General features: G+C 56.8%; 5 protein-coding genes across 5 annotated transcripts; 4 read left to right on the top strand and 1 right to left on the bottom strand.

Annotated features, from left to right (window-relative positions):
* Positions 1-6,880: 6,880 nt before the first annotated feature.
* LOC104352875 (uncharacterized) lies at positions 6,881-18,451 on the bottom strand. Its single transcript, XM_086478524.1, has 7 exons — positions 18,318-18,451; positions 17,828-18,012; positions 15,658-15,696; positions 11,175-11,339; positions 10,862-10,969; positions 8,641-9,641; positions 6,881-7,018 (listed from the first exon to the last, which is right to left on the bottom strand). Exons 1-7 carry the CDS (start codon positions 18,449-18,451, stop codon positions 6,881-6,883), a joined length of 1,770 nt encoding a protein of 589 aa, XP_086334650.1.
* A 20,712-nt stretch (positions 18,452-39,163) lies between these two features.
* On the top strand, positions 39,164-40,991 carry LOC147416211 (E3 ubiquitin-protein ligase PHF7-like). Its single transcript, XM_086478427.1, has 7 exons — positions 39,164-39,209; positions 39,549-39,640; positions 39,725-39,763; positions 40,079-40,203; positions 40,295-40,457; positions 40,544-40,650; positions 40,874-40,991. The coding sequence occupies exons 1-7, from the start codon at positions 39,164-39,166 to the stop codon at positions 40,989-40,991; spliced, it is 690 nt and encodes a 229-aa protein (XP_086334553.1).
* A 4,918-nt stretch (positions 40,992-45,909) lies between these two features.
* LOC147416210 (E3 ubiquitin-protein ligase PHF7-like) lies at positions 45,910-47,737 on the top strand. The gene is made up of 7 exons (XM_086478306.1): positions 45,910-45,955; positions 46,295-46,386; positions 46,471-46,509; positions 46,825-46,949; positions 47,041-47,203; positions 47,290-47,396; positions 47,620-47,737. Exons 1-7 carry the CDS (start codon positions 45,910-45,912, stop codon positions 47,735-47,737), a joined length of 690 nt encoding a protein of 229 aa, XP_086334432.1.
* Positions 47,738-53,427: 5,690 nt separating this feature from the next.
* On the top strand, positions 53,428-55,255 carry LOC147416209 (E3 ubiquitin-protein ligase PHF7-like). The gene is made up of 7 exons (XM_086478202.1): positions 53,428-53,473; positions 53,813-53,904; positions 53,989-54,090; positions 54,343-54,467; positions 54,559-54,721; positions 54,808-54,914; positions 55,138-55,255. Exons 1-7 carry the CDS (start codon positions 53,428-53,430, stop codon positions 55,253-55,255), a joined length of 753 nt encoding a protein of 250 aa, XP_086334328.1.
* A 5,366-nt stretch (positions 55,256-60,621) lies between these two features.
* LOC147416208 (E3 ubiquitin-protein ligase PHF7-like) lies at positions 60,622-62,449 on the top strand. Its single transcript, XM_086478111.1, has 7 exons — positions 60,622-60,667; positions 61,007-61,098; positions 61,183-61,221; positions 61,537-61,661; positions 61,753-61,915; positions 62,002-62,108; positions 62,332-62,449. Exons 1-7 carry the CDS (start codon positions 60,622-60,624, stop codon positions 62,447-62,449), a joined length of 690 nt encoding a protein of 229 aa, XP_086334237.1.
* Positions 62,450-63,529: the final 1,080 nt, after the last annotated feature.

The raw sequence follows: 63,529 nt of genomic DNA, 5'->3' as shown, positions 1-63,529 counted from the left end.
AGGTGATCCTTCCTCCCTGCACCGCACCGGGAAGGCTGCATCTGCAGTTCTGCCTGCGGTTCTGGGCTCCCCGGCACAGGGCACTGCAGCGACCTTTGAGAATGGCCTGGGCTCGCACCCCCGCCCCCGCTGAGACGCGGTGAGTGGCCAGGGCACAGCACAGGACCTCAGGACGGCACCTAAATGTTGCAGTGGCCCAACATCTTTCTCCTGAACTCGTCAGTGCTTTGGTGATGTGCTGCCTCCAGAAGAAAAAGCAGCGGGACCGCAAGCTGGGGAGTCAGCAGAAATGGCCTTTCTCCAAGGCAATGAACTGCCTTTCAGAGTCAGCCTGCGCCTTTTGTTGGTGGGGCAGGAAACTGGAAGTGGTGGTGGGGCAGCTTCAGAGGCGTTGGGTGGGAGCGTTGATCTGTTTGAGGGTAGAAATTCCCTAGAGTGGGATGTGGACAGGCTGGACCAATGGGCCGAGCGCTGTCAAGCTTTAACACAGTCTACCCGGGGAAGTGGTTGAGACACCATCCCTGGAGGTATTTAAAAGACTGTAGATGTGGCACTTAGGACATGGTTTAGTGGTGGGCTTGGCCGTGCTAGGTTAAGGGTTGGGCTTGATGATCTTCAGGGTCTTTTCCAACCTAAATGCTTCTAGGATTCTACTTACCATGCAATTACACTTAATCATCTTTGGATTACCATTTGATTTTCATTCAATCGTTGATTAATTAATATTTGGCCAAGGCGGCCAACAGCACCCTAGCCTGTATCAGAAATAGTGTGGCCAGGAGGTATCGGGGAGTGATCGTGCCCCTGTACTCAGCACTGGTGAGACCACGCCTTGAGTACTGCGTCCAGTTTTGGGCGCCACAGTATAGGAAAGACATTGAGGTGCTGGAGCAGGTGGAGAGAAAGTCAGTGAGGCTGGTGAGGCGTCTGGAAAGCAGGTCTTACGAGGAGCGCCTGAGGGAACTGGAGGTGTTTGGCCTAGTGAAGAGGAGGCTGAGAGGAGCCCTTCCTGCTCTCTACAGCTACCTAAAAGGAAGATGTAGTGGGGCTGGTGTTGGTCTGTCCTCCCAAGTAACTAGTGACAGGTCAAGAGGTACGGCCTCAAGCTGCGCCAGGGCAGATTTAGATTGGATATTAGGGAAAATTTCTTTACCAAAAGAGTGGTTAGACATTGGAACAGGCTGCCCAGGGAAGTGGTGGAGTCACCGTCCCTGGAGGTGTTCGAAAGACGTCTAGATGTGGTGCTTAGGGACATGGTTTAGTGGTGGGCTTGGTAGTGTTAGGGTAATGGTTGGAGCTGATGATCTTAAAGGTCTTTTCCAACCAAAAGGATTCGATGATTCTATGATTTGGTCACCGCTTAATCATTAACAAAAGCCTTTTAGTTACCCGCACAACAATGACTTCTCTGAACAGTTCAGCTGCGAGTCCAGGACAGAAAGCAGGCGGTGTCTCAGGCACAACCAGAGTAGGAAAAAAGGAATGCAAAATCCAGCATTGGAGAATCCAGCTCCGAAATGCAATTGAGGACCAAGAGAGAAACCTGAAGCCGCCAGAAGCTGACACTGCTGAGAGTGACTAGAGGCTTCCCAGGCTGCCTCCTGCAGCTCCTGCTGTTAGAGTGTCCTCAGCCATCCTCTGCTCCTTTCCAAGCCAAACTCTGGTGCTCAGGGTTTCCTTCTGACCAGGCTTTCTGAGATTCCGCTTGGCCTTCCGACGCCAGGGCATTACAGAGCTCCGTTAGCTAGATGCCGACAGAGGTGAGCGGTGGCAGGGAACAAGCCCCCGGGTTCAGAGCGAGGCCGTGCATGACCACAGCTCTTTGGCCAGCTCCATTCGAGCTCCGCCATTGCTGAGGAGTGCCTCGGAGCTCACACCGCCGTGCCCCTGAAGAGCGCTGCCTGTTCTGGCCACGTCTAGACCTCACGCCTTCCCAACGCCGACAGTCAAGAACAGAAGGACAAAGTGCTGCTACCCAGTTCTCTTCTGGACCCTCTAGAACTCCTTTCTTTCCTCATTGCCTCTTGGTTGGCAGAAAAGCCCACCAGGTCTCCCAGGTTCCCCTGCCTGCCTCAGAGCGGACAGCTGCTCCTGCCTGCAATGAACCAGCTTCCATGCTGCATTAAGGTCTATCGGGAAGGCACTTGATGCACACACCATAAGACCACCCGTAGTTTGCCTGTGGAGCAGAGGGTTGTTCAAATCCACACAGCCATCCCACGGGATTTCCGTAGCGCTTTGGTCACCGGTATTCTCATTCAGCCTTCTAGCTCTGCGCCAGCTTCCACAGAGCTGTTTTGCTGTCACTTTGCGACCAAACCTTTTCTCCTTCCTGCGTGAGAAAGGTACTTGCTGGTCTCCAAGAGGAGGGAAATCCTTTTGGATGACTGACAGTTCCCAGGCCCCTTGTTACCCTCCCGTTGAGCGCATGTGATTTTTTGGCTCTGAAGGGCGTATGACGGGGCTGAAGCCCTCAGTAACAGGTACTGCTCTGACTCTCCTGAAGTCTGTGGCGTAACTTCCTTCCCGGGTGTTTGCAGTCTCTATTAAAAAGGATTTCTTGGCTTAGGCTGCAAGAAGGAATCCTTTGTTTGGTACAGCAGCACTGATGTTGGGGAACTGCACCCGGAATTGGGGAACGGGAGACGCCCTTTGGGTACTGGAGAAACACGATGGACAGAAATCTTCCTGTCACAAGTACAGACGTGACACCCAACTCAAGGTTTAGAGAAAAGCAGCTCTGCCACTTTGCCCCAGGGAGGAGAGGAAGTTGGTTACAGCCTGGTCCAGAATGAGAGAGAGTTGAAGCGTGCCGAAACTGTCTGGGGCTGGGGCGTGTGACTTTGGGGGACGAGCCGCGAGGGCCGTGCCGGGTGGCTGGGCGCAGGCCACATTGCCAGGAGATGGGCGGTGGCACCGACTGGGCTGCGCTGGTCCACCCTTGCGGGGGCGGGGGCTGGTGCATGGGTAGAGCCCTCCGGTTGCGGGAGTGGGTGTGAACTTCCCAGGCTGTGGGGCCAGCAAAGCCCGAAGCACACGGCCACGGTGCTGGGTAGCCGGCCAAGGCCAGCCCGTAAGGAGGGAGGTCTGGGGTAGGTGCTGCCAAGCCCCGGGGAGAAGACAAGCCTGTGGGCCCAGCCCCTAATGCTGCCCCTCGAAAAAGGGAGAGGAGGAGGAGGAGGAAGAGGAGGAAGCCGAGAAATGAGCGTGGAATGTCCCAGTGCAGAGATTAACTGCCATCTTTATTGTGCCGGTGGAGGGGGATCAGCGCCAGCCGTCGGGGATGGTGCCGGGTTGGTCGCACGGCGGTGTCTGGGCTGGCTGCAAGGGTTTTGGGGCCGACGTTGCAAGCGGTGGAGGTCTCGCATCCGCACGGGCCCAGGGGGGCAGGAACGTCTGCCACTCTCGTGTGCTGGGGAGCTGCTGGAAGACGCTGATGGCAGCTGGCTGGTGGTGCTGGGGCTGCTGGTCTCAGGAGGCGGGCAGCTGTGGGACACTCCCAATGCTGCCTGGCTGGGGGTGCTGCTCTCAGCACTTGCTGCTGGCTCATGGCTCCTGTCGCGGCGTCTCCTGGGCCGGTAGTAGGGAGTTTGGGCCCGACGTCTCAACCGGGAGCGCTTTGGCACGTGGTGGGGCCCAGGTGGGCTGGAGCAGCTGCTGCCCTCAAGCACTGGGGAGCTGTGGGACAGCCCCGATGCCAGCTGGCTGTCGGTGCTGGAGATGCTGTTCTCCAACAGTGGGGAGCCACGGGAGGACCCCAGTGACGCCTGGCTGTCGGTGCTGGGGCTGCTGGTCTGTGGTGGTGGGGCACCATGAAAGGACCCCAGTGATGCCTGGCTGTTGATGCTGTGGCTGGTGGTCTTGGGCGCTCGGTAGCTGTGGGACAGCCCCAGTGCTGCCTGGCTGGGGGTGCTGCTCTCAGCACTTGCTGCTGGCTCACGCCTCCTGACGCGGGTTCTCCTGGGCCAGGAGTAGGGAGCTTGGGCCCGACAGCTCAACCGGGAGCACTTTGGCACGTGGTGGGGCCCAGGTGGGCTGGAGCAGCTACCGCCCTCAAGCACTGGGGAGCTGTGGGATGGTTCCCATGCCACCTGGCTACCAGTGCTAGAGCTGCTGGTCTGCAATGGCGGGGAGGCACTGAAGGATCCCAATGCTGCCTTGCTGTCGGTGGTGGGGCTGCTGGTCTCTGGTGGTGGAGAGCCCTGGCAGGACGCTGATGGCAGCTGGCTGCTGGTGCTGCGTCTGCCTGTGTCGCGTGCTGGGGAGCCGTGGGTAGGCCCTGATCCTGAGCATCTGGCAGTGCTGGGGCCGGAGAGGTCTGAGCTGTCAGCGGAGTCTAAAAGGGGAAGCAGGAAGGTCAAGGGCACAGCCCCCCAGGTCCGGGGCAGGATAGGCCAGAGCGGTGCCCCCAGCCCTCCTGGAGCAGAGTCGCTCTGCCAAGCCCTCCCTGGGCACCCGTTGTTGCCAGGCCCTGCCTGGCCCCTGGCTCTAGCCCAGGGGCACCCGGGTGCTTTGTCTCTTACCGGCGCCTGGGCCAGCACAGCTGTTGCACTCCCAGCTGGCCGTGCTGTTTGTCAAGCGGGAGCAGCATCTGTGGGTGCCCTCGGCAGCGCAGGAGGAGCACAGGAGCAGTTGCGAGGGCCTGGGGACAAAAACGGTTTCATGGCTGTGAGGACAACGTGACCCAAGCACGGGATTGTCCGGCAGAGCTCTTGTTCTTAGTCCTGCCGCCTCAAGCCCTTGGCGAGGCTGACATCTCCTGCAGAGCCCTGAGGTGCAGCCTTGGCAACTTACCCCTCTTGCTCTGCCTGCTCCCTGCCTCCTGGACAAAGGCACTCACTGGCACTGCAGCGGTTGTCTCTCTCTCTTAGTGCTGCATATGCACCCCAGTTCTCCCACGATGGCAGTCTGATGGAGAAAGGAAAAGTGATGAGGCCATGCTGCCCTGGCATAAGGCAGATGCAGGGCGTCCTTGCTCTTCCCCCACCAGCCCCACCCTGTTTCCACCTGCTCTGTGAAGCCCAAGCCCGGATTCACACGACAGCAGAGGGCCAGGACTGCAGGGGCAGTCCCTGGCACGGCACAGCGCTCGCCCCCTCCTGTCTCGTGAGGCGGGCAGAAGAACACCAACCTGAAGGGGACTCGGATCCCCATGATGAGCATTTCCATGCAAAATAGTTCCTTATCTCTACAGAGGGGGCACTGGAAGTAAAAAATGCCAGCGTGCACAGCTTGTCCCTGCAGGAGAAACATAAGGAGCACGAGTGAGGCCCTGGTGCTGCTGAGCGCCTGCCGTGTCCCGGGGGCGAGGGACCGGCTCCTACCTGGATGCAGCTCCTGTGGAACCAGGCGTGTTTGCACGCTGGGCACACCATGGTGCCGTAGGACACTCTGTCGCCCACAGGGTCCAGACAGATGAGGCATTGCTGCTCCGGAGCTGGAGCCGCCTCCACCGCCTGCTGTGGGCGGTGCTCCCAGCAGAAGCACCTGGGGGGAAGAGGCAAGGGATGGGTGAGGTGAGAAGTGTTGGCTGGTCCCTTCCACGGTGGTGGCGAGGCGAGGAGGGGAGAGGAGGTACCTGTACTGAGGAAGGAACTGGGTGACGCATTCACCCTCCACAGCACAGGGGAAGTGGAAGGTGCGGCGGCAGCCCGTCTGCCGGCAGGTGATGGTGGCCCCTCTCTGGCCGCAGACAAAGCAGACCTGGAAAAGGCACAGCAGCCCCCATGAGCGGCAGCCTCAGGGCCTCCACAGCCAGCCCCACGCGTCTGGGCAGAGCCCAGGACATGGCCGCTGCTGCGTCACAGACTGCAGATCTGCCTGGCGGCCGAGGCTCCTGTGCTGGGGCCTCTGTGGACGTGCCTTGGAAGGGCTGGGATTTCTTTCTCGGGGTCTGAGCTAAGCTCCCGCAAACCTCTCCTGGCACAAATCTCCCTGTTCTTGTCAGGTCCTCACCTTCTGCCTTTCCAGAGGTGTGAGGCCTCCTCCTTCCTCGTCTGCCCAGGGAGGTGGTGGAGTCACCATCCCTGGAGGTGTTCAAAAGACATCTAGATGTGGTGCTTAGGGACATGGTTGAGTGGTGTGAATCGGACAAATCTCAATAACTACTAAGTGTTATTAATCAGGTATTCTTTATTGCGGCACCGGGCAGCACGGGGGATTGCTCCTTCCATACATGCTCACCAAAGCACTAGGATTTTTGCCTTATATTTACAGCTTTCATGTTCATTCATTACATTTCTGAGAAAAGGTTGGGTTATTCTGATTATTTCCAGAAATTCATTAACATAAATTCCTTTCATAATCTCACCTCAGTCCGCTCAACTTACCCTTCCTTCGGGGGTCCTTGGTGGGTGTTGGGGATGAAGGTCCGAGTCTTCCTCATGGTTGAACTTTTGAACTTGTCCTGTGGTGCACGCCCTTTACCATCCTGGCTCTTTTTCAATCCACAGAACGAGCTCTTGCTAGCTTCCCTCCCTATCTCTCCTGCTTAGGCTCATGTGTTCCTTGTGCCCCACAGTCTGATTGGAGGATTCCACTTGCTTTCCTTTGCTTGGTAGATTCTGCTTCACTCTTATCTTTAAAGTGGTAGTTAGTCAGTCAGCAATGGATATATGCATAAGGGTTAGTACAAATTGGCCTTCCTCTCTAACTCTAAAAGCTGGTCAGCTTCTCTAAAAGCTGGTTTTCTAAAGGCTAGTTAACCATTCTTTATTACAGTTCCCCCCCTTTCTTTGTTCCTTCTGCAAATTCTTTTGCAGACAGCTTACAATAAAAAAAATTTCTTCCCATGTGTTGGCAATAGCTATCATTACCAATATCAACACATTACTAAACCTCATTCTGCCTGTACAGTTTGAGTTTAGATGGTCCTATCAGCTCAGAAGTCCATCCTTTGCGAGGTGCTCTCTTCACACCGGAATAGTGAATCCAGGCCGGTCATTCTTGTATCTTGATGGCTGTATAAGTTGTTACAACACTTGATACGGCCCATCCCATTTTTCTTGAAAGGGACCACCTGAAAAATTTTTGATATAAACCAAATCTCCAAGGTTAAAAGGGTGTATTGGGTGATCCAAACCTTTAGCTCTAGTTCCCAATACATTATTATTGATTTGCTTTAACTGCTTTCCCAAAGATATAATATAATTCTGCAGATAAGAATCTCCCACTTGATTCAGATCTTCCCCTTTGTATCCCGCGTGATATGGCTTTCCATACAATATTTCGAAAGGGCTTAGATTTTCCTTAGCCCTTGGCTTTACACGTATTCTGAGCAAAGCTATTGGCAATGCTCGATACCAATATAAATTAACTTCTTGACATATTTTAGCAATTTGCTGCTTAATTAAATGATTAATTTTCTCTACTTGTCTGCTTGCTTGTGACGTGCGGAAAACGGACTCCACAATCTGTGAGATTGTAAAGTAGGTATGTTTATTCAGCGCTGGGCAGCACGGGGGGTAGCCCCACCAAAGTCGTGCTCACCTCAACGCGGCAACTTGTCTTAGATTTATACAGTTAAGTGTTATATATACATCAGGTTTCCCAATACACCTATACATATGTATGACCTATCCCTGCTTCATATTAAAATTAGTCCCAAGAAGTCATTTCCATAAACTTCTCCCATCTGTGCTTGCGCAGTGCCTCCTTGTGGTGGTCGTTGGGGGTCGTAAAGATGAAGGCTGATGGCTCGTCTTCGTCACTGCTGGTAACCCCTTGTTCTTGCGCAGGCTCAGTTGCTCCTCAGCTCTTGTCCAAAACTTCAAGGTCGGTTTCAGCTGGTTCTTAAGACAGGTTCATAATTCTTATTGGGGACTGTCTATTGTAGGGGGCCACAAGACTTTTTGCTTCAAGTAATTTGTACAATGGCTAACAGAAACATTAAGCAACATCTATTAATTGGATCCCCTGGGCTATACAGCAATCTAGGTAATCATTAAGCAAATCCTTATCTACTAAGATTCCCTTAACTCCTCTCACTTGTGGCCTGTATGAGGTATATAATTGCCAATCAATTCCCAATAGCTTGCTCACTTGTTGAACAACTTGTGCACAAAAATGCAGCCCTCTATCTGAGGAAATGACCATGGGAACTCCAAACCGAGGTATTATTTCATTTAACAATACCTTGATTACTTCCCTTGCTTTGTTTGTTCTACAAGGGAAAGCTTCTGGCCACCCGGAAAAGGAATCTGTTAGTACCAATAGGTATCAGTAACGCCCTTTTCTTGGAAATTCAGAGAAATCAATCTGCCAGTTTTCTCCTGGAGCATTCCCTTTTCCAATTGTGCCCAATTGTGCCCGATTTCCTGTATCAGGATTATTCTTTAGACATATTTCACATTGTCATGTTACCTGTTGAACAGTAGTATACAAATTTCTCCCTATCCATTTTTGATTTAGATATTTATATAGTGCATCCACCCCCCAATGCGTTTTATCATGTTCTGCTTTAACCAGACCCCAAATCAAGGCAGAGGGTAGTACTATTTTCCCATCTTTTGTTTGTGCCCATCCTTTAGAAGAGACCTTTGCCCAAAGTTCTGATATTAATTCCTGATCTATTTTACTATATTTAACATCTTCCTGTTCACTTAATTCAGTATTTCTGTTAGTCGGAATTAAAACTAGAACTTGATCCCCTAGGTCTCTTTCAGCTGCCTGCTTAGCCTCAATATCAGCCAATCTATTACCTCTCTCTGGATCAGTGTTACCCTTCATGTGTCCTTGGCAATGCATGATGGCGACTTTGGTCGGTAGTGGTACTGCCTTTAAAAGTCTGAGTATTTCTTCTGCATGTTTAATATGTTTCCCTTGGCTTGTCAAAAGTCCACGTTCTTTCCAGGTAGCCGCATGAGCACACACAACCCCGAAGGCATACTTAGAGTCTGTCCAGACATTTATTTTCTTCCCTTCTGCCAGTTCTAGTGCCCTAGTTAGGGCAATGATCTCTGCCTTTTGAGCTGAAGTTCCAATAGGTAGAGGCGCCGATTCGATTACTTTATCGATGGCGGTGATCGCGTATCCGGCTTTACAGGTACCTCGTCGGATGAAGCTGCTACCATCTGTGAACCAGAAATCTTGAGCATCCTCCATAGGTTCCTCTTTCAGGTCGGGCGTGCTGGAACACACAGCCTCTATGGTCTCCAAACAGTCATGAATCAATGGCTCTGTAGTCATGTCACTGAGAAAAGAGGCTAGATTCACAAAGTTAGTGACTTCTATTACAACATCATCAGACTCCACAAGGATAGCTTGGTATTTCAGGAACCTAGATGGAGAGAGCCAGTGATTTCCCTTTTGTTCCAAGACTGCAGATACAGTGTGAGAGACCATTACTGTCATCTTCTGGCCCAAGGTGAATTTTCGGGCCTCTTCAATGTTAAGTATTACAGCAGCCACTGCTCGCAGGCACGCTGGCCAGCCTTTGCTCACTTCATCTAGTTGTTTGGAGAAGTAAGCCACTGCTCTCTTATGGGGTCCTAGACGTCGGGCCAGGACTCCCAAGGCTACACCTTGTTTCTCATGAGAAAAGAGCCAGAAGGGTTTGGTAATATCTGGTAACCCCAATGCTGGAGCTCTCATGAGTTCCTTCTTAAGGATGCTAAAAGCATTTTGAGCCTCTTTTATCCACACTAATTGGGTGGGATTATTCTTCAAAAGTTTGTAAGAAGGCTTTACTATCATTCCATTGTTATAAATCCACAATCAACACCAACCTGTCATTCCTAGAAAAGTCCTGATTTCTTCTACCTCTGAGGTGGTGGGGTCTTGCAGATAGCTTCCTTCCTTTCAGTCCCCAGCTCTCGCTGTCCTCCGGCGATCTCATATCCCAGCTAGGTTACTTGCAGTTCAACCATCTGGGCCTTCTGTCAAGAGACTTGATACCCATTTAGTCCAAGAAAATTTAACAGGTTTACAGTCCACTGGATACACTCCAGTTTTGTCTCGGTTGCTATTAATAAATCATCTACACACTGCAAAAGAGTCCCCTTCTTAGTAGGAGGTTCCCATGCCTCCAGTTCTCAGGCTAATTGATTTCCAAAAATTGTTGGACTATTCTTAAATCCTTGGGGTAACACTGTCCAAGTTAGCTGGGTTTTCCTCCCAGAATGGGACTCTCCCACTCAAATGCAAACAGATTTTGACCTTCTTTGGCTAATGACAGGCAGAAGAAAGCAGCCTTCAGATCTAACACTGTAAACCAAATTTGATTTTCTCTGAGCTTTATAAGCAGTGTATATGGGTTTGCCACTACTGGGTGTAAACTTTGACAATATTATTTATGGCCCTAAGATCTTGAACTACTCAGTACGTTCCATCAGGTTTCTTAAGTGGTAAAACAGGGTAAAATATTCCAATTCACACTCCACTAAAAGTCTATGTTGTATAAAATTATTGATTGGGCTCTCTATTCCTTTGCAGTCTTCCAATCTCAGGGGATACTGCTTCTTACGGACGGAAGTTAATCCCTCCTTAAGTTCAATCACTATTGGAGTGGCATTTTTTGCTTTTCCTGGAATTCCTGAAGCCCATACTCCTGGATATACCTGATTAATAATTTCTTCAAATTCAGGTGTTACTTCAAAAGGTTTAACAAGGGTTATCTTATTCAAGCTTAAAATTTCTATCAGCTGTTCCTTTTTTATTTTAAATTCCATGTTTCCTTGTCTAAATTCAATCCTTGCCTCTAATTGTTCCAATAAGCCCCGTCCTAGCAATGGTTTGGGAGAACTTGGAACATATAAAAATCTGTGTATTCCAATTTGTTTTCTCAATTTGAACTTAAGAGGTTCACAAAAAAATGCCTTCTCCTGTTAGCCAGTTGCTCCTATTACATTAACAAAATTCTCACTTATACGTACCAATTCTTGATTTGAAACTGAAAAAGTCGCACCCGTATCTACCAGAAATTCCATCTCCTCTTCTTTTGTCCCTAGCTTTATTTTAACCAGTGGATTGGCTAGGGCAGACGCCCCAGGTCCCCGTCAATCCTGATTCATTGAGTCTATGTCTGCTTGCTTTTTTCCCTGGCTTCTGTGGACATTCATTTTTCCAGTGTCCCTCCTTCCTACAGTATGCACACTGATTCATGCCTAACGTACCTCTAAACCCTCCCCGACTTCTGCGGCCAATTCCTCTACCTCGGTTCCCAAAACTTCCCTCACCAGGTCCACCCCTTTGACCAAGGGCTGCCACAGTTGCAACAGCTATAGTCTTAGACAACTTTTCTCTATCCACCTCTTCTCTATTTCTGAACACCCTCCATGCTTCTTCCAGCAATTTCTCAAGATCCCTTTTACCTAGTTCCTTCAATTTCTGCATCTCTATTTCTGCTGAAGGAAAGGGGGCTTTTACCAGGGCTGGCCCATCCGGCCCCAACGCTTGTCTCAAAGGGGCAATCATCTTAGGTTTTTCCCCACTAAATTCTGCCATTTTAGTTTTACTGCAGGTCCGTCCTCCAACAAACAAGCTTCCCCTGATTCCGCCTCTTCCCCTATCTTGGACGGAGGCAGCGATGGGTACAACAGCTGGGGTAATGGGGAGGGGGGGTGTGGGGTAGTGCAGGGGGGGCAGTGAGGGTAGTCCAGCTGCTCGGGCAGTGTTTCTTCATCTTCTTTTTCTTTGGTATATTTTAAGCACCTTTGTTCTATGCTACATGCTGAACAGCATCTCCTTAGTCTAGGCTGCTTTTTCTGATCTTTTTCCAAAGCTAACACTAAAGGGTCTCGTGGTGCCAAAATGATTCCACAATCCCTCTGCCACTCAGGATGATTTCTTAAGGTAAAAAACATATCAGCATACACTGCCTCATCCCATTTCTTTTTTCTTCTTAGGAAAAGCATTAATTACATTAAAAGGCCATTTTTCTCCGTCATCCAGTACATAAAGGGGCCACCATTGGTTACAATATGTGGTCTCCGATGGTGGGGAGCCATGGGAGGACCCCAGTGACGCCTGGCTGTTGGTGCTGGGCCTGGTGGTCTCAAGAGCCGGGCAGCTGTGGGACGGCCCCAGTGCTGCCTGGCTGGGGGTGCTGCTCTCAGCACTTGCTGCTGGCTCACGGCTCCTGTCGCGGCGTCTCCTGGGCCGGTAGTAGGGAGTTTGGGCCCGGCGTTTCAGCCGGGCCGCTGTGACATCAGCACCCACATACAGGAAGGGACACCCTTGGCCTCCTTCCACCCACTCTGAGATGACCACCACCTCAGAGGGGTGGGAGTGAAGGGCAAGGTGGGGGCCTAAGCCCTCGGCACCCACATAGCCAGGATGGCTGCTCCTGCAGGAGCAGCCTGTTCCAGTGTTTCACCTCCCTCATAAAAAATTTCTTCCTTACATTTAGTCTAAATTTACCCTCTTTAGCTTGAAACCATTACTTCTTGTCCTGTCACAACAAGCCCTGCTAAAATCATTGTCCCCATCTTTCTCATAGTCCCCCTTTAAGTACTGAAAGGCTGCTACAAGGTCTCTCCAGATCCTTCTCTTCCCCAGGCTGAACAATACCAACTCTTTCAGCCTGTCCTCATAGGGGAGGTACTCCAGCCCCCTGATCATCTTCATGGCCCTCCTCTGGACCTGCTTGAGCAGGTCCATGTCTGTCTTGTGCTGGGGTCCCCAGAGCTGGACACACCACTTCAGGTGGGGTCTCACCAGAGCAGACTAGAGGGGCAGAATCACCTCCCTCAGCCTGCTGGCCACACTGCTTTTGATGCAGCCCAGGATGCAATTTGCCTTCTGGCTCATGTCCAATTTTTCATCCACCAGTACCCCCAAGTCCTTCTCAGCTGCTCTCAATCCTTTTAAGATACCTCTTCTCTTTGGTGTCTGGCCAGATGGTCCAAGAGGGGCTCCCATAGTTGAGCACTGTTGGGCTGGATCCAGCCTGGCTGCTTGGCTTAGATCTCTGTGGGTATTTACACCCCCTGACACCTGCCATCCCCTCAAGAAGAGAATGACTTCTTATTAATGAGAATGACTTCTTATTAATTTTTTAAGCATCTCTGAAGAAGGAGACTCCAAAGTGAGTGTTCTGAAATGAGCTTGGTATGTATTACAGAGCCACACTGCTTTGACTTGAGGTTTGGGGCTGAGGAGGGAATTAAAAGCCCTGTGAAGACACCTGGGTTGTCTGCCTGGTCAGGATGCAGGGAGCCACCCAAGATCATGTGTCAAGCCAGCCAATCCTGAAACCCAACCATCCCCTTCCTCCCTGCAGCACATCAGCACTAGGGATGGGAGAAGTTCCCTGGGGTGACCTGGGCCCACCCCTACCAAAATCACCCCCAGCAGTGTACCCCTCCTTGGTCCCAGGAAGGTCCCATGTTTCTGCCTTGCCAGCCACTGCCCTTGAATTGCCACAGCACAAGCTGCCCCACAGAGCCAACCTCCTTCTCCTTCTAATAGTATTAGGAGATGCTTGAAGACAAATATGTAGTACCATAAACTCTGCCATCAAAGGTAATTCTGGTGTGGCTCCTCTTTCTTGATAAATCAGATAAATCAGAAAACTGCACTGCTAAAACCACCATGGTTGTGCATGTGGTTATACCACCAAATTTCAGTCCTATTAGACACACCTCTGAATGGCTTTCATTCCCATCACTGGCGACATACTGCAATTAATGTTTTCCAGAGGTCACCTCCCCTGGAAGAGGCAAATAGCCAAAAAGAGCTGGAGAGGTACAAGTGTAAAAGGGCAAACAGGCCAAGATGCCATTGCCCATGGGACATTGAGATGATCCGCTAATAGAGACAAAGGGACACAGACTCCCTGGTTGCCTGAGAGCAACCAGGATTAATTAATGCAGCAATTTGTGCTCTGTCGTGCTTTAACCCTCAGGTACCAAACACACTCCTGAGTTTTCTCCTCTAGCATGGAGCAAGGCCCTGGAAAGAGCATCCCCAGGAATCACAGTGTGAAAGGGATGGAGGGGCACACATACAGAGGAGCAAAGGCATCAAGATACAGCTGGTGGGCGATGTTTGCAGTTCTTGGGGCCCTTTGCCATTGTTGCTTTAGTCGTGAGTAAATCAAGATTGTGGTTACAGTCAAGATAAAGTTTCTTTCCACTTGCCACAGATCCTGGAGACCTGTGATTATACGTATGGACCTTAGTTTTCCTTTAGAAAGCACTATGTTCACAATCCTCGGGGTGGAAGGCATGGCTGAGCTCAGCACTGCCTAACAGGCACAGAGCTGCATCCTTGGAAGCAGTGTTCTTCTAGGCGCTTGTTTACTATTAAGAGCCATAACCTTTGAAACGGAACAGGATTTCCTCTTTCTACACACTTGACAGAAAAAGAAAAAAAAAACAAAAAAAAAACCAAAAAAAAAGCTCCTGTAACCTACTCTCTCCTTTTTGGCAAGAAAATGTTTGTGAGGTCTTAACACGTCTCCCCATGAGCCGTAGTATGACAGTGCGGGTTGCAGTGCCAGGACTTAGCTGAAGCTAAAAAGCCTGTTGCAGAACATAAACATTGTGACTGTAATTCTCCCCAGTCCAGCTGCTAAATGAAATGACAGCCTTTGGGACCACACTCGGGCTGCTGCTGCTCCAAACCGGCAGCTATTTGCAATTCTAGACAGCAACGCTCGACAACTTTTCTTCAAATATAACAGATAAAGTATATTCCATGGAACACCGGCAGCTCTAATACCCCACAAAGTTTAAAACTTGTCATGGGTTGCTCCAGATATGTAAAAAATTTCCCTGTTTTCTCTGCAGTTTAAAGCTTATTTTGCATGAGTCTCTAAGACTGTCTCGTAATGTCTTGTAAAGACTGTCTTTGATGTAATGTCTTGCAGAGCTTTGAAATGAGCTTTCAACTTCATCACCAGTGGCAGAGCAGCAAAGATAGGTAGACTTTCTTTGGGTGGTATTTTGCAGCAACTAAAATTTTCATATTGTTTTTAAAAAAGGAGGATGGTATATGAAGGATATCCTATGTCCTGCACTGTTTTGAACATGTTCTTTAGAAATACAGGAGAAGCAATTCAAGAATCAAGGGTGGTCACCCCTCTGTCCCACTAGTTAGTGGCAGAGACCTTGGCAGCGCAGTGGCCTCCTTGCTCCTGTGCCATGTGGAACTCCCGTGCAGTAACATGCCCTCCTGGTCCACTCCTTTGATTAATATTGCCTCCCAGTGATGGCTGATCTTTACGAGGAAAAAAAAGCACGACCTCCTTGTGTCTCTGTTCAAAATCTGTAGAACTTTTTTTAACTTTTTCAGATTAGTGCAAACATATTTTGTGGCAAACCTGTGTCCCCAGTGGGCACTCAAGAGTCCAGAGAAAGAAAAGCATAAGACTGTTGAAAGGAAAAATTCCTGTCTTTAGAGCTGTGACGAATTTGATGGTTTTGAGGATCTCTGCAAAGTTTCATATCTGTCCTGCTGTGCTGCTAATTACTTCTTCTGAACAGGCTGGTCTCCCTACCTGCCAGAGAAGCATGCCACCCCATCCTCTTCCTCCTCAACAGCTGATCAGGGTTGAAGACCACAATGGTATGTGGACATGTACATAGACAGACACATACGTAGGTGCCCTTGTATACACCATGCTCTAGATGGTCCCTGACCCCCTGCTGTTCCATATGCTGGTACCTGGGCATGCAAAGCCCTAACACACAGCCCAGCTGCAGCAGAGGTACTCACCAGCCAGGTGACCATCACATTTACTGTACTCAAACATACCTACTCAGACCAGAGAGCACACTCTGATTTTAACCAGACAGAAATATTTTTAATGAGAATACAGAACACATAGAAGTGATCAAGCAAAGGGAGGGCTCACGAAAGCATACCAACGTGGCCTTTATAGACACTTTTTTCCTGAAATTATTCACACACTTCCACCAATCACTACAGTCATTGGGAAGGCGTAAGGTCCAGACGTGGCCAGAACAGGCAGTGCTCTTCAGGGGCATGGCGGTGTGAGCTCCGAGGCACTCCTCAGCAACGGCGGAGCTCGAATGGAGCTGGCCAAAGAGCTGTGGTCATGCACGGCCTCGCTCTGAACCTGGGGGCTTGTTCCCTGCCACCGCTCACCTCTGTCGGCATCTAGCTAACGGAGCTCTGTAATGCCCTGGCGTCGGAAGGCCAAGCGGAATCTCAGAAAGCCTGGTCAGAAGGAAACCCTGAGCACCAGAGTTTGGCTTGGAAAGGAGCAGAGGATGGCTGAGGACACTCTAACAGCAGGAGCTGCAGGAGGCAGCCTGGGAAGCCTCTAGTCACTCTCAGCAGTGTCAGCTTCTGGCGGTTTCAGGTTTCTCTCTTGGTCCTCAATTGCATTTCGGAGCTGGATTCTCCAATGCTGGATTTCGCATTCCTTTTTTCCTACTCTGGTTGTGCCTGAGACACCGCCTGCTTTCTGTCCTGGACTCGCAGCTGAACTGTTCAGAGAAGTCATTGTTGTGCGGGTAACTAAAAGGCTTTTGTTAATGATTAAGCGGTGATCAAATCATAGAATCATAGAATCATAGAATCATCGAATCCTTTTGGTTGGAAAAGACCTTTAAGATCATCAGCTCCAACCATTACCCTAACACTACCAAGCCCACCACTAAACCATGTCCCTAAGCACCACATCTAGACATCTTTCGAACACCTCCAGGGACGGTGACTCCACCACTTCCCTGGGCAGCCTGTTCCAATGTCTAACCACTCTTTTGGTAAAGAATTTTTTCCTAATATCCAATCTAAATCTGCCCTGGCGCAGCTTGAGGCCGTACCTCTTGTCCTGTCACTAGTTACTTGGGAGGAGAGACCAACACCAGCCCCACCACATCTTCCTTTTAGGTAGCTGTAGAGAGCAGGAAGGGCTCCTCTCAGCCTCCTCTTCACTAGGCCAAACACCTCCAGTTCCCTCAGGCGCTCCTCGTAAGACCTGCTTTCCAGACGCCTCACCAGCCTCACTGACTTTCTCTCCACCTGCTCCAGCACCTCAATGTCTTTCCTATACTGTGGCGCCCAAAACTGGACGCAGTACTCAAGGCGTGGTCTCACCAGTGCTGAGTACGGGGGCACGATCACTCCCCGATACCTCCTGGCCACACTATTTCTGATACAGGCTAGGGTGCTGTTGGCCGCCTTGGCCAAATATTAATTAATCAACGATTGAATGAAAATCAAATGGTAATCCAAAGATGATTAAGTGTAATTGCATGGTAAGTAGAATCCTAGAAGCATTTAGGTTGGAAAAGACCCTGAAGATCATCAAGCCCAACCCTTAACCTAGCACAGCCAAGCCCACCACTAAACCATGTCCCTAAGCGCCACATCTACAGTCTTTTAAATACCTCCAGGGATGGTGTCTCAACCACTTCCCCGGACAGACTGTGTTAAAGCTTGACAGCGCTCGGCCCATTGGTCCAGCCTGTCCACATCCCTCTCTAGGGAATTTCTACCCTCAAACAGATCAACGCTCCCACCCAATGCCTCTGAAGCTGCCCCACCACCACTTCCAGTTTCCTGCCCCACCAACAAAAGGCGCAGGCTGACTCTGAAAGGCAGTTCATTGCCTTGGAGAAAGGCCATTTCTGCTGTGACTCCCCAGCTTGCGGTCCCGCTGCTTTTTCTTCTGGAGGCAGCACATCACCAAAGCACTGACGAGTTCAGGAGAAAGATGTTGGGCCACTGCAACATTTAGGTGCCGTCCTGAGGTCCTGTGCTGTGCCCTGGCCACTCACCGCGTCTCAGCGGGGGCGGGGGTGCGAGCCCAGGCCATTCTCAAAGGTCGCTGCAGTGCCCTGTGCCGGGGAGCCCAGAACCGCAGGCAGAACTGCAGATGCAGCCTTCCCGGTGCGGTGCAGGGAGGAAGGATCACCTTCCCCGAGCTGCTGGCAGCGCTCCCCGTGCCGGGGGCAGGAGCAGAGATTTCCCTTGGCCAGGGCTGGAGCCCTGGAGTCGCCCTGCCCAAACGGCACCTTGCGGACACAGCGCCATCCTCGACGGCTGCCCCGGGGGACCTGGCATTCGACTATGCACTTGCTGCAGGAGCGGCCATCCTGGCTACGCGGGTGCGAGGGCTCGGGCCCCCGCCTCGCCCTTCACACCCACCCCTCCGCAGCGGTGGTCGTCTCAGAGTGGGTGGATGGTGGCCGAGGGCGTCCCTGCCCGTCTCTGGCGCTGATGTCACAGTGGCCACAGTGACGCGCAGGGGCAAGCCAACAAAAAGGAGCACTGGGCTCAGGCCATGCGTCAGTGCCACCTGGGGAGGTGAGGAGAGGGCAGGGGAGGGACGGGGCTTGCACGGGGCAGCTGAGGAAGGAGGAGGCCCCACACCTCGGGGCTCTGGGCCTGTGCTGCAAGCTCACCCGCGCCTCGCTTCTCCCTCACCCATGTCCTGCTTCTCCCTCAGAGTCAGCAGAGGAGCATTTGCAGGAGACATAGCCCGGCGCTGCTGGGACAGGGACTCTCCAAACGCACGCTCGCTGTTGATGGCCCCCATGTTGGCCGCAAGGAAGAAGAAGGGCCCTGACTCAGACGAGCCGGGTGAGAGCAAAGTATCCCTCCCGCAGCCTGGCAGAGGGGTTGCTGGGGCAGCCAGCGTGGGGCCGAGAGCGGTGGCAGGGGGAGGCAGGAGTTCCCCAACCGCCCTGGGGTTGGCGCAGGGGCCCTCCTTTCCTCTGCAAGTGGGGCCCAGGCTGGGCAGCGGGCACCTGCTGGGACAGCCGTGCCTGCAATGGCCCCTTCTTCTCCAAGGCCTCCAGCCCTGCCCATCTGTCGGCTAGCCAGGGCCAGAGCAGGCTCTCGGGGGCAATCCCTCAAGGACGCTGCCCCCGGCCCCGCAGAGGTGCTCATTCCCGGTCCCATTTGCTCTCTCCCCTCCAGCATGCATGCTGTGTCGCCGGGCAGAGGCTGACCCGGAGGTCTATGGACACAAAGTGGTGAAGCACGGCCTCTGTGTCCATTTCTTTTGCCTGGTGAGTTCCGCCAGGGCTCCCTCCAGCTTTCCCACAGGCAGTCCCTGCCACCCTCTCCTCACCAGCTCCTTTTCTCTTCTGCAGCTTTGTGCCAATGACCTTTCTCCGCAAGCGGACGAGGAAGAGGGACTCCTGGGATTTCTCCCTCAGGATATTAGAAGTACAATTTGTCTGGCAAGGCAGAAGGTGAGGACCTGACAAGAACAGGGAGATTTGTGCCAGGAGAGGTTTGCGGGAGCTTAGCTCAGACCCCGAGAAAGAAATCCCAGCCCTTCCAAGAAGCTCTGGGACAAAAGCCTTGCTCCCAGCACCTCCACAGAGGCCCCAGCACAGGAGCCTCGGCCGCCAGGCAGATCTGCAGTCTGTGATGCAGCAGCGGCCATGTCCTGGGCTCTGCCCAGACGCGTGGGGCTGGCTGTGGAGGCCCTGAGGCTGCCGCTCATGGGGGCTGCTGTGCCTTTTCCAGGTCTGCTTTGTCTGCGGCCAGAGAGGGGCCACCATCACCTGCCGGCAGACGGGCTGCCGCCGCACCTTCCACTTCCCCTGTGCTGTGGAGGGTGAATGCGTCACCCAGTTCCTTCCTCAGTACAGGTACCTCCTCTCCCCTCCTCGCCTCGCCACCACCGTGGAAGGGACCAGCCAACACTTCTCACCTCACCCATCCCTTGCCTCTTCCCCCCAGGTGCTTCTGCTGGGAGCACCGCCCACAGCAGGCGGTGGAGGCGGCTCCAGCTCCGGAGCAGCAATGCCTCATCTGTCTGGAACCTGTGGGCGACAGAGTGTCCTACGGCACCATGGTGTGCCCAGCGTGCAAACACGCCTGGTTCCACAGGAGCTGCATCCAGGTAGGAGCCGGTCCCTCGCCCCCGGGACACGGCAGGCGCTCAGCAGCACCAGGGCCTCACTCGTGCTCCTTATGTTTCTCCTGCAGGGACAAGCTGTGCACACTGGCATTTATCGCTTCCAGTGCCCCCTCTGTAGGGATAAGAACCTATTTTGCATGGAAATGCTCAATATGGGGATCCAAGTCCCCTACAGGTTGGTGTCCTTCTGCTTGCCTCACAAGAGAGGAGAGGGCGAGCGCTGTGCCGTGCCAGGGACTGCCCCTGCAGTCCTGGCCCTCTGCTGTCGTGTGAATCCGGGCTTGGGCTTCACAGAGCAGGTGGAAACAGGGCGGGGCTGGTGGGGGAAGAGCAAGGACGCCCTGCATCTGCCTTATGCCAGGGCAGCAGGGCCTCATCACTTTTCCTTTCTCCATCAGACTGCCATCGTGGGAGAACTGGGGTGCATATGCAGCACTAAGAGAGAGACACAACCGCTGCAGTGCCAGTGAGTGCCTTTGTCCAGGAGGCAGGGAGCAGGCAGAGCAAGAGGGGTAAGTTGCCAAAGCTGCACCTCAGGGCTCTGCAGGAGATGTCAGCCTCGCCAAGGGCTTGAGGCGGCAGGACTAAGAACAAGAGCTCTGCCGGACAATCCCGTGCTTGGGTCACGTTGTCCTCACAGCCATGAAACCGTTTTTGTCCCCAGGCCCTGGCAACTGCTCCTGTGCTCCTCCTGCGCTGCCGAGGGCACCCACAGATGCTGCTCCCGCTTGACAAACAGCACGGCCAGCTGGGAGTGCAACAGCTGTGCTGGCCCAGGCGCCGGTAAGAGACAAAGCACCCGGGTGCCCCTGGGCTAGAGCCAGCGGCCAGGCAGGGCCTGGCAACAACGGGTGCCCAGGGAGGGCTTGGCAGAGCGACTCTGCTCCAGGAGGGCTGGGGGCACCGCTCTGGCCTATCCTGCCCCGGACCTGGGGGGCTGTGCCCTTGACCTTCCTGCTTCCCCTTTTAGACTCCGCTGACAGCTCAGACCTTGCCGGCCCCAGCACTGCCAGCTGCTCAGGATCAGGGCCTACCCACGGCTCCCCAGCACGCGACACAGGCAGACCCAGCACCAGCAGCCAGCTGCCATCAGGGTTCTGCCAGGGCTCCCCAAAAACAGAGACCAGCAGCCCCAGCACCGACAGCCAGGCATCACTGGGGTCCTCTCGTGGCTCCCTAGAGTCAGAGACGTGTAGCTCCAGCACCGACAGCCAGCTGGCATCGGGAACGTCCCACAGCTCCCCAGTGCTTGAGGGCAGCAGCTGTTCCAGCCCACCTGGGCCCGACCGTGTGCCAAAGCGCTCCCGGTTGAGCCGTGGGGCCCAAACTCCCTACCGCTGCCCCAGGAGACGCCGCGACAGGAGGCGTGAGCCAGCAGCAAGTGCTGAGAGCAGCACCCCAAGCCAGGCAGCACTGGGACTGTCCCACAGCTGCCTGCCTCCTGAGACCAGCAGCCCCAGCTCTGACAGCCAGGCATCACTGCGGTCCTCCTCTGGCTCTCCACTGTTGGAGAACAGCATCTCCAGCACCGACAGCCAGCTGGCATCGGGGCTGTCCCACAGCTCCCCAGTGCTTGAGGGCAGCAGCTGCTCCAGCCCACCTGGGCCCCACCACGTGCCAAAGCGCTCCCGGTTGAGACGTCGGGCCCAAACTCCCTACTACCGGCCCAGGAGACGCCGCGACAGGAGCCATGAGCCAGCAGCAAGTGCTGAGAGCAGCACCCCCAGCCAGGCAGCACTAGGACTGTCCCACAGCTGCCCGGCTCCTGAGACCAGCAGCCCCAGCACCACCAGCCAGCTGCCATCAGCGTCTTCCAGCAGCTCCCCAGCACACGAGAGTGGCAGACGTTCCTGCCCCCCTGGGCCCATGAGGATGCGAGACCTCCACCGCTTGCAACGTCGGCCCCAAAACCCTTGCAGCCAGCCCAGATACCGCCGTGGGACCAACCCGGCACCATCCCCGACGGCTGGCGCTGATCCCCCTCCACCGGCACAATAAAGATGGCAGTTAATCTCTGCACTGGGACATTCCACGCTCATTTCTTGGCTTCCTCCTCTTCCTCCTCCTCCTCCTCTCCCTTTTTCGAGGGGCAGCGTTAGGGGCTGGGCCCACAGGCTTGTCTTCTCCCCGGGGCTTGGCAGCACCTACCCCAGACCTCCCTCCTTACGGGCTGGCCTTGGCCGGCTACCCAGCACCGTGGCCGTGTGCTTCGGGCTTTGCTGGCCCCACAGCCTGGGAAGTTCACACCCACTCCCGCAACCGGAAGGCTCTACCCATGCACCAGTCCCCGCCCCCGCCCCCGCAAGGGTGGACCAGCACAGCCCAGTCGGTGCCACCGCCCATCTCCTGGCAATGTGGCCTGCGCCCAGCCACCCGGCACGGCCCTCGCGGCTCGCCCCCCAAAGTCACACGCCCCAGCCCCAGATAGTTTCGGCACGCTTCAACTCTCTCTTTTATTCTGGACCAGGCTGTAACCAACTTCCTCTCCTCCCTGGGGCAAAGTGGCAGAGCTGCTTTTCTCTAAACCTTGAGTTGGATGTCACGTCTGTACTTGTGACAGGAAGATTTCTGTCCATCGTGTTTCTCCAGTACCCAAAGGGCGTCTCCCGTTCCCCAATTCCGGGTGCAGTTCCCCAACATCAGTGCTGCTGTACCAAACAAAGGATTCCTTCTTGCAGCCTAAGCCAAGAAATCCTTTTTAATAGAGACTGCAAACACCCGGGAAGGAAGTTACGCCACAGACTTCAGGAGAGTCAGAGCAGTACCTGTTACTGAGGGCTTCAGCCCCGTCATACGCCCTTCAGAGGCAAAAAATCACATGCGCTCAACGGGAGGGTAACAAGGGGCCTGGGAACTGTCAGTCATCCAAAAGGATTTCCCTCCTCTTGGAGACCAGCAAGTACCTTTCTCACGCAGGAAGGAGAAAAGGTTTGGTCGCAAAGTGACAGCAAAACAGCTCTGTGGAAGCTGGCGCAGAGCTAGAAGGCTGAATGAGAATACCGGTGACCAAAGCGCTACGGAAATCCCGTGGGGTGGCTGTGTGGTTTTGAACAACCCTCTGCTCCACAGGCAAACTACGGGTGGTCTTACGGTGTGTGCATCAAGTGCCTTCCCGATAGACCTTAATGCAGCATGGAAGCTGGTTCATTGCAGGCAGAAGCAGCTGTCCGCTCTGAGGCAGGCAGGGGAACCTGGGAGACCTGGTGGGCTTTTCTGCCAACCAAGAGGCAATGAGGAAAGAAAGGAGCTCTAGAGGGTCCAAAAGAGAACTGGGTGGCAGCACTTTGTCCTTCTGTTCTTGACTGTCGGCGTTGGGAAGGCGTGAGGTCTAGACGTGGCCAGAACAGGCAGCGCTCTTCAGGGGCACGGCGGTGTGAGCTCCGAGGCACTCCTCAGCAACGGCGGAGCTCGAATGGAGCTGGCCAAAGAGCTGTGGTCATGCACGGCCTCGCTCTGAACCCGGGGGCTTGTTCCCTGCCACCGCTCACCTCTGTCGGCATCTAGCTAACGGAGCTCTGTAATGCCCTGGCGTCGGAAGGCCAAGCGGAATCTCAGAAAGCCTGGTCAGAAGGAAACCCTGAGCACCAGAGTTTGGCTTGGAAAGGAGCAGAGGATGGCTGAGGACACTCTAACAGCAGGAGCTGCAGGAGGCAGCCTGGGAAGCCTCTAGTCACTCTCAGCAGTGTCAGCTTCTGGCGGTTTCAGGTTTCTCTCTTGGTCCTCAATTGCATTTCGGAGCTGGATTCTCCAATGCTGGATTTTGCATTCCTTTTTTCCTACTCTGGTTGTGCCTGAGACACCGCCTGCTTTCTGTCCTGGACTCGCAGCTGAACTGTTCAGAGAAGTCATTGTTGTGCGGGTAACTAAAAGGCTTTTGTTAATGATTAAGCGGTGATCAAATCATAGAATCATCGAATCCTTTTGGTTGGAAAAGACCTTTAAGATCATCAGCTCCAACCATTACCCTAACACTACCAAGCCCACCACTAAACCATGTCCCTAAGCACCACATCTAGACGTCTTTCGAACACCTCCAGGGACGGTGACTCCACCACTTCCCTGGGCAGCCTGTTCCAACGTCTAACCACTCTTTTGGTAAAGAAATTTTTCCTAATATCCAATCTAAATCTGCATTGGTGCAGCTTGAGGCCGTACCTCTTGTCCTGTCACTAGTTACTTGGGAGGAGAGACCAACACCAGCCCCACCACATCTTCCTTTTAGGTAGCTGTAGAGAGCAGGAAGGGCTCCTCTCAGCCTCCTCTTCACTAGGCCAAACACCTCCAGTTCCCTCAGGCGCTCCTCGTAAGACCTGCTTTCCAGACGCCTCACCAGCCTCACTGACTTTCTCTCCACCTGCTCCAGCACCTCAATGTCTTTCCTATACTGTGGCGCCCAAAACTGGACGCAGTACTCAAGGCGTGGTCTCACCAGTGCTGAGTACGGGGGCACGATCACTCCCCGATACCTCCTGGCCACACTATTTCTGATACAGGCTAGGGTGCTGTTGGCCGCCTTGGCCAAATATTAATTAATCAACGATTGAATGAAAATCAAATGGTAATCCAAAGATGATTAAGTGTAATTGCATGGTAAGTAGAATCCTAGAAGCATTTAGGTTGGAAAAGACCCTGAAGATCATCAAGCCCAACCCTTAACCTAGCACAGCCAAGCCCACCACTAAACCATGTCCCTAAGCGCCACATCTACAGTCTTTTAAATACCTCCAGGGATGGTGTCTCAACCACTTCCCCGGGTAGACTGTGTTAAAGCTTGACAGCGCTCGGCCCATTGGTCCAGCCTGTCCACATCCCTCTCTAGGGAATTTCTACCCTCAAACAGATCAACGCGCCCACACAACACCTCTGAAGCTGCCCCACCACCACTTCCAGTTTCCTGCCCCACCAACAAAAGGCGCAGGCTGACTCTGAAAGGCAGTTCATTGCCTTGGAGAAAGGCCATTTCTGCTGTGACTCCCCAGCTTGCGGTCCCGCTGCTTTTTCTTCTGGAGGCAGCACATCACCAAAGCACTGACGAGTTCAGGAGAAAGATGTTGGGCCACTGCAACATTTAGGTGCCGTCCTGAGGTCCTGTGCTGTGCCTTGGCCACTCACCGCGTCTCAGCGGGGGCGGGGGTGCGAGCCCAGGCCATTCTCAAAGGTCGCTGCAGTGCCCTGTGCCGGGGAGCCCAGAACCGCAGGCAGAACTGCAGATGCAGCCTTCCCGGTGCGGTGCAGGGAGGAAGGATCACCTTCCCCGAGCTGCTGGCAGCGCTCCCCGTGCCGGGGGCAGGAGCAGAGATTTCCCTTGGCCAGGGCTGGAGCCCTGGAGTCGCCCTGCCCAAACGGCACCTTGCGGACACAGCGCCATCCTCGACGGCTGCCCCGGGGGACCTGGCATTCGACTATGCACTTGCTGCAGGAGCGGCCATCCTGGCTACACGGGTGCGAGGGCTCGGGCCCCCGCCTCGCCCTTCACACCCACCCCTCCGCAGCGGTGGTCGTCTCAGAGTGGGTGGATGGTGGCCGAGGGCGTCCCTGCCCGTCTCTGGCGCTGATGTCACAGTGGCCACAGTGACGCGCAGGGGCAAGCCAACAAAAAGGAGCACTGGGCTCAGGCCATGCGTCAGTGCCACCTGGGGAGGTGAGGAGAGGGCAGGGGAGGGACGGGGCTTGCACGGGGCAGCTGAGGAAGGAGGAGGCCCCACACCTCGGGGCTCTGGGCCTGTGCTGCAAGCTCACCCGCGCCTCGCTTCTCCCTCACCCATGTCCTGCTTCTCCCTCAGAGTCAGCAGAGGAGCATTTGCAGGAGACATAGCCCGGCGCTGCTGGGACAGGGACTCTCCAAACGCACGCTCGCTGTTGATGGCCCCCATGTTGGCCGCAAGGAAGAAGAAGGGCCCTGACTCAGACGAGCCGGGTGAGAGCAAAGTATCCCTCCCGCAGCCTGGCAGAGGGGTTGCTGGGGCAGCCAGCGTGGGGCCGAGAGCGGTGGCAGGGGGAGGCAGGAGTTCCCCAACCGCCCTGGGGTTGGCGCAGGGGCCCTCCTTTCCTCTGCAAGTGGGGCCCAGGCTGGGCAGCGGGCACCTGCTGGGACAGCCGTGCCTGCAATGGCCCCTTCTTCTCCAAGGCCTCCAGCCCTGCCCATCTGTCGGCTAGCCAGGGCCAGAGTAGGCTCTCGGGGGCAATCCCTCAGGGACGCTGCCCCTGGCCCCGCAGAGGTGCTCATTCCCGGTCCCATTTGCTCTCTCCCCTCCAGCATGCATGCTGTGTCGCCGGGCAGAGGCTGACCCGGAGGTCTATGGACACAAAGTGGTGAAGCACGGCCTCTGTGTCCATTTCTTTTGCCTGGTGAGTTCCACTGTGGCTCCCTCTAGCTTTCCCACAGGCAGTCCCTGCCACCCTCTCCTCACCAGCTCCTTTTCTCTTCTGCAGCTTTGTGCCAATGACCTTTATCCACAAGCAGACGTGCAAGTAGGACTCCTGGGATTTCTCCCTCAGGATATTAGACGTACAATTTTTCTGGCAAGGCAGAAGGTGAGGACCTGACAAGAACAGGGAGATTTGTGCCAGGAGAGGTTTGCGGGAGCTTAGCTCAGACCCCAAGAAAGAAATCCCAGCCCTTCCAAGCAGCTCTGGGACAAAAGCCTTGCTCCCAGCACCTCCACAGAGGCCCCAGCACAGGAGCCTCGGCCGCCAGGCAGATCTGCAGTCTGTGACGCAGCAGCGGCCATGTCCTGGGCTCTGCCCAGACGCGTGGGGCTGGCTGTGGAGGCCCTGAGGCTGCCGCTCATGGGGGCTGCTGTGCCTTTTCCAGGTCTGCTTTGTCTGCGGCCAGAGAGGGGCCACCATCACCTGCCGGCAGACGGGCTGCCGCCGCACCTTCCACTTCCCCTGTGCTGTGGAGGGTGAATGCGTCACCCAGTTCCTTCCTCTCCCAAGGTACCTCCTCTCCCCTCCTCGCCTCGCCACCACCGTGGAAGGGACCAGCCAACACTTCTCACCTCACCCATCCCTTGCCTCTTCCCCCCAGGTGCTTCTGCTGGGAGCACCGCCCACAGCAGGCGGTGGAGGCGGCTCCAGCTCCAGAGCAGCAATGCCTCATCTGTCTGGACCCTGTGGGCGACAGAGTGTCCTACGGCACCATGGTGTGCCCAGCGTGCAAACACGCCTGGTTCCACAGGAGCTGCATCCAGGTAGGAGCCGGTCCCTCGCCCCCGGGACATGGTAGGCGCTCAGCAGCACCAGGGCCTCACTCGTGCTCCTTATGTTTCTCCTGCAGGGACAAGCTGTGCATGCTGGCATTTTTTGCTTCCAGTGCCCCCTCTGTAGAGATAAGGAACTATTTTGCATGGAAATGCTCATCATGGGGATCCGAGTCCCCTTCAGGTTGGTGTCCTTCTGCCCGCCTCACGAGACAGGAGGGGGCGAGCGCTGTGCCGTGCCAGGGACTGCCCCTGCAGTCCTGGCCCTCTGCTGTCGTGTGAATCCGGGCTTGGGCTTCACAGAGCAGGTGGAAACAGGGCGGGGCCGGGGGGGGGAGAGCAGGGACGCCCTGCATCTGCCTTATGCCAGGGCAGCAGGGCCTCATCACTTTTCCTTTCTCCATCAGACTGCCATCGTGGGAGAACTGGGGTGCATACGCAGCACTAATAGAGAGACACAACCGCTGCAGCATCAGTGAGTGCCTTTGTTCAGGAGGCAGGGAGCAGGCAGAGCAAGAGGGGTAAGTTGCCAAAGCTGCACCTCAGGGCTCTGCAGGAGATGTCAGCCTCGCCAAGGGCTTGAGGCGGCAGGACTAAGAACAAGAGCTCTGCCGGACAATCCCGTGCTTGGGTCACGTTGTCCTCACAGCCATGAAACCGTTTTTGTCCCCAGGCCCTGGCAACTGCTCCTGTGCTGCTCCTGCGCTGCCGAGGGCACCCACAGATGCTGCTCCCGCTTGACAAACAGCACGGCCAGCTGGGAGTGCAACAGCTGTGCTGGCCCAGGCGCCGGTAAGAGACAAAGCACCCGGGTGCCCCTGGGCTAGAGCCAGGGGCCAGGCAGGGCCTGGCAACAACGGGTGCCCAGGGAGGGCTTGGCAGAGCGACTCTGCTCCAGGAGGGCTGGGGGCACCGCTCTGGCCTATCCTGCCCCGGACCTGGGGGGCTGTGCCCTTGACCTTCCTGCTTCCCCTTTTAGACTCCGCTGACACCTCATACCTCGCTGGCCCCAGAACTGCCAGCTGCTCAGGATCAGGGCCTACCCACGGCTCCCCAGCACGCGACACAGGCAGACCCAGCACCAGCAGCCAGCTGCCATCAGGGTTCTGCCAGGGCTCCCCAAAAACAGAGACCAGCAGCCCCAGCACCGACAGCCAGGCGTCACTGGGGTCCTCCCGTGGCTCCCCACTGTTGGAGAACAGCATCTCCAGCACCGACAGCCAGCTGGCATCGGGGCCGTCCCACAGCTCCCCAGTGCTTGAGGGCAGCAGCTGCTCCAGCCCACCTGGGCCCCACCACGTGCCAAAGCGCTCCCGGTTGAGACGTCGGGCCCAAACTCCCTACTACCGGCCCAGGAGACGCCGCGACAGGAGCCATGAGCCAGCAGCAAGTGCTGAGAGCAGCACCCCCAGCCAGGCAGCATTGGGACTGTCCCACAGCTGCCCGCCTCCTGAGACCAGCAGCCCCAGCACCACCAGCCAGCTGCCATCAGCGTCTTCCAGCAGCTCCCCAGCACACGAGAGTGGCAGACGTTCCTGCCCCCCTGGGCCCGTGCGGATGCGAGACCTCCACCGCTTGCAACGTCGGCCCCAAAACCCTTGCAGCCAGCCCAGACACCGCCGTGCGACCAACCCGGCACCATCCCCGACGGCTGGCGCTGATCCCCCTCCACCGGCACAATAAAGATGGCAGTTAATCTCTGCACTGGGACATTCCACGCTCATTTCTCGGCTTCCTCCTCTTCCTCCTCCTCCTCCTCTCCCTTTTTCGAGGGGCAGCATTAGGGGCTGGGCCCACAGGCTTGTCTTCTCCCCGGGGCTTGGCAGCACCTACCCCAGACCTCCCTCCTTACGGGCTGGCCTTGGCCGGCTACCCAGCACCGTGGCCGTGTGCTTCGGGCTTTGCTGGCCCCACAGCCTGGGAAGTTCACACCCACTCCCGCAACCGGAGGGCTCTACCCATGCACCAGTCCCCGCCCCCGCAAGGGTGGACCAGCGCAGCCCAGTCGGTGCCACCGCCCATCTCCTGGCAATGTGGCCTGCGCCCAGCCACCCGGCACGGCCCTCGCGGCTCGTCCCCCAAAGTCACACGCCCCAGCCCCAGACAGTTTCGGCACGCTTCAACTCTCTCTCATTCTGGACCAGGCTGTAACCAACTTCCTCTCCTCCCTGGGGCAAAGTGGCAGAGCTGCTTTTCTCTAAACCTTGAGTTGGGTGTCACGTCTGTACTTGTGACAGGAAGATTTCTGTCCATCGTGTTTCTCCAGTACCCAAAGGGCGTCCCCCGTTCCCCAGTTCTGGGTGCAGTTCCCCAACATCAGTGCTGCTGTACCAAACAAAGGATTCCTTCTTGCAGCCTAAGCCAAGAAATCCTTTTTAATAGAGACTGCAAACACCCGGGAAGGAAGTTACGCCACAGACTTCAGGAGAGTCAGAGCAGTACCTGTTACTGAGGGCTTCAGCCCCGTCATACGCCCTTCAGAGCCAAAAAATCACATGCGCTCAACGGGAGGGTAACAAGGGGCCTGGGAACTGTCAGTCATCCAAAAGGATTTCCCTCCTCTTGGAGACCAGCAAGTACCTTTCTCACGCAGGAAGGAGAAAAGGTTTGGTCGCAAAGTGACAGCAAAACAGCTCTGTGGAAGCTGGCGCAGAGCTAGAAGGCTGAATGAGAATACCGGTGACCAAAGCGCTACGGAAATCCCGTGGGGTGGCTGTGTGGTTTTGAACAACCCTCTGCTCCACAGGCAAACTACGGGTGGTCTTACGGTGTGTGCATCAAGTGCCTTCCCGATAGACCTTAATGCAGCATGGAAGCTGGTTCATTGCAGGCAGGAGCAGCTGTCCGCTCTGAGGCAGGCAGGGGAACCTGGGAGACCTGGTGGGCTTTTCTGCCAACCAAGAGGCAATGAGGAAAGAAAGGAGCTCTAGAGGGTCCAAAAGAGAACTGGGTGGCAGCACTTTGTCCTTCTGTTCTTGACTGTCGGCGTTGGGAAGACGTGAGGTCTAGACGTGGCCAGAACAGGCAGCCCTCTTCAGGGGCACGGCGGTGTGAGCTCCGAGGCACTCCTCAGCAACGGCGGAGCTCGAATGGAGCTGGCCAAAGAGCTGTGGTCATGCACGGCCTCGCTCTGAACCCGGGGGCTTGTTCCCTGCCACCGCTCACCTCTGTCGGCATCTAGCTAACGGAGCTCTGTAATGCCCTGGCGTCGGAAGGCCAAGCGGAATCTCAGAAAGCCTGGTCAGAAGGAAACCCTGAGCACCAGAGTTTGGCTTGGAAAGGAGCAGAGGATGGCTGAGGACACTCTAACAGCAGGAGCTGCAGGAGGCAGCCTGGGAAGCCTCTAGTCACTCTCAGCAGTGTCAGCTTCTGGCGGCTTCAGGTTTCTCTCTTGGTCCTCAATTGCATTTCGGAGCTGGATTCTCCAATGCTGGATTTCGCATTCCTTTTTTCCTACTCTGGTTGTGCCTGAGACACCGCCTGCTTTCTGTCCTGGACTCGCAGCTGAACTGTTCAGAGAAGTCATTGTTGTGCGGGTAACTAAAAGGCTTTTGTTAATGATTAAGCGGTGATCAAATCATAGAATCATAGAATCATCGAATCCTTTTGGTTGGAAAAGACCTTTAAGATCATCAGCTCCAACCATTACCCTAACACTACCAAGCCCACCACTAAACCATGTCCCTAAGCACCACATCTAGACGTCTTTCGAACACCTCCAGGGACGGTGACTCCACCACTTCCCTGGGCAGCCTGTTCCAATGTCTAACCACTCTTTTGGTAAAGAAATTTTTCCTAATATCCAATCTAAATCTGCATTGGTGCAGCTTGAGGCTGTACCTCTTGACCTGTCACTAGTTACTTGGGAGAAGAGACCAACACCAGCCCCACCACATCTTCCTTTTAGGTAGCTGTAGAGAGCAGGAAGGGCTCCTCTCAGCCTCCTCTTCACTAGGCCAAACACCTCCAGTTCCCTCAGGCGCTCCTCGTAAGACCTGCTTTCCAGACGCCTCACCAGCCTCACTGACTTTCTCTCCACCTGCTCCAGCACCTCAATGTCTTTCCTATACTGTGGCGCCCAAAACTGGACGCAGTACTCAAGGCGTGGTCTCACCAGTGCTGAGTACGGGGGCACGATCACTCCCCGATACCTCCTGGCCACACTATTTCTGATACAGGCTAGGGTGCTGTTGGCTGCCTTGGCCAAATACTAATTAATCAACGATTGAATGAAAATCAAATGTTAATCCAAAGACGATGTCTTGGTTTGAAAGACAGGTGTCTGCGGAGGAAGGCAGGAGCCTCCCTTGAAATGGAAAGTGCAACCCCCTTCCCTCCAAATTATTATAGTTTTGAAATTAACGGGCCTTCAGGCAAAGATATGGGGAATAGGAATAACAGTTCTTTACTAATATATATATATATAACACAAGACAGGGAAAAAACAAACAACCCACTGGTTTACACTGACAGAGTCAGAAATACAACCTGACACCCTGTTAGGGTGGCAGTAGCAGTCCGATAAGATGCTGGCTGCAGTCCTCCTGAAGCGATGGATGTAGTTCTGTGGAAGCAGCAATCAGGTAAAAGAGTCTGGTCTTCCTCCGAAGGTCCAGTGGTAGGTAGGTAGCTCTTGTCCTCTGGAACTCCAGTGGGGGGAAAAGCTCCTCTGGGAATCCAGTGGAAGAAAGGCTGCTAGGGTGTTCAAAATCTCCGGTTTTATTTGGCATGGACTGCTTGGCTCCTTCCTCCCCCTCCCCGGGCGGAGCATCTCACAATGCGATGGGGAGTCTGAGGCAGTTCCTTGATGGGCCATTAACAGGAGATAGCCCAGGAGTGAGTTATCGATGGGTCAGGCGATAGGGCATTGTTGTGCCCAGTAACAGGAGATAGTCCAGAGGGGGGAGGCAGGGAGCACCGCCCCACCTGGTCTCAACAGCTCCTGAAGATGGTAATAGAATATTTTTTTTTTCCTTTTGGCACATTTTACACTGTAACCCAGGACCTAATCCACCCCTTATTCTATTACCATCTACACCATACCCAACCCAATGCCCCCTTACAGATACATATATACATATATACACAATGAAACCTTACACAGAGTTCTCACTTAAAATTAGGTCTCCTTTTCCCCATTTTTCTGCATTACCCACCAAGTGTAACCAGGTCCTTGAGCAAAAACAACCCCACGGAGGGGTGTGCCTTTGCCTGATGTGGGATTAATCCAAACAGTCTTTCCTAACATACCTCTCGTATGTACCACAGGGACTTTATCTCCGTCCACTGTGTGCAAGGGTCCAGACTGGGCGGGACCAGCTCGATTGATGGACCCTCGGGTATTGACCATCCAGGTGGCCCTTGCTAAGTTCAGTTCCCAATTTTTGAAAGTCCCCCCTCCAAGTGCTTTTAGGGTAGTCTTAAGTAGCCCATTGCACTGTTCAACTTTCCCGGCAGCTGGTGCATGATAAGGGATATGATATATCCATTCGATTCCACGTTCTCTGGCCCAAGTGCTTATGAGGCTGTTCTTGAAATGTGTCCCGTTGTCTGACTCGATTCTCTCAGGGGTGCCATGTCTCCAAAGAACTTGCTTTTCCAGGCCCAAGATGGTGTTCCGGGCAGTAGCATGAGGCACAGGGTAGGTCTCCAGCCACCCAGTGGTTGCTTCCACCATAGTCAGCACATAGCGCTTGCCTTGACGGGTTTGGGGAAGAGTGATGTAGTCAATTTGCCAGGCTTCCCCATACCTGTACTTCGACCATCGTCCACCGTACCACAGAGGCTTCACCCGCTTGGCCTGCTTGATCGCAGCGCAGGTCTCACAGTCTTGGATAACCTGGGAGATACTGTTCATGGTTAGATCCACCCCTCGGTCCCGTGCCCATTTATAAGTGGCCTCTCTGCCTTGATGGTCTGAGGCATCATGGGCCCATCGAGCTAAGAACAACTCTCCTTTATGTTGCCAATCTAAGTCTATCTGGGACACCTCTATTTTTGCAGCCTGATCTACCTGTTCATTATTACGATGTTCTTCATTAGCCCGACTCCTGGGGACATGAGCATCTACATGACGGACCCTCACAGGTAGCTTCTTTACCCGAGTGGCAATATCTTTCCACTCATCAGCAGCCCAGATTGGTTTTCCCCTATGCTGCCAGTTGGCCTTTTTCCACCTTTCCAGCCAGCCCCACAGAGCATTGGCTACCATCCACGAATCAGTATAAAGGTAGAGCTTTGGCCACTTCTCTCTTTCAGCAATGTCCAGGGCCAGTTGAACGGCTTTGAGTTCAGCAAGTTGACTTGATCCACCTTCTCCTTCAGTAGCTTGTGCGACCTGTCGTGTGGGGCTCCGTACGGCTGCTTTCCACTTCCGGTTCATCCCTACGATGCGACAGGAACCGTCAGTGAAAAGAGCATATCGTGTTTCCTCTGCTGGTAGTTGGCTGTACGGTGGAGCTTCTTCAGCCCGCGTCACTTGTTCCTGCTCCTCTTCATCAGTGAGGCCAAAATCTTCACCTTCCGGCCAGTTCGTAATTATCTCCAAAATCCCAGGGCGATTTGGGTTTCCGATACGGGTGCGCTGTGTGATGAGGGCAATCCATTTGCTCCATGTGGCGTCGGTGGCGTGGTGGGTGGAGGGAACCTTTCCTTTAAACATCCACCCCAGCACCGGTAGTCGGGGTGCCAGGAGGAGTTGTGCTTCGGTGCCAATCACTTCCGAGGCGGCTTGGACTCCTTCATAGGCTGCTAGGATTTCCTTCTCTGTGAGAGTGTAGTTGGCCTCAGACCCTCTATAACTTCGACTCCAGAATCCCAGTGGTCGGCCACGAGTCTCTCCAGGCACCTTCTGCCAAAGGCTCCAGGACAAACCATTGTTCCCGGCCGCAGAGTAGAGCACGTTCCTCACCTCTAGTCCCATCCTGACTGGGCCAAGGGCTAGCGCATGAGCAATCTCCCGCTTGATTTGGGCAAAAGCCTGTTGCTGTTCAGGGCCCCAGTGGAAATCGTTCTTCTTGCGGGTAACCAGGTACAAAGGGCTCACAATCTGGCTGTACTCAGGAATGTGCATTCTCCAAAAACCTATGGCGCCTAGGAAAGCCTGTGTTTCCTTCTTGCTGGTTGGTGGAGACATCGCAGTGATCTTATTGATGACCTCGGTGGGGATCTGACGCCATCCGTCTTGCCACTTTACCCCCAGGAACTGGATCTCTCGGGCAGGTCCCTTGACTTTGCTCTTCTTGATGGCAAAACCAGCTTCCAGGAGAATCTGGATGATCTTCTCTCCTTTCCCAAATACTTCCTTTGCCATGTTCCCCCACACAATGATGTCATCGATTTACTGCAGATGTTCCGGAGCTTCACCCTTTTCCAGTGCAGCCTGGATCAGTCCATGGCAGATGGTGGGACTGTGCTTCCACCCCTGGGGCAGTCGGTTCCAGGTGTACTGTATGCCCCTCCAGGTGAAGGCAAACTGAGGCCTGCATTCTGCTGCCAGAGGAATGGAGAAAAAAGCATTGGCAATGTCAATAGTGGCATACCACTTTGCTGCCTTGGACTCCAGCTCGTACTGGAGTTCCAGCATGTCCGGCACGGCAGCGCTCAACGGTGGAGTCACTTCATTCAAGCCACGATAGTCCACAGTCAATCTCCATTCTCCGTCAGACTTGCGCACAGGCCAAATGGGGCTGTTGAAGGGTGAGTGGGTCTTGCTGACCACCCCTTGACTCTCCAGCTCGTGGATCATTTTGTGGATGGGGATCACGGCATCTCGATTCGTCCCATACTGCCGGCGGTGTACTGTCGAGGTGGCAATTGGTACTTGTTGCTCTTCCACCTTCAAGAGTCCTACTGCAGATGGGTTTTCTGATAGTCCAGGCAAGGTGTTCAATTGCCTAATGCTCTCTGCCTCCACAGCAGCTATCCCAAATGCCCACCTGAGACCTTTTGGGTCCTTGTAATAGCCGTTCCGGAGGAAGTCTATGCCCGGAATACACGGGGCCTCTGGGCCAGTCACAATCGGATGTTTCTGCCACTCCTTCCCAGTAAGGCTCACCTCGGCTTCCAACAGAGTCAATTGCTGCGATCCCCTTGTTACTCCGGCAATGGAAACAGGTTCTGCCCCCACATGTCCCGATGGCATTAGGGTACACTGCGCACCAGTATCAACTAACGCTTTGTATTTTTGTGGCTCTGACGTGCCAGGCCATCGGATCCACACCGTCCAAAATATCCGGTTTTCCCGTGCCTCTCCCTGGCTAGAGGCAGGGCCCCTCTAGCACTGGTTACCATTTCCTTCCTGGACATACATACTAGAGGTTCCTTCAAGGGGATCTGTCAGATCATCCTCCCTTCTGTAATATCTGGCAGCTCGGTCCTGGGAGGTTGAGGCTACCTTCACTTTAGTGTTACTCCCCCGGTTAGTGTTTCCCTCCTTGAGTTGACGCACCCGTGCTGCCAGGACAGAAGTGGGTTTCCCATCCCACCTTCCCATGTCTTCCCCATGGTCGCGCAGGAAGTACCATAGCTCAGCTCGCGGGGTGTACCCTCTCCCTCTAGCTGGGGGACGTTGGGCTCCGACTTTGGGGCCTGTGACTTGTACCGGTGCCAAATGGGAACTGCTCCTCCTCACCTCCTCCTTTATTTCCCTCATCTCCTCTTGTAGGCTCTTAATCACAGCAGAAACATTAGCCTGTATTGGGCCATTGATCATGCTTTCAAAATTTCTAAGCTTGCTCGTGACAGAACCCACTGTCTCTCGGTCGTTATCTGCATTAATCATTGCAATGAAGGTGGAGTATTCAGATGGCCCTAGATTTGCCAGATTCCACAACATTTGCCCTGTGCACCTGACTTTGTCAGGGTCATTACCATGCTGTCCATCCCTCCCAAAGAGTACCTCCATACTGCCACTTCTCTCAGCTGCTGGATCCCTTCCTCAAGGGTCTTCCAGCGCATTCTGTGATGGTGCTCCTGCATTCTCTCTCTGTGGACAAACCTCTCTCTCACACTCATTAAAAGCCGCTCCCAGAGGGAAAGGGTCCCTGGCTCCCTTACAAATACCAGATTGACACCTGAGTCCTGAGTCAAGGGTCCCAAATTCCTTGCCTCACTGCCATCCAGTTGCACACCCGTGCCCATAAGATCCCAGACCCGAAGTAACCAGGTTGTAAAAGCCTCACGCCCCCGCCGTACGATGTCTTTGTGCAGATTACGGAGACTGTCGTACGTCAGGGACTCGGTGATTATCTCAACCACTGGCTCGCCTGCAGGTTCTGAGGGCCCTCCTTTCTTAACTGAGCGCTCTGATTTCATCTTAGATTTCCTCGTTTCCACAGGGGCGACTGCTGCTGGCTCTGACTGCCCTTGCGTTTCAGCTGGAACCTGGACGGTTGTAACGTCTGTGGGTTCTACTACTGCACCATTAGACTCTCCCTCTTCAAGGCAGGAGAAGGGTTTCCCAGCAGCTGAGAGAATGCACTCCTTCAGCATCTGGCCCATCTCACGTATCTCCTTCACCCAATCCGGGTGGTTCATTTCTGATGTGAGCTGTGAGGCAGGGTCAGGTTCTGGAGCAGCATTCCTAGTCAGGGTGGTTATCCAAGCCAATCTCCCCTGATCTCTGAATACTGAATAAAACAGGATTATCAGCAACACCAGCCACTGTATGATATCATTCGCACTTAGGAAAGATCTGAATCCTTCGAAAACTGGTGGAGTAGACCCAAAGAGCTGGGTTACGGGTTGGGAGAAAGTTTCTCCCGGTGTCATTTCCTCACAGTAGGTACCATTATTAAAGTAACCCCAAAAGCATACAGTTAGTGTGTGATAGCTCCGAATCCATGTGCCCGCCTTCCAGAGGAAGTTAATAAGCCATGAATTCCTCACCTTATTAATCCATAAAACAAACTGGATAACAGTCACAGTAGCCTTAGTTATAGGACCCATGTTTAGACAAGGGCCTGCAAATGGGAGAAATACAGCCACCACCACATGCCACACGAACCAGGATAAGCTGGCCCACATGATGTCACCTAACAAGGAATCTATATCCAACGCACAAGAACCGTTATTCCTTTTATCTCTCGATGCCCTCGAGCCCCACGTTGGGCGCCAAAATCTGTCTTGGTTTGAAAAGACAGGTGTCTGCGGAGGAAGGCAGGAGCCTCCCTTGAAATGGAAAGTGCAACCCCCTTCCCTCCAAATTATTATAATTTTGAAATTAACGGGCCTTCAGGCAAAGATATGGGGAATAGGAATAACAGTTCTTTACTAATATATATATATATAACACAAGACAGGGAAAAAACAAACAACCCACTGGTTTACACTGACAGAGTCAGAAATACAACCTGACACCCTGTTAGGGTGGCAGTAGCAGTCCGATAAGATGCTGGCTGCAGTCCTCCTGAAGCGATGGATGTAGTTCTGTGGAAGCAGCAATCAGGTAAAAGAGTCTGGTCTTCCTCCGAAGGTCCAGTGGTAGGTAGGTAGCTCTTGTCCTCTGGAACTCCAGTGGGGGGAAAAGCTCCTCTGGGAATCCAGTGGAAGAAAGGCTGCTAGGGTGTTCAAAATCTCCGGTTTTATTTGGCATGGACTGCTTGGCTCCTTCCTCCCCCTCCCCGGGCGGAGCATCTCACAATGGGATGGGGAGTCTGAGGCAGTTCCTTGATGGGCCATTAACAGGAGATAGCGCAAGAGCAAGTTATCGATGGGTCAGGTGATAAGGCATTGTTGTGCCCAGTAACAGGAGATAGTCCAGAGGGGGGAGGCAGGGAGCACCGCCCCACCTGGTCTCAACAGCTCCTGAAGATGATAATAGAATATTTTTTTTTTCCTTTTGGCACATTTTACACTGTAACCCAGGACAGATGATTAAGTGTAATTGCATGGTAAGTAGAATCCTAGAAGCATTTAGGTTGGAAAAGACCCTGAAGATCATCAAGCCCAACCCTTAACCTAGCACAGCCAAGCCCACCACTAAACCATGTCCTAAGTGCCACATCTACAGTCTTTTAAATACCTCCAGGGATGGTGTCTCAACCACTTCCCCGGACAGACTGTGTTAAAGCTTGACAGCGCTCGGCCCATTGGTCCAGCCTGTCCACATCCCTCTCTAGGGAATTTCTACCCTCAAACAGATCAACGCTCCCACCCAGCGCCTCTGAAGCTGCCCCACCACCACTTCCAGTTTCCTGCCCCACCAACAAAAGGCGCAGGCTGACTCTGAAAGGCAGTTCATTGCCTTGGAGAAAGGCCATTTCTGCTGTGACTCCCCAGCTTGCGGTCCCGCTGCTTTTTCTTCTGGAGGCAGCACATCACCAAAGCACTGACGAGTTCAGGAGAAAGATGTTGGGCCACTGCAACATTTAGGTGCCGTCCTGAGGTCCTGTGCTGTGCCCTGGCCACTCACCGCGTCTCAGCGGGGGCGGGGGTGCGAGCCCAGGCCATTCTCAAAGGTCGCTGCAGTGCCCTGTGCCGGGGAGCCCAGAACCGCAGGCAGAACTGCAGATGCAGCCTTCCCGGTGCGGTGCAGGGAGGAAGGATCACCTTCCCCGAGCTGCTGGCAGCGCTCCCCGTGCCGGGGGCAGGAGCAGAGATTTCCCTTGGCCAGGGCTGGAGCCCTGGAGTCGCCCTGCCCAAACGGCACCTTGCGGACACAGCGCCATCCTCGACGGCTGCCCCGGGGGACCTGGCATTCGACTATGCACTTGCTGCAGGAGCGGCCATCCTGGCTACGCGGGTGCGAGGGCTTGGGCCCCCGCCTCGCCCTTCACACCCACCCCTCCGCAGCGGTGGTCGTCTCAGAGTGGGTGGATGGTGGCCGAGGGCGTCCCTGCCCGTCTCTGGCGCTGATGTCACAGTGGCCACAGTGACGCGCAGGGGCAAGCCAACAAAAAGGAGCACTGGGCTCAGGCCATGCGTCAGTGCCACCTGGGGAGGTGAGGAGAGGGCAGGGGAGGGACGGGGCTTGCACGGGGCAGCTGAGGAAGGAGGAGGCCCCACACCTCGGGGCTCTGGGCCTGTGCTGCAAGCTCACCCGCGCCTCGCTTCTCCCTCACCCATGTCCTGCTTCTCCCTCAGAGTCAGCAGAGGAGCATTTGCAGGAGACATAGCCCGGCGCTGCTGGGACAGGGACTCTCCAAACGCACGCTCGCTGTTGATGGCCCCCATGTTGGCCGCAAGGAAGAAGAAGGGCCCTGACTCAGACGAGCCGGGTGAGAGCAAAGTATCCCTCCCGCAGCCTGGCAGAGGGGTTGCTGGGGCAGCCAGCGTGGGGCCGAGAGCGGTGGCAGGGGGAGGCAGGAGTTCCCCAACCGCCCTGGGGTTGGCGCAGGGGCCCTCCTTTCCTCTGCAAGTGGGGCCCAGGCTGGGCAGCGGGCACCTGCTGGGACAGCCGTGCCTGCAATGGCCCCTTCTTCTCCAAGGCCTCCAGCCCTGCCCATCTGTCGGCTAGCCAGGGCCAGAGCAGGCTCTCGGGGGCAATCCCTCAGGGACGCTGCCCCCGGCCCCGCAGAGGTGCTCATTCCCGGTCCCATTTGCTCTCTCCCCTCCAGCATGCATGCTGTGTCGCCGGGCAGAGGCTGACCCGGAGGTCTATGGACACAAAGTAGTGAAGCACGGCCTCTGTGTCCATTTCTTTTGCCTGGTGAGTTCCACTGTGGCTCCCTCTAGCTTTCCCACAGGCAGTCCCTGCCACCCTCTCCTCACCAGCTCCTTTTCTTTTCTGCAGCTTTGTGCCAATGACCTTTATCCACAAGCAGACGTGCAAGTAGGACTCCTGGGATTTCTCCCTCAGGATATTAGACGTACAATTTTTCTGGCAAGGCAGAAGGTGAGGACCTGACAAGAGCAGGGAGATTTGTGCCAGGAGAGGTTTGCGGGAGCTTAGCTCAGACCCCGAGAAAGAAATCCCAGCCCTTCCAAGGCACGTCCACAGAGGCCCCAGCACAGGAGCCTCGGCCGCCAGGCAGATCTGCAGTCTGTGACGCAGCAGCGGCCATGTCCTGGGCTCTGCCCAGACGCGTGGGGCTGGCTGTGGAGGCCCTGAGGCTGCCGCTCATGGGGGCTGCTGTGCCTTTTCCAGGTCTGCTTTGTCTGCGGCCAGAGAGGGGCCACCATCACCTGCCGGCAGACGGGCTGCCGCCGCACCTTCCACTTCCCCTGTGCTGTGGAGGGTGAATGCGTCACCCAGTTCCTTCCTCAGTACAGGTACCTCCTCTCCCCTCCTCGCCTCGCCACCACCGTGGAAGGGACCAGCCAACACTTCTCACCTCACCCATCCCTTGCCTCTTCCCCCCAGGTGCTTCTGCTGGGAGCACCGCCCACAGCAGGCGGTGGAGGCGGCTCCAGCTCCGGAGCAGCAATGCCTCATCTGTCTGGAACCTGTGGGCGACAGAGTGTCCTACGGCACCATGGTGTGCCCAGCGTGCAAACACGCCTGGTTCCACAGGAGCTGCATCCAGGTAGGAGCCGGTCCCTCGCCCCCGGGACACGGCAGGCGCTCAGCAGCACCAGGGCCTCACTCGTGCTCCTTATGTTTCTCCTGCAGGGACAAGCTGTGCACGCTGGCATTTTTTACTTCCAGTGCCCCCTCTGTAGAGATAAGGAACTATTTTGCATGGAAATGCTCATCATGGGAATCCAAGTCCCCTTCAGGTTGGTGTCCTTCTGCCCGCCTCACGAGACAGGAGAGGGCGAGCGCTGTGCCGTGCCAGGGACTGCCCCTGCAGTCCTGGCCCTCTGCTGTCGTGTGAATCCAGGCTTGGGCTTCACAGAGCAGGTGGAAACAGGGCGGGGCTGGTGGGGGAAGAGCAAGGACGCCCTGCATCTGCCTTATGCCAGGGCAGCAGAGCCTCATCACTTTTCCTTTCTCCATCAGACTGCCATCGTGGGAGAACAGGGGTGCATACGCAGCACTAATAGAGAGACACAACCGCTGCAGCGCCAGTGAGTGCCTTTGTCCAGGAGGCAGGGAGCAGGCAGAGCAAGAGGGGTAAGTTGCCAAGGCTGCACCTCAGGGCTCTGCAGGAGATGTCAGCCTCGCCAAGGGCTTGAGGCGGCAGGACTAAGAACAAGAGCTCTGCCGGACAATCCCGTGCTTGGGTCACGTTGTCCTCACAGCCATGAAACCGTTTTTGTCCCCAGGCCCTGGCAACTGCTCCTGTGCTGCTCCTGCGCTGCCGAGGGCACCCACAGATGCTGCTCCCGCTTGACAAACAGCACGGCCAGCTGGGAGTGCAACAGCTGTGCTGGCCCAGGCGCCGGTAAGAGACAAAGCACCCGGGTGCCCCTGGGCTAGAGCCAGCGGCCAGGCAGGGCCTGGCAACAACGGGTGCCCAGGGAGGGCTTGGCAGAGCGACTCTGCTCCAGGAGGGCTGGGGGCACCGCTCTGGCCTATCCTGCCCCGGACCTGGGGGGCTGTGCCCTTGACCTTCCTGCTTCCCCTTTTAGACTCCGCTGACAGCTCAGACCTCGCCGGCCCCAGCACTGCCAGCTGCTCAGGATCAGGGCCTACCCACGGCTCCCCAGCACGCGACACAGGCAGACCCAGCACCAGCAGCCAGCTGGCATCGGGGCCGTCCCACAGCTCCCCAGTGCTTGAGGGCAGCAGCTGCTCCAGCCCACCTGGGCCCGACCGTGTACCAAAGCGCTCCCGGTTGAGACGTCGGGCCCAAACTCCCTACCGCTGCCCCAGGAGACGCCGCGACAGGAGCCATGAGCCAGCAGCAAGTGCTGAGAGCAGCACCCCCAGCCAGGCAGCACTGGGGCCGTCCCACAGCTGCCCGCCTCCTGAGACCAGCAGCCCCAGCACCACCAGCCAGCTGCCATCAGCGTCTTCCAGCAGCTCCCCAGCACACGAGAGTGGCAGACGTTCCTGCCCCCCTGGGCCCATGAGGATGCGAGACCTCCACCGCTTGCAACGTCGGCCCCAAAACCCTTGCAGCCAGCCCAGACACCGCCGTGCGACCAACCCGGCGCCATCCCCGACGGCTGGCCCTGATCCCCCTCCACTGGCACAATAAAGATGGCAGTTAATCTCTGCACTGGGACATTCCACGCTCATTTCTTGGCTTCCTCCTCTTCCTCCTCCTCCTCCTCTCCCTTTTTCGAGGGGCAGCGTTAGGGGCTGGGCCCACAGGCTTGTCTTCTCCCCGGGGCTTGGCAGCACCTACCCCAGACCTCCCTCCTTACGGGCTGGCCTTGGCCGGCTACCCAGCACCGTGGCCGTGTGCTTCGGGCTTTGCTGGCCCCACAGCCTGGGAAGTTCACACCCACTCCCGCAACCAGAGGGCTCTACCCATGCACCAGCCCCCGCCCCCGCAAGGGTGGACCAGCGCAGCCCAGTCGGTGCCACCGCCCATCTCCTGGCAATGTGGCCTGCGCCCAGCCACCCGGCACGGCCCTCGCGGCTCGTCCCCCAAAGTCACACGCCCCAGCCCCAGACAGTTTCGGCACGCTTCAACTCTCTCTTTTATTCTGGACCAGGCTGTAACCAACTTCCTCTCCTCCCTGGGGCAAAGTGGCAGAGCTGCTTTTCTCTAAACCTTGAGTTGGATGTCACGTCTGTACTTGTGACAGGAAGATTTCTGTCCATCGTGTTTCTCCAGTACCCAAAGGGCGTCCCCCGTTCCCCAGTTCTGGGTGCTGTTCCCCAACATCAGTGCTGCTGTACCAAACAAAGGATTCCTTCTTGCAGCCTAAGCCAAGAAATCCTTTTTAATAGAGACTGCAAACACCCGGGAAGGAAGTTACGCCACAGACTTCAGGAGAGTCAGAGCAGTACCTGTTACTGAGGGCTTCAGCCCCGTCATACGCCCTTCAGAGGCAAAAAATCACATGCGCTCAACGGGAGGGTAACAAGGGGCCTGGGAACTGTCAGTCATCCAAAAGGATTTCCCTCCTCTTGGAGACCAGCAAGTACCTTTCTCACGCAGGAAGGAGAAAAGGTTTGGTCGCAAAGTGACAGCAAAACAGCTCTGTGGAAGCTGGCGCAGAGCTAGAAGGCTGAATGAGAATACCGGTGACCAAAGCGCTACGGAAATCCCGTGGGGTGGCTGTGTGGTTTTGAACAACCCTCTGCTCCACAGGCAAACTACGGGTGGTCTTACGGTGTGTGCATCAAGTGCCTTCCCGATAGACCTTAATGCAGCATGGAAGCTGGTTCATTGCAGGCAGGAGCAGCTGTCCGCTCTGAGGCAGGCAGGGGAACCTGGGAGACCTGGTGGGCTTTTCTGCCAACCAAGAGGCAATGAGGAAAGAAAGGAGTTCTAGAGGGTCCAAAAGAGAACTGGGTGGCAGCACTTTGTCCTTCTGTTCTTGACTGTCGGCGTTGGGAAGACGTGAGGTCTAGACGTGGCCAGAACAGGCAGCGCTCTTCAGGGGCACGGCGGTGTGAGCTCCGAGGCACTCCTCAGCAACGGCGGAGCTCGAATGGAGCTGGCCAAAGAGCTGTGGTCATGCACGGCCTCGCTCTGAACCCGGGGGCTTGTTCCCTGCCACCGCTCACCTCTGTCGGCATCTAGCTAACGGAGCTCTGTAATGCCCTGGCGTCGGAAGGCCAAGCGGAATCTCAGAAAGCCTGGTCAGAGGGAAAACCTGAGCACCAGAGTTTGGCTTGGAAAGGAGCAGAGGATGGCTGAGGACACTCTAACAGCAGGAGCTGCAGGAGGCAGCCTGGGAAGCCTCTAGTCACTCTCAGCAGTGTCAGCTTCTGGCGGCTTCAGGTTTCTCTCTTGGTCCTCAATTGCATTTCGGAGCTGGATTCTCCAATGCTGGATTTCGCATTCCTTTTTTCCTACTCTGGTTGTGCCTGAGACACCGCCTGCTTTCTGTCCTGGACTCGCAGCTGAACTGTTCAGAGAAGTCATTGTTGTGCGGGTAACTAAAAGGCTTTTGTTAATGATTAAGCGGTGATCAAATCATAGAATCATAGAATCATAGAATCATAGAATCATCGAATCCTTTTGGTTGGAAAAGACCTTTAAGATCATCAGCTCCAACCATTACCCTAACACTACCAAGCCCACCACTAAACCATGTCCCTAAGCACCACATCTAGACGTCTTTCGAACACCTCCAGGGACGGTGACTCCACCACTTCCCTGGGCAGCCTGTTCCAATGTCTAACCACTCTTTTGGTAAAGAATTTTTTCCTAATATCCAATCTAAATCTGCCCTGGCGCAGCTTGAGGCCGTACCTCTTGTCCTGTCACTAGTTACTTGGGAGGAGAGACCAACACCAGCCCCACCACATCTTCCTTTTAGGTAGCTGTAGAGAGCAGGAAGGGCTCCTCTCAGCCTCCTCTTCACTAGGCCAAACACCTCCAGTTCCCTCAGGCGCTCCTCGTAAGACCTGCTTTCCAGACGCCTCACCAGCCTCACTGACTTTCTCTCCACCTGCTCCAGCACCTCAATGTCTTTCCTATACTGTGGCGCCCAAAACTGGACGCAGTACTCAAGGCGTGGTCTCACCAGTGCTGAGTACGGGGGCACGATCACTCCCCGATACCTCCTGGCCACACTATTTCTGATACAGGCTAGGGTGCTGTTGGCCGCCTTGGCCAAATATTAATTAATCAACGATTGAATGAAAATCAAATGGTAATCCAAAGATAAGATTAAGTGTAATTGCATGGTAAGTAGAATCCTAGAAGCATTTAGGTTGGAAAAGACCCTGAAGATCATCAAGCCCAACCCTTAACCTAGCACGGCCAAGCCCACCACTAAACCATGTCCTAAGTGCCACATCTATAGTCTTTTAAATACCTCCAGGGATGGTGTCTCAACCACTTCCCCGGGTAGACTGTGTTAAAGCTTGACAGCGCTCGGCCCATTGGTCCAGCCTGTCCACATCCCTCTCTAGGGAATTTCTACCCTCAAACAGATCAACGCTCCCACCCAACGCCTCTGAAGCTGCCCCACCACCACTTCCAGTTTCCTGCCCCACCAACAAAAGGCGCAGGCTGACTCTGAAAGGCAGTTCATTGCCTTGGAGAAAGGCCATTTCTGCTGTGACTCCCCAGCTTGCGGTCCCGCTGCTTTTTCTTCTGGAGGCAGCACATCACCAAAGCACTGACGAGTTCAGGAGAAAGATGTTGGGCCACTGCAACATTTAGGTGCCGTCCTGAGGTCCTGTGCTGTGCCCTGGCCACTCACCGCGTCTCAGCGGGGGCGGGGGTGCGAGCCCAGGCCATTCTCAAAGGTCGCTGCAGTGCCCTGTGCCGGGGAGCCCAGAACCGCAGGCAGAACTGCAGATGCAGCCTTCCCGGTGCGGTGCAGGGAGGAAGGATCACCTTCCCCGAGCTGCTGGCAGCGCTCCCCGTGCCGGGGGCAGGAGCAGAGATTTCCCTTGGCCAGGGCTGGAGCCCTGGAGTCGCCCTGCCCAAACGGCACCTTGCGGACACAGCGCCATCCTCGACGGCTGCCCCGGGGGACCTGGCATTCGACTATGCACTTGCTGCAGGAGCGGCCATCCTGGCTACGCGGGTGCGAGGGCTCGGGCCCCCGCCTCGCCCTTCACACCCACCCCTCCGCAGCGGTGGTCGTCTCAGAGTGGGTGGATGGTGGCCGAGGGCGTCCCTGCCCGTCTCTGGCGCTGATGTCACAGTGGCCACAGTGACGCGCAGGGGCAAGCCAACAAAAAGGAGCACTGGGCTCAGGCCATGCGTCAGTGCCACCTGGGGAGGTGAGGAGAGGGCAGGGGAGGGACGGGGCTTGCACGGGGCAGCTGAGGAAGGAGGAGGCCCCACACCTCGGGGCTCTGGGCCTGTGCTGCAAGCTCACCCGCGCCTCGCTTCTCCCTCACCCATGTCCTGCTTCTCCCTCAGAGTCAGCAGAGGAGCATTTGCAGGAGACATAGCCCGGCGCTGCTGGGACAGGGACTCTCCAAACGCACGCTCGCTGTTGATGGCCCCCATGTTGGCCGCAAGGAAGAAGAAGGGCCCTGACTCAGACGAGCCGGGTGAGAGCAAAGTATCCCTCCCGCAGCCTGGCAGAGGGGTTGCTGGGGCAGCCAGCGTGGGGCCGAGAGCGGTGGCAGGGGGAGGCAGGAGTTCCCCAACCGCCCTGGGGTTGGCGCAGGGGCCCTCCTTTCCTCTGCAAGTGGGGCCCAGGCTGGGCAGCGGGCACCTGCTGGGACAGCCGTGCCTGCAATGGCCCCTTCTTCTCCAAGGCCTCCAGCCCTGCCCATCTGTCGGCTAGCCAGGGCCAGAGCAGGCTCTCGGGGGCAATCCCTCAGGGACGCTGCCCCCGGCCCCGCAGAGGTGCTCATTCCCGGTCCCATTTGCTCTCTCCCCTCCAGCATGCATGCTGTGTCGCCGGGCAGAGGCTGACCCGGAGGTCTATGGACACAAAGTGGTGAAGCACGGCCTCTGTGTCCATTTCTTTTGCCTGGTGAGTTCCACTGTGGCTCCCTCCAGCTTTCCCACAGGCAGTCCCTGCCACCCTCTCCTCACCAGCTCCTTTTCTCTTCTGCAGCTTTGTGCCAATGACCTTTATCCACAAGCAGACGTGCAAGTAGGACTCCTGGGATTTCTCCCTCAGGATATTAGACGTACAATTTTTCTGGCAAGGCAGAAGGTGAGGACCTGACAAGAGCAGGGAGATTTGTGCCAGGAGAGGTTTGCGGGAGCTTAGCTCAGACCCCGAGAAAGAAATCCCAGCCCTTCCAAGGCACGTCCACAGAGGCCCCAGCACAGGAGCCTCGGCCGCCAGGCAGATCTGCAGTCTGTGACGCAGCAGCGGCCATGTCCTGGGCTCTGCCCAGACGCGTGGGGCTGGCTGTGGAGGCCCTGAGGCTGCCGCTCATGGGGGCTGCTGTGCCTTTTCCAGGTCTGCTTTGTCTGCGGCCAGAGAGGGGCCACCATCACCTGCCGGCAGACGGGCTGCCGCCGCACCTTCCACTTCCCCTGTGCTGTGGAGGGTGAATGCGTCACCCAGTTCCTTCCTCAGTACAGGTACCTCCTCTCCCCTCCTCGCCTCGCCACCACCGTGGAAGGGCCCAGCCAACACTTCTCACCTCACCCATCCCTTGCCTCTTCCCCCCAGGTGCTTCTGCTGGGAGCACCGCCCACAGCAGGCGGTGGAGGCGGCTCCAGCTCCGGAGCAGCAATGCCTCATCTGTCTGGACCCTGTGGGCGACAGAGTGTCCTACGGCACCATGGTGTGCCCAGCGTGCAAACACGCCTGGTTCCACAGGAGCTGCATCCAGGTAGGAGCCGGTCCCTCGCCCCCGGGACACGGCAGGCGCTCAGCAGCACCAGGGCCTCACTCGTGCTCCTTATGTTTCTCCTGCAGGGACAAGCTGTGCACGCTGGCATTTTTTACTTCCAGTGCCCCCTCTGTAGAGATAAGGAACTATTTTGCATGGAAATGCTCATCATGGGAATCCAAGTCCCCTTCAGGTTGGTGTCCTTCTGCCCGCCTCACGAGACAGGAGGGGGCGAGCGCTGTGCCGTGCCAGGGACTGCCCCTGCAGTCCTGGCCCTCTGCTGTCGTGTGAATCCGGGCTTGGGCTTCACAGAGCAGGTGGAAACAGGGCGGGGCCGGGGGGGGGAGAGCAGGGACGCCCTGCATCTGCCTTATGCCAGGGCAGCAGGGCCTCATCACTTTTCCTTTCTCCATCAGACTGCCATCGTGGGAGAACAGGGGTGCATACGCAGCACTAAGAGAGAGAGACATCCGCTGCAGCGCCAGTGAGTGCCTTTGTCCAGGAGGCAGGGAGCAGGCAGAGCAAGAGGGGTAAGTTGCCAAAACTGCACCTCAGGGCTCTGCAGGAGATGTCAGCCTCGTCAAGGGCTTGAGGCGGCAGGACTAAGAACAAGAGCTCTGCCGGACAATCCCGTGCTTGGGTCACGTTGTCCTCACAGCCATGAAACCGTTTTTGTCCCCAGGCCCTGGCAACTGCTCCTGTGCTCCTCCTGCGCTGCCGAGGGCACCCACAGATGCTGCTCCCGCTTGACAAACAGCACGGCCAGCTGGGAGTGCAACAGCTGTGCTGGCCCAGGCGCCGGTAAGAGACAAAGCACCCGGGTGCCCCTGGGCTAGAGCCAGCGGCCAGGCAGGGCCTGGCAACAACGGGTGCCCAGGGAGGGCTTGGCAGAGCGACTCTGCTCCAGGAGGGCTGGGGGCACCGCTCTGGCCTATCCTGCCCCGGACCTGGGGGGCTGTGCCCTTGACCTTCCTGCTTCCCCTTTTAGACTCCGCTGACAGCTCAGACCTCGCCGGCCCCAGCACTGCCAGCTGCTCAGGATCAGGGCCTACCCACGGCTCCCCAGCACGCGACACAGGCAGACCCAGCACCAGCAGCCAGCTGCCATCAGGGTTCTGCCAGGGCTCCCCAAAAACAGAGACCAGCAGCCCCAGCACCGACAGCCAGGCATCACTGGGGTCCTCTCGTGGCTCCCTAGAGTCAGAGACGTGTAGCTCCAGCACCGACAGCCAGCTGGCATCGGGGCCGTCCCACAGCTCCCCAGTGCTTGAGGGCAGCAGCTGTTCCAGCCCACCTGGGCCCGACCGTGTACCAAAGTGCTCCCGGTTGAGCCGTCGGGCCCAAACTCCCTACCGCTGCCCCAGGAGACGCCGCGACAGGAGGCGTGAGCCAGCAGCAAGTGCTGAGAGCAGCACCCCCAGCCAGGCAGCACTGGGGCCGTCCCACAGCTGCCCGGCTCTCAAGACCAGCAGCCCGAGCACCGACAGCCAGGCATCACTGCGGTCCTCCTCTGGCTCTCCACTGTTGGAGAACAGCATCTCCAGCACCGACAGCCAGCTGGCATCGGGGCCGTCCCACAGCTCCCCAGTGCTTGAGGGCAGCAGCTGCTCCAGCCCACCTGGGCCCGACCGTGTACCAAAGCGCTCCCGGTTGAGCCGTGGGGCCCAAACTCCCTACCGCTGCCCCAGGAGACGCCGCGACAGGAGCCATGAGCCAGCAGCAAGTGCTGAGAGCAGCACCCCCAGCCAGGCAGCACTGGGGCCGTCCCACAGCTGCCCGGCTCCCAAGACCAGCAGCCCCAGCACCGACAGCCAGGCGTCACTGGGGTCCTCCTCTGGCTCTCCACTGTTGGAGAACAGCATCTCCAGCACCGACAGCCAGCTGGCATCGGGGCTGTCCCACAGCTCCCCAGTGCTTGAGGGCAGCAGCTGCTCCAGCCCACCTGGGCCCCACCACGTGCCAAAGGGCTCCCGGTTGAGACGTCGGGCCCAAACTCCCTGCTACCGGCCTAGGAGACGCCGCGACAGGAGCCATGAGCCAGCAGCAAGTGCTGAGAGCAGCACCCCCAGCCAGGCAGCACTGGGGCCGTCCCACAGCTGCCCGCCTCCTGAGACCAGCAGCCCCAGCACCACCAGCCAGCTGCCATCAGCGTCTTCCAGCAGCTCCCCAGCACACGAGAGTGGCAGACGTTCCTGCCCCCCTGGGCCCATGAGGATGCGAGACCTCCACCGCTTGCAACGTCGGCCCCAAAACCCTTGCAGCCAGCCCAGACACCGCCGTGCGACCAACCCGGCGCCATCCCCGACGGCTGGCCCTGATCCCCCTCCACTGGCACAATAAAGATGGCAGTTAATCTCTGCACTGGGACATTCCACGCTCATTTCTTGGCTTCCTCCTCTTCCTCCTCCTCCTCCTCTCCCTTTTTCGAGGGGCAGCGTTAGGAGCTGGGCCCACAGGCTTGTCTTCTCCCCGGGGCTTGGCAGCACCTACCCCAGACCTCCCTCCTTACGGGCTGGCCTTGGCCGGCTACCCAGCACCGTGGCCGTGTGCTTCGGGCTTTGCTGGCCCCACAGCCTGGGAAGTTCACACCCACTCCCGCAACCAGAGGGCTCTACCCATGCACCAGCCCCCGCCCCCGCAAGGGTGGACCAGCGCAGCCCAGTCGGTGCCACCGCGCATCTCCTGGCAATGTGGCCTGCGCCCAGCCACCCGGCACGGCCCTCGCGGCTCGTCCCCCAAAGTCACACGCCCCAGCCCCAGACAGTTTCGGCACGCTTCAACTCTCTCTTTTATTCTGGACCAGGCTGTAACCAACTTCCTCTCCTCCCTGGGGCAAAGTGGCAGAGCTGCTTTTCTCTAAACCTTGAGTTGGGTGTCACGTCTGTACTTGTGACAGGAAGATTTCTGTCCATCGTGTTTCTCCAGTACCCAAAGGGCGTCCCCCGTTCCCCAGTTCTGGGTGCAGTTCCCCAACATCAGTGCTGCTGTACCAAACAAAGGATTCCTTCTTGCAGCCTAAGCCAAGAAATCCTTTTTAATAGAGACTGCAAACACCCGGGAAGGAAGTTACGCCACAGACTTCAGGAGAGTCAGAGCAGTACCTGTTACTGAGGGCTTCAGCCCCGTCATACGCCCTTTAGAGCCAAAAAATCACATGCGCTCAACGGGAGGGTAACAAGGGGCCTGGGAACTGTCAGTCATCCCAAAGGATTTCCCTCCTCTTGGAGACCAGCAAGTACCTTTCTCACGCAGGAAGGAGAAAAGGTTTGGTCGCAAAGTGACAGCAAAACAGCTCTGTGGAAGCTGGCGCAGAGCTAGAAGGCTGAATGAGAATACCGGTGACCAAAGCGCTACGGAAATCCCGTGGGGTGGCTGTGTGGTTTTGAACAACCCTCTGCTCCACAGGCAAACTACGGGTGGTCTTACGGTGTGTGCATCAAGTGCCTTCCCGATAGACCTTAATGCAGCATGGAAGCTGGTTCATTGCAGGCAGGAGCAGCTGTCCGCTCTGAGGCAGGCAGGGGAACCTGGGAGACCTGGTGGGCTTTTCTGCCAACCAAGAGGCAATGAGGAAAGAAAGGAGTTCTAGAGGGTCCAAAAGAGAACTGGGTGGCAGCACTTTGTCCTTCTGTTCTTGACTGTCGGCGTTGGGAAGGCGTGAGGTCTAGACGTGGCCAGAACAGGCAGCGCTCTTCAGGGGCACGGCGGTGTGAGCTCCGAATCACTCCTCAGCAACGGCGGAGCTCGAATGGAGCTGGCCAAAGAGCTGTGGTCATGCACGGCCTCGCTCTGAACCCGGGGGCTTGTTCCCTGCCACCGCTCACCTCTGTCGGCATCTAGCTAACGGAGCTCTGTAATGCCCTGGCGTCGGAAGGCCAAGCGGAATCTCAGAAAGCCTGGTCAGAAGGAAACCCTGATCACCAGAGTTTGGCTTGGAAAGGAGCAGAGGATGGCTGAGGACACTCTAACAGCAGGAGCTGCAGGAGGCAGCCTGGGAAGCCTCTAGTCACTCTCAGCAGTGTCAGCTTCTGGTGGTTTCAGGTTTCTCTCTTGGTCCTCAATTGCATTTCGGAGCTGGATTCTCCAATGCTGGATATCGCATTCCTTTTTTCCTACTCTGGTTGTGCCTGAGACACCGCCTGCTTTCTGTCCTGGACTCGCAGCTGAACTGTTCAGAGAAGTCATTGTTGTGCGGGTAACTAAAAGGCTTTTGTTAATGATTAAGCGGTGATCAAATCATAGAATCATAGAATCATAGAATCATCGAATCCTTTTGGTTGGAAAAGACCTTTAAGATCATCAGCTCCAACCATTACCCTAACACTACCAAGCCCACCACTAAACCATGTCCCTAAGCACCACATCTAGACGTCTTTCGAACACCTCCAGGGACGGTGACTCCACCACTTCCCTGGGCAGCCTGTTCCAATGTCTAACCACTCTTTTGGTAAAGAATTTTTTCCTAATATCCAATCTAAATCTGCCCTGGCGCAGCTTGAGGCCATACCTCTTGTCCTGTCACTAGTTACTTGGGAGGAGAGACCAACACCAGCCCCACCACATCTTCCTTTTAGGTAGCTGTAGAGAGCAGGAAGGGCTCCTCTCAGCCTCCTCTTCACTAGGCCAAACACCTCCAGTTCCCTCAGGCGCTCCTCGTAAGACCTGCTTTCCAGACGCCTCACCAGCCTCACTGACTTTCTCTCCACCTGCTCCAGCACCTCAATGTCTTTCCTATACTGTGGCGCCCAAAACTGGACGCAGTACTCAAGGCGTGGTCTCACCAGTGCTGAGTACGGGGGCACGATCACTCCCCGATACCTCCTGGCCACACTATTTCTGATACAGGCTAGGGTGCTGTTGGCCGCCTTGGCCAAATATTAATTAATCAACGATTGAATGAAAATCAAATGGTAATCCAAAGATAAGATTAAGTGTAATTGCATGGTAAGTAGAATCCTAGAAGCATTTAAGTTGGAAAAGACCCTGAAGATCATCAAGCCCAACCCTTAACCTAGCACGGCCAAGCCCACCACTAAACCATGTCCTAAGTGCCACATCTACAGTCTTTTAAATACCTCCAGGGATGGTGTCTCAACCACTTCCCCGGGCAGACTGTGTTAAAGCTTGACAGCGCTCGGCCCATTGGTCCAGCCTGTCCACTTCCCTCTCTAGGGAATTTCTACCCTCAAACAGATCAACGCTCCCACCCAACGCCTCTGAAGCTGCCCCACCACCACTTCCAGTTTCCTGCCCCACCAACAAAAGGCGCAGGCTGACTCTGAAAGGCAGTTCATTGCCTTGGAGAAAGGCCATTTCTGCTGTGACTCCCCAGCTTGCGGTCCCGCTGCTTTTTCTTCTGGAGGCAGCACATCACCAAAGCACTGACGAGTTCAGGAGAAAGATGTTGGGCCACTGCAACATTTAGGTGCCGTCCTGAGGTCCTGTGCTGTGCCCTGGCCACTCACCGCGTCTCAGCGGGGGCGGGGGTGCGAGCCCAGGCCATTCTCAAAGGTCGCTGCAGTGCCCTGTGCCGGGGAGCCCAGAACCGCAGGCAGAACTGCAGATGCAGCCTTCCCGGTGCGGTGCAGGGAGGAAGGATCACCTTCCCCGAGCTGCTGGCAGCGCTCCCCGTGCCGGGGGCAGGAGCAGAGATTTCCCTTGGCCAGGGCTGGAGCCCTGGAGTCGCCCTGCCCAAACGGCACCTTGCGGACACAGCGCCATCCTCGACGGCTGCCCCGGGGGACCTGGCATTCGACTATGCACTTGCTGCAGGAGCGGCCATCCTGGCTACGCGGGTGCGAGGGCTCGGGCCCCCGCCTCGCCCTTCACACCCACCCCTCCGCAGCGGTGGTCGTCTCAGAGTGGGTGGATGGTGGCCGAGGGCGTCCCTGCCCGTCTCTGGCGCTGATGTCACAGTGGCCACAGTGACGCGCAGGGGCAAGCCAACAAAAAGGAGCACTGGGCTCAGGCCATGCGTCAGTGCCACCTGGGGAGGTGAGGAGAGGGCAGGGGAGGGACGGGGCTTGCACGGGGCAGCTGAGGAAGGAGGAGGCCCCACACCTCGGGGCTCTGGGCCTGTGCTGCAAGCTCACCCGCGCCTCGCTTCTCCCTCACCCATGTCCTGCTTCTCCCTCAGAGTCAGCAGAGGAGCATTTGCAGGAGACATAGCCCGGCGCTGCTGGGACAGGGACTCTCCAAACGCACGCTCGCTGTTGATGGCCCCCATGTTGGCCGCAAGGAAGAAGAAGGGCCCTGACTCAGACGAGCCGGGTGAGAGCAAAGTATCCCTCCCGCAGCCTGGCAGAGGGGTTGCTGGGGCAGCCAGCGTGGGGCCGAGAGCGGTGGCAGGGGGAGGCAGGAGTTCCCCAACCGCCCTGGGGTTGGCGCAGGGGCCCTCCTTTCCTCTGCAAGTGGGGCCCAGGCTGGGCAGCGGGCACCTGCTGGGACAGCCGTGCCTGCAATGGCCCCTTCTTCTCCAAGGCCTCCAGCCCTGCCCATCTGTCGGCTAGCCAGGGCCAGAGCAGGCTCTCGGGGGCAATCCCTCAGGGACGCTGCCCCCGGCCCCGCAGAGGTGCTCATTCCCGGTCCCATTTGCTCTCTCCCCTCCAGCATGCATGCTGTGTCGCCGGGCAGAGGCTGACCCGGAGGTCTATGGACACAAAGTGGTGAAGCACGGCCTCTGTGTCCATTTCTTTTGCCTGGTGAGTTCCACTGTGGCTCCCTCCAGCTTTCCCACAGGCAGTCCCTGCCACCCTCTCCTCACCAGCTCCTTTTCTCTTCTGCAGCTTTGTGCCAATGACCTTTATCAACAAGCAGACGTGGAAGTGGGACTCCTGGGATTTCTCCCTGAGGATATTACACATACAATTTGTCTGGCAGTGCAGAAGGTGAGGACCTGACAAGAGCAGGGAGATTTGTGCCAGGAGAGGTTTGCGGGAGCTTAGCTCAGACCCCGAGAAAGAAATCCCAGCCCTTCCAAGGCACGTCCACAGAGGCCCCAGCACAGGAGCCTCGGCCGCCAGGCAGATCTGCAGTCTGTGACGCAGCAGCGGCCATGTCCTGGGCTCTGCCCAGACGCGTGGGGCTGGCTGTGGAGGCCCTGAGGCTGCCGCTCATGGGGGCTGCTGTGCCTTTTCCAGGTCTGCTTTGTCTGCGGCCAGAGAGGGGCCACCATCACCTGCCGGCAGACGGGCTGCCGCCGCACCTTCCACTTCCCCTGTGCTGTGGAGGGTGAATGCGTCACCCAGTTCCTTCCTCAGTACAGGTACCTCCTCTCCCCTCCTCGCCTCGCCACCACCGTGGAAGGGCCCAGCCAACACTTCTCACCTCACCCATCCCTTGCCTCTTCCCCCCAGGTGCTTCTGCTGGGAGCACCGCCCACAGCAGGCGGTGGAGGCGGCTCCAGCTCCAGAGCAGCAATGCCTCATCTGTCTGGACCCTGTGGGCGACAGAGTGTCCTACGGCACCATGGTGTGCCCAGCGTGCAAACACGCCTGGTTCCACAGGAGCTGCATCCAGGTAGGAGCCGGTCCCTCACCCCCGGGACACGGCAGGCGCTCAGCAGCACCAGGGCCTCACTCGTGCTCCTTATGTTTCTCCTGCAGGGACAAGCTGTGCACGCTGGCATTTTTTACTTCCAGTGCCCCCTCTGTAGAGATAAGGAACTATTTTGCATGGAAATGCTCATCATGGGGATCCGAGTCCCCTTCAGGTTGGTGTCCTTCTGCCCGCCTCACGAGACAGGAGGGGGCGAGCGCTGTGCCGTGCCAGGGACTGCCCCTGCAGTCCTGGCCCTCTGCTGTCGTGTGAATCCGGGCTTGGGCTTCACAGAGCAGGTGGAAACAGGGCGGGGCCGGGGGGGGGAGAGCAGGGACGCCCTGCATCTGCCTTATGCCAGGGCAGCAGGGCCTCATCACTTTTCCTTTCTCCATCAGACTGCCATCGTGGGAGAACTGGGGTGCATACGCAGCACTAATAGAGAGACACAACCGCTGCAGCGCCAGTGAGTGCCTTTGTCCAGGAGGCAGGGAGCAGGCAGAGCAAGAGGGGTAAGTTGCCAAAACTGCACCTCAGGGCTCTGCAGGAGATGTCAGCCTCGCCAAGGGCTTGAGGCGGCAGGACTAAGAACAAGAGCTCTGCCGGACAATCCCGTGCTTGGGTCACGTTGTCCTCACAGCCATGAAACCGTTTTTGTCCCCAGGCCCTGGCAACTGCTCCTGTGCTCCTCCTGCGCTGCCGAGGGCACCCACAGATGCTGCTCCCGCTTGACAAACAGCACGGCCAGCTGGGAGTGCAACAGCTGTGCTGGCCCAGGCGCCGGTAAGAGACAAAGCACCCGGGTGCCCCTGGGCTAGAGCCAGCGGCCAGGCAGGGCCTGGCAACAACGGGTGCCCAGGGAGGGCTTGGCAGAGCGACTCTGCTCCAGGAGGGCTGGGGGCACCGCTCTGGCCTATCCTGCCCCGGACCTGGGGGGCTGTGCCCTTGACCTTCCTGCTTCCCCTTTTAGACTCCGCTGACAGCTCAGACCTCGCCGGCCCCAGCACTGCCAGCTGCTCAGGATCAGGGCCTACCCACGGCTCCCCAGCACGCGACACAGGCAGACCCAGCACCAGCAGCCAGCTGCCATCAGGGTTCTGCCAGGGCTCCCCAAAAACAGAGACCAGCAGCCCCAGCACCGACAGCCAGGCATCACTGGGGTCCTCTCGTGGCTCCCTAGAGTCAGAGACGTGTAGCTCCAGCACCGACAGCCAGCTGGCATCGGGGCCGTCCCACAGCTCCCCAGTGCTTGAGGGCAGCAGCTGCTCCAGCCCACCTGGGCCCGACCGTGTACCAAAGCGCTCCCGGTTGAGCCGTCGGGCCCAAACTCCCTACCGCTGCCCCAGGAGACGCCGCGACAGGAGGCGTGAGCCAGCAGCAAGTGCTGAGAGCAGCACCCCCAGCCAGGCAGCACTGGGGCCGTCCCACAGCTGCCCGGCTCTCAAGACCAGCAGCCCCAGCACCGACAGCCAGGCGTCACTGCGGTCCTCCTCTGGCTCTCCACTGTTGGAGAACAGCATCTCCAGCACCGACAGCCAGCTGGCATCGGGGCTGTCCCACAGCTCCCCAGTGCTTGAGGGCAGCAGCTGCTCCAGCCCACCTGGGCCCCACCACGTGCCAAAGCGCTCCCGGTTGAGACGTCGGGCCCAAACTCCCTGCTACCGGCCTAGGAGACGCCGCGACAGGAGCCATGAGCCAGCAGCAAGTGCTGAGAGCAGCACCCCCAGCCAGGCAGCACTGGGGCCGTCCCACAGCTGCCCGCCTCCTGAGACCAGCAGCCCCAGCACCACCAGCCAGCTGCCATCAGCGTCTTCCAGCAGCTCCCCAGCACACGAGAGTGGCAGACGTTCCTGCCCCCCTGGGCCCATGAGGATGCGAGACCTCCACCGCTTGCAACGTCGGCCCCAAAACCCTTGCATCCAGCCCAGACACCGCCGTGCGACCAACCCGGCGCCATCCCCGACGGCTGGCCCTGATCCCCCTCCACTGGCACAATAAAGATGGCAGTTAATCTCTGCACTGGGACATTCCACGCTCATTTATTGGCTTCCTCCTCTTCCTCCTCCTCCTCCTCTCCCTTTTTCGAGGGGCAGCGTTAGGGGCTGGGCCCACAGGCTTGTCTTCTCCCCGGGGCTTGGCAGCACCTACCCCAGACCTCCCTCCTTACGGGCTGGCCTTGGCCGGCTACCCAGCACCGTGGCCGTGTGCTTCGGGCTTTGCTGGCCCCACAGCCTGGGAAGTTCACACCCACTCCCGCAACCAGAGGGCTCTACCCATGCACCAGCCCCCGCCCCCGCAAGGGTGGACCAGCGCAGCCCAGTCGGTGCCACCGCCCATCTCCTGGCAATGTGGCCTGCGCCCAGCCACCCGGCACGGCCCTCGCGGCTCGTCCCCCAAAGTCACACGCCCCAGCCCCAGACAGTTTTGGCACGCTTCAACTCTCTCTTTTATTCTGGACCAGGCTGTAACCAACTTCCTCTCCTCCCTGGGGCAAAGTGGCAGAGCTGCTTTTCTCTAAACCTTGAGTTGGATGTCACGTCTGTACTTGTGACAGGAAGATTTCTGTCCATCGTGTTTCTCCAGTACCCAAAGGGCGTCCCCCGTTCCCCAATTCTGGGTGCTGTTCCCCAACATCAGTGCTGCTGTACCAAACAAAGGATTCCTTCTTGCAGCCTAAGCCAAGAAATCCTTTTTAATAGAGACTGCAAACACCCGGGAAGGAAGTTACGCCACAGACTTCAGGAGAGTCAGAGCAGTACCTGTTACTGAGGGCTTCAGCCCCGTCATACGCCCTTCAGAGCCAAAAAATCACATGCGCTCAACGGGAGGGTAACAAGGGGCCTGGGAACTGTCAGTCATCCAAAAGGATTTCCCTCCTCTTGGAGACCAGCAAGTACCTTTCTCACGCAGGAAGGAGAAAAGGTTTGGTCGCAAAGTGACAGCAAAACAGCTCTGTGGAAGCTGGCGCAGAGCTAGAAGGCTGAATGAGAATACCGGTGACCAAAGCGCTACGGAAATCCCGTGGGGTGGCTGTGTGGTTTTGAACAACCCTCTGCTCCACAGGCAAACTACGGGTGGTCTTACGGTGTGTGCATCAAGTGCCTTCCCGATAGACCTTAATGCAGCATGGAAGCTGGTTCATTGCAGGCAGGAGCAGCTGTCCGCTCTGAGGCAGGCAGGGGAACCTGGGAGACCTGGTGGGCTTTTCTGCCAACCAAGAGGCAATGAGGAAAGAAAGGAGCTCTAGAGGGTCCAAAAGAGAACTGGGTGGCAGCACTTTGTCCTTCTGTTCTTGACTGTCGGCGTTGGGAAGGCGTGAGGTCTAGACGTGGCCAGAACAGGCAGCGCTCTTCAGGGGCACGGCGGTGTGAGCTCCGAATCACTCCTCAGCAACGGCGGAGCTCGAATGGAGCTGGCCAAAGAGCTGTGGTCATGCACGGCCTCGCTCTGAACCCGGGGGCTTGTTCCCTGCCACCGCTCACCTCTGTCGGCATCTAGCTAACGGAGCTCTGTAATGCCCTGGCGTCGGAAGGCCAAGCGGAATCTCAGAAAGCCTGGTAAGAGGGAAACCCTGAACACCAGAGTTTGGCTTGGAAAGGAGCAGAGGATGGCTGAGGACACTCTAACAGCAGGAGCTGCAGGAGGCAGCCTGGGAAGCCTCTAGTCACTCTCAGCAGTGTCAGCTTCTGGCGGCTTCAGGTTTCTCTCTTGGTCCTCAATTGCATTTCGGAGCTGGATTCTCCAATGCTGGATTTTGCATTCCTTTTTTCCTACTCTGGTTGTGCCTGAGACACCGCCTGCTTTCTGTCCTGGACTCGCAGCTGAACTGTTCAGAGAAGTCATTGTTGTGCGGGTAACTAAAAGGCTTTTGTTAATGATTAAGCGGTGATCAAATCATAGAATCATAGAATCATAGAATCATCGAATCCTTTTGGTTGGAAAAGACCTTTAAGATCATCAGCTCCAACCATTACCCTAACACTACCAAGCCCACCACTAAACCATGTCCCTAAGCACCACATCTAGACGTCTTTCGAACACCTCCAGGGATGGTGACTCCACCACTTCCCTGGGCAGCCTGTTCCAATGTCTAACCACTCTTTTGGTAAAGAATTTTTTCCTAATATCCAATCTAAATCTGCCCTGGCGCAGCTTGAGGCCGTACCTCTTGTCCTGTCACTAGTTACTTGGGAGGAGAGACCAACACCAGCCCCACCACATCTTCCTTTTAGGTAGCTGTAGAGAGCAGGAAGGGCTCCTCTCAGCCTCCTCTTCACTAGGCCAAACACCTCCAGTTCCCTCAGGCGCTCCTCGTAAGACCTGCTTTCCAGACGCCTCACCAGCCTCACTGACTTTCTCTCCACCTGCTCCAGCACCTCAATGTCTTTCCTATACTGTGGCGCCCAAAACTGGACGCAGTACTCAAGGCGTGGTCTCACCAGTGCTGAGTACGGGGGCACGATCACTCCCCGATACCTCCTGGCCACACTATTTCTGATACAGGCTAGGGTGCTGTTGGCCGCCTTGGCCAAATATTAATTAATCAACGATTGAATGAAAATCAAATGGTAATCCAAAGATAAGATTAAGTGTAATTGCATGGTAAGTAGAATCCTAGAAGCATTTAAGTTGGAAAAGACCCTGAAGATCATCAAGCCCAACCCTTAACCTAGCACGGCCAAGCCCACCACTAAACCATGTCCTAAGTGCCACATCTACAGTCTTTTAAATACCTCCAGGGATGGTGTCTCAACCACTTCCCCGGGCAGACTGTGTTAAAGCTTGACAGCGCTCGGCCCATTGGTCCAGCCTGTCCACTTCCCTCTCTAGGGAATTTCTACCCTCAAACAGATCAACGCTCCCACCCAACGCCTCTGAAGCTGCCCCACCACCACTTCCAGTTTCCTGCCCCACCAACAAAAGGCGCAGGCTGACTCTGAAAGGCAGTTCATTGCCTTGGAGAAAGGCCATTTCTGCTGTGACTCCCCAGCTTGCGGTCCCGCTGCTTTTTCTTCTGGAGGCAGCACATCACCAAAGCACTGACGAGTTCAGGAGAAAGATGTTGGGCCACTGCAACATTTAGGTGCCGTCCTGAGGTCCTGTGCTGTGCCCTGGCCACTCACCGCGTCTCAGCGGGGGCGGGGGTGCGAGCCCAGGCCATTCTCAAAGGTCGCTGCAGTGCCCTGTGCCGGGGAGCCCAGAACCGCAGGCAGAACTGCAGATGCAGCCTTCCCGGTGCGGTGCAGGGAGGAAGGATCACCTTCCCCGAGCTGCTGGCAGCGCTCCCCGTGCCGGGGGCAGGAGCAGAGATTTCCCTTGGCCAGGGCTGGAGCCCTGGAGTCGCCCTGCCCAAACGGCACCTTGCGGACACAGCGCCATCCTCGACGGCTGCCCCGGGGGACCTGGCATTCGACTATGCACTTGCTGCAGGAGCGGCCATCCTGGCTACACGGGTGCGAGGGCTCGGGCCCCCGCCTCGCCCTTCACACCCACCCCTCCGCAGCGGTGGTCGTCTCAGAGTGGGTGGATGGTGGCCGAGGGCGTCCCTGCCCGTCTCTGGCGCTGATGTCACAGTGGCCACAGTGACGCGCAGGGGCAAGCCAACAAAAAGGAGCACTGGGCTCAGGCCATGCGTCAGTGCCACCTGGGGAGGTGAGGAGAGGGCAGGGGAGGGACGGGGCTTGCACGGGGCAGCTGAGGAAGGAGGAGGCCCCACACCTCGGGGCTCTGGGCCTGTGCTGCAAGCTCACCCGCGCCTCGCTTCTCCCTCACCCATGTCCTGCTTCTCCCTCAGAGTCAGCAGAGGAGCATTTGCAGGAGACATAGCCCGGCGCTGCTGGGACAGGGACTCTCCAAACGCACGCTCGCTGTTGATGGCCCCCATGTTGGCCGCAAGGAAGAAGAAGGGCCCTGACTCAGACGAGCCGGGTGAGAGCAAAGTATCCCTCCCGCAGCCTGGCAGAGGGGTTGCTGGGGCAGCCAGCGTGGGGCCGAGAGCGGTGGCAGGGGGAGGCAGGAGTTCCCCAACCGCCCTGGGGTTGGCGCAGGGGCCCTCCTTTCCTCTGCAAGTGGGGCCCAGGCTGGGCAGCGGGCACCTGCTGGGACAGCCGTGCCTGCAATGGCCCCTTCTTCTCCAAGGCCTCCAGCCCTGCCCATCTGTCGGCTAGCCAGGGCCAGAGCAGGCTCTCGGGGGCAATCCCTCAGGGACGCTGCCCCCGGCCCCGCAGAGGTGCTCATTCCCGGTCCCATTTGCTCTCTCCCCTCCAGCATGCATGCTGTGTCGCCGGGCAGAGGCTGACCCGGAGGTCTATGGACACAAAGTGGTGAAGCACGGCCTCTGTGTCCATTTCTTTTGCCTGGTGAGTTCCACTGTGGCTCCCTCCAGCTTTCCCACAGGCAGTCCCTGCCACCCTCTCCTCACCAGCTCCTTTTCTCTTCTGCAGCTTTGTGCCAATGACCTTTATCCACAAGCAGACGTGCAAGTAGGACTCCTGGGATTTCTCCCTGAGGATATTAGACGTACAATTTTTCTGGCAAGGCAGAAGGTGAGGACCTGACAAGAGCAGGGAGATTTGTGCCAGGAGAGGTTTGCGGGAGCTTAGCTCAGACCCCGAGAAAGAAATCCCAGCCCTTCCAAGGCACGTCCACAGAGGCCCCAGCACAGGAGCCTCGGCCGCCAGGCAGATCTGCAGTCTGTGACGCAGCAGCGGCCATGTCCTGGGCTCTGCCCAGACGCGTGGGGCTGGCTGTGGAGGCCCTGAGGCTGCCGCTCATGGGGGCTGCTGTGCCTTTTCCAGGTCTGCTTTGTCTGCGGCCAGAGAGGGGCCACCATCACCTGCCGGCAGACGGGCTGCCGCCGCACCTTCCACTTCCCCTGTGCTGTGGAGGGTGAATGCGTCACCCAGTTCCTTCCTCAGTACAGGTACCTCCTCTCCCCTCCTCGCCTCGCCACCACCGTGGAAGGGACCAGCCAACACTTCTCACCTCACCCATCCCTTGCCTCTTCCCCCCAGGTGCTTCTGCTGGGAGCACCGCCCACAGCAGGCGGTGGAGGCGGCTCCAGCTCCGGAGCAGCAATGCCTCATCTGTCTGGACCCTGTGGGCGACAGAGTGTCCTACGGCACCATGGTGTGCCCAGCGTGCAAACACGCCTGGTTCCACAGGAGCTGCATCCAGGTAGGTGCCGGTCCCTCACCCCCGGGACACGGCAGGCGCTCAGCAGCACCAGGGCCTCACTCGTGCTCCTTATGTTTCTCCTGCAGGGACAAGCTGTGCACGCTGGCATTTTTTACTTCCAGTGCCCCCTCTGTAGAGATAAGGAACTATTTTGCATGGAAATGCTCATCATGGGGATCCGAGTCCCCTTCAGGTTGGTGTCCTTCTGCCCGCCTCACGAGACAGGAGGGGGCGAGCGCTGTGCCGTGCCAGGGACTGCCCCTGCAGTCCTGGCCCTCTGCTGTCGTGTGAATCCGGGCTTGGGCTTCACAGAGCAGGTGGAAACAGGGCGGGGCCGGGGGGGGGAGAGCAGGGACGCCCTGCATCTGCCTTATGCCAGGGCAGCAGGGCCTCATCACTTTTCCTTTCTCCATCAGACTGCCATCGTGGGAGAACTGGGGTGCATACGCAGCACTAATAGAGAGACACAACCGCTGCAGCGCCAGTGAGTGCCTTTGTCCAGGAGGCAGGGAGCAGGCAGAGCAAGAGGGGTAAGTTGCCAAAACTGCACCTCAGGGCTCTGCAGGAGATGTCAGCCTCGCCAAGGGCTTGAGGCGGCAGGACTAAGAACAAGAGCTCTGCCGGACAATCCCGTGCTTGGGTCACGTTGTCCTCACAGCCATGAAACCGTTTTTGTCCCCAGGCCCTGGCAACTGCTCCTGTGCTCCTCCTGCGCTGCCGAGGGCACCCACAGATGCTGCTCCCGCTTGACAAACAGCACGGCCAGCTGGGAGTGCAACAGCTGTGCTGGCCCAGGCGCCGGTAAGAGACAAAGCACCCGGGTGCCCCTGGGCTAGAGCCAGCGGCCAGGCAGGGCCTGGCAACAACGGGTGCCCAGGGAGGGCTTGGCAGAGCGACTCTGCTCCAGGAGGGCTGGGGGCACCGCTCTGGCCTATCCTGCCCCGGACCTGGGGGGCTGTGCCTTTGACCTTCCTGCTTCCCCTTTTAGACTCCGCTGACAGCTCAGACCTCGCCGGCCCCAGCACTGCCAGCTGCTCAGGATCAGGGCCTACCCACGGCTCCCCGGCACGCGACACAGGCAGACCCAGCACCAGCAGCCAGCTGCCATCAGCGTCCTGCCAGGGCTCCCCAAAACCAGAGACCAGCAGCCCCAGCACCGACAGCCAGGCATCACTGGGGTCCTCTCGTGGCTCCCTAGAGTCAGAGACGTGTAGCTCCAGCACCGACAGCCAGCTGGCATCGGGGCCGTCCCACAGCTCCCCAGTGCTTGAGGGCAGCAGCTGTTCCAGCCCACCTGGGCCCGACCGTGTGCCAAAGTGCTCCCGGTTGAGCCGTCGGGCCCAAACTCCCTACTGCTGCCCCAGGAGACGCCACGACAGGAGGCGTGAGCCAGCAGCAAGTGCTGAGACCAGCACCCCCAGCCAGGCAGCACTGGGGCCGTCCCACAGCTGCCCGGCTCTCAAGACCAGCAGCCCCAGCACCGACAGCCAGGCGTCACTGCGGTCCTCCTCTGGCTCTCCACTGTTGGAGAACAGCATCTCCAGCACCGACAGCCAGCTGGCATCGGGGCTGTCCCACAGCTCCCCAGTGCTTGAGGGCAGCAGCTGCTCCAGC

Source organism: Leptosomus discolor, chromosome 1 (assembly GCF_034619465.1).
Source record: "Leptosomus discolor isolate bLepDis1 chromosome 1, bLepDis1.hap2, whole genome shotgun sequence".
Classification (NCBI taxonomy): domain Eukaryota; kingdom Metazoa; phylum Chordata; class Aves; order Leptosomiformes; family Leptosomidae; genus Leptosomus; species Leptosomus discolor.
This window is presented reverse-complemented; position numbering and strand designations above follow the sequence as displayed.

Bases quoted from the DNA above. Each gene is read 5' to 3' on its own strand.
- LOC147416211 (XM_086478427.1), top strand. From the start codon at position 39,164: ATGTTGGCCGCAAGGAAGAAGAAGGGCCCTGACTCAGACGAGCCGG. The intron at 40,204-40,294 runs GTACCTCCTCTC...TCTTCCCCCCAG, and splicing joins CAGTTCCTTCCTCAGTACAG to GTGCTTCTGCTGGGAGCACC. The intron at 40,651-40,873 runs GTTGGTGTCCTT...TTTCTCCATCAG, and splicing joins GGAATCCAAGTCCCCTTCAG to ACTGCCATCGTGGGAGAACA.
- LOC147416210 (XM_086478306.1), top strand. From the start codon at position 45,910: ATGTTGGCCGCAAGGAAGAAGAAGGGCCCTGACTCAGACGAGCCGG. The intron at 46,510-46,824 runs GTAGGACTCCTG...TGCCTTTTCCAG, and splicing joins ATCCACAAGCAGACGTGCAA to GTCTGCTTTGTCTGCGGCCA. The intron at 46,950-47,040 runs GTACCTCCTCTC...TCTTCCCCCCAG, and splicing joins CAGTTCCTTCCTCAGTACAG to GTGCTTCTGCTGGGAGCACC.
- LOC147416208 (XM_086478111.1), top strand. From the start codon at position 60,622: ATGTTGGCCGCAAGGAAGAAGAAGGGCCCTGACTCAGACGAGCCGG. The intron at 61,222-61,536 runs GTAGGACTCCTG...TGCCTTTTCCAG, and splicing joins ATCCACAAGCAGACGTGCAA to GTCTGCTTTGTCTGCGGCCA. The intron at 61,662-61,752 runs GTACCTCCTCTC...TCTTCCCCCCAG, and splicing joins CAGTTCCTTCCTCAGTACAG to GTGCTTCTGCTGGGAGCACC.
- LOC147416209 (XM_086478202.1), top strand. From the start codon at position 53,428: ATGTTGGCCGCAAGGAAGAAGAAGGGCCCTGACTCAGACGAGCCGG. The intron at 53,474-53,812 runs GTGAGAGCAAAG...TCTCCCCTCCAG, and splicing joins CCCTGACTCAGACGAGCCGG to CATGCATGCTGTGTCGCCGG. The intron at 54,468-54,558 runs GTACCTCCTCTC...TCTTCCCCCCAG, and splicing joins CAGTTCCTTCCTCAGTACAG to GTGCTTCTGCTGGGAGCACC.
- LOC104352875 (XM_086478524.1), bottom strand. From the start codon at position 18,451: ATGGGGGCCATCAACAGCGAGCGTGCGTTTGGAGAGTCCCTGTCCCAG. The intron at 10,970-11,174 runs GTGAGGGAAGTT...CGTCTGCCCTAG, and splicing joins TGGTCAAAGGGGTGGACCTG to CCAATCCACTGGTTAAAATA. The intron at 7,019-8,640 runs GTTCTAGTTTTA...AAAATTTTTCAG, and splicing joins AAAGAGACCTAGGGGATCAA to GTGGTCCCTTTCAAGAAAAA.